At 42.1% G+C, this 63,475-nt stretch overlaps 2 protein-coding genes across 2 annotated transcripts; one reads left to right on the top strand and one right to left on the bottom strand.

The window, feature by feature from the left end:
* Positions 1-3,811: 3,811 nt before the first annotated feature.
* Positions 3,812-27,930, top strand: SYDE2 (synapse defective 1, Rho GTPase, homolog 2 (C. elegans); the record flags this gene model as incomplete). The annotated part of the gene is given in 7 exon segments (XM_010155734.1): positions 3,812-4,528; positions 13,506-14,605; positions 16,908-17,034; positions 22,278-22,459; positions 23,189-23,331; positions 23,333-23,397; positions 27,431-27,930. Coding segments are annotated over 7 exon segments (2,834 nt in total), but the record flags the coding sequence as incomplete, so codon positions are not given.
* Positions 27,931-34,367: 6,437 nt separating this feature from the next.
* WDR63 (WD repeat domain 63) lies at positions 34,368-59,076 on the bottom strand (the record flags this gene model as incomplete). Its single annotated transcript, XM_010155733.1, has 23 exons — positions 34,368-34,475; positions 35,833-35,924; positions 36,290-36,494; positions 37,742-37,872; positions 38,308-38,371; positions 39,166-39,296; positions 40,221-40,308; positions 41,059-41,206; positions 42,569-42,642; positions 44,635-44,763; positions 45,341-45,389; positions 45,461-45,594; positions 46,049-46,138; positions 46,242-46,363; positions 47,284-47,474; positions 48,184-48,300; positions 48,583-48,782; positions 50,836-50,997; positions 51,879-51,983; positions 52,535-52,716; positions 56,609-56,647; positions 57,891-58,050; positions 58,962-59,076. Coding segments are annotated over 23 exons (2,836 nt in total), but the record flags the coding sequence as incomplete, so codon positions are not given.
* Between the last annotated feature and the right edge of the window lie 4,399 nt (positions 59,077-63,475).

Genomic DNA, 63,475 nt, shown 5'->3' with positions numbered 1-63,475 from the left:
AAGACCTGACCTCCCTCTCCAAACCCGTTTACTGCGGGTGGTACCTCCCGTTGGTGTGGAGCGCCTCGGAATAGGATGGGGTGGGTGGGAGGAATAGGATGGGGGGGTGGGAGTCCTTACGCTGCCGAGCAAAAAGCGGCCGTTCGGGTGAATCCCGAGCATCGCGCCTTTGCCAACTTCAGCCTTTCCAGCAAGTCAGCAACTGCCGGGAAAAGGGCTCGCTGCTGCTGTATTACTGACGGAGCATTTTAAGCCCATCGTCCATGTTTAAAAGCTAATTTTGTTTTCGTTGGTCAGTGCCAGCTTATATAAACCATAAGTAAACAAACTCGGAGCCCTAAAGGTGATGAGGTTTTCGATGGAGCCGCAAGTATGCGGTGAAATTGAGTAAGCTGTTTACTCGTGTTTGGAAGAGTTTTTGTCTCTTTTCCAGACCTTGTGTAACCTTCAGATTTGTTGTGAACAGCGATCAGGCACTTCAGCAAATATAAAGTTGGGTCTTGAATCAAACCTCGGGGTGGCAAACATCCTCACATCCGTAATTGCTCTTCGTCTGGACGATAACAATTCCTCGTTGAGATAAGCGGTTCTTGAATTTAGACCACTGCTTTGTGCGAATCCCCTCACGTTTTCTTATCATACGACGGTCGTTCGTTGGCTTGTCTTTGCTGCTTTTGTTTTTCTAAATCTTGCGAATCAGTTTTTAGTCTTGTTGCTGTTGCATCTAAATGCAGAACTATTACATTTGTTAGTTCTACTAGGAAACTTAATGGGGAAAAAAAAAAAAAAAGTGCTGCTATTCCAACCAGAAGCAGCATGAATTGTTTTGATCCATATATGGAGAGACTGGAAAAAGCGGTTCCCCTCTTCGCTGCTATCTGAGAAGCAGTGCACAGTATCATATTGAAATATTTTATACGCCTACATAATTTCTTTTTTGACCTCAGCTGAGCTGAAGCATCGAGGCTCCAGTTTCTGAGCCTACATGTGTTGTTACCATAACATTTTAAATCTAAATAGTTGCGTGGTTTTGTTTTTTTTAAGGTACAGTGGAAGGTGAAGGGAATACTTAACTTTTTTGTTTAAATCCAGCACCCTATTGAAGCCTTTGCAGGAGGAACCATTGTCTCATTCCGTATTTGTCTGGAGACCTGATGTGTGAAAGTTTAATATATATTTTTTGAATATATTAAACATGTTGGGGTACTAATTGTGCAGAAGAATGCTGTCTGCTCTCAAACCTTTGCTCTAGAACCAAAAGTATGTGCCTGACCTGTATATCTCTGAAAGCTCTCTGTTTATTTAAAATCGGCTCATTACTGTAACAGCCAACGACTTGAAAACTTGCTCTGGGATACCGAACCATTGGTTGTGCAGATACTTGCATGTGAAACAGTTTGTTACTAAAATAAACACAGACATAAGGGCTTTCAGGATCAGGGCCAACTTCGAATAAAGGGGAAGCAGTGCTTGCAAATAGTGCTATCAACTGCAAAAACTGCAGCTGGAAGGCTTGTCTGGAAGTGTACCACTGGGGTGAGATTCAGTGAACGTTTACAGTCGGTGACCTCTGGCAGCATGTTGGCTAATTGGGAGGGAGAAGGGGCAGTTCTGAATAGGTGTGAGAGGTGGTGTGTCTCTGCAAGCAGTAGGGTTACTGGAGTAGGCTGGAGGTACTTGCTTATTAATGTTTCTGCGGTAAGCTTTTCCAGATGGCTTGTTAGGGATGGATGGATGTTGAAAACGAAGTCGAGTTTGCTGCTGCTGGGACCGAAGGGCAGCCTGAGGCTGACACCAGATGTGTCACTGGGTGTAATTTGGGCACTCTGTACTGCTTAGGAGCCTGCTGTTTGGGGAATTGCAAGCTGTCTTAACCAGCTCGGAAGGGCCTGCACTTCTGCAGTGAAGCAGGAAGTAACAGATATTTTTGTTTGTGGAAATACAGCTCTCAGATGCTCCATCTATTTATGTTGGTGGAGCAGGGACTGCTCCTTGGGCTGTCCGTGAAGAAGCGGAGGAGGGCTCTGAGGTGGTCATCAGCGGCAGGAGGATGCCTGCCTGAGAGGTCCCTGATCCGAATGTGGGCAGAGCCCTATGCCCACTGCAGATTATTTTCCTGTCCTTTTGGTTAGTTCTTACTTGAAATAGCAGTGAAATGATGCGAAGGGGAGCCTTTACAGTGGCACGCTTACGTTTCCTTGCTAGGGGTGGTGGAAGGAACATGGTTGCTGCTAATTCACTGAAACTTTGCTGGAGGTCTGCATCTGCAGCCTGGCTTTCACGTTTTCCTCAGATTCTGTTAATTGACTGATATAGGCCCCAGTGTAGCAAAGCAATTCAGTGAAGGTGTGCACAGGCCTCAATGTGAGGATGGTTGAGTTTGTTGTTTCTTTGAACCAAGTTAATTCTTCAAATCAGTGTTTGTATTGGAGTTTTGCTAAACAAGCAAACCTCATTAAAAAAAAAAAATCACCAAATGATGATTCTTTCATCAAATGAAGTGATGGTCTTTTAGACATTGTCAAGGATCTCTTCTGTCATTAATGTACAAACCGAAAAACAGGATCAAAGGGAAGGTGTTCAACTGACTTTTTTCTGTCTCCATGTCTAAAGCAAACTTAGCTGAATTTACAGAGCTTCTCCTCCAGAGAGGTGTCTGGATGTTAGTGTCCGTTGTTGGTGTGTAAATAATTTTTTGCTGAGAGTAATGATCAGGCAGTATCAAATAGCTGCTCCCGACTGGAATTTCCTATTGCAGAGGGCTTCGCATAAAAACAAGCTGTCCTTTTTTTGAGCGCTTGGTTATCCCCATTCAGTCTTAGTAACTGGCAAACCCTGTCTGGGTTGTCCTCCTCTGCAGAGGAGCGTGAGGGTGACCTGTGTTCCCTGTTTCAATTTGGGTGTATCTGCAGCCTTCTTCCCGGTCCTAGTGAAGGAGCCAATGCTTGCTCACTCCTTGCATGATCCCACTTCCCTGGATGGGGTGCAGTGCTGCTGGGGAGGTGTGACACTGCTGCTGAGCAGGCTGCTTGGAAACCTTCTGACAAGGGGCTCAAGTGGCTTGTTCAACGCATATTAAATGTTTGGTCGTTGCCTTAAAGAAATGGTGTCAAGTATTGGGAGCAGTGGATGGGATTTGATGAGATGTTGCATGAAAATTTTTTTGTGTAATGAGATATTTAAAAACTTTTCTACATTTCTTCTTCCTCCTTCCTTCCGTTCATGATGATGTGTTTTGTTTTACTCCCCACAAATCAGGGGTTGCTTCTGTCTTAATTATATGATGAAGCTGGTAGGGACAGTCCTTTGTGGAGCTTTTTAGTGCAAGACGTATCCTCACCTTTATTTTGTATCTAAATCTAGAAGTGAATTTCTGTGGGATTTTTTTGTAGCCATTTTAGCTACGCATTGTACTAAAACCAGGGGCTATTTCTTTACTGGCATAAGTAAACTGTGGAAATGCTGCATAGCAACTTTCCAAACCAATTGTACCCGAACTTACACAGAAGTGTCTGCTTTTTGTTCAGCTAAGTGAGCATGACCTTTCAGCAGGGCTATCTCACTGCTATTTATCTAAATTACATGGTGTTAAAAATACAGCCAAACAAGTCTGAGTCTTTATTAATTGTGTGCACATTCTGCTTTGACAGGCTGAAAGACAGCTTTATGATCACATCAACTTATCTTTGCCCTTTCGGGTGAGGTCTAATACCAGTGTCATACAACAGCGTACGTGTTCATCTGTCAAAAGCAAAGCGATATTCTAAACTTTTGTCTTCCCTTCTCTTTTTGCCTTTCTTCCTGGGAACAGATTTAATAGAAAATGTTTACATAGCTTCGAGAAGCAGGAAGGATCCCCAGGCCCGCGAGGTCCCCGAGCCCAGGCCGCAGGCGAACAGCATTACCGTTTCTAAGAAACGCAGCTGGCTGCAGCAGAGCACGCACCGACCTCCTCCTCCTCTGGAAGAAGAAAACGCCTGTAAGGAAACGCACGGGGCTGTTATCCCGGTACCCAAATCTCCCATCCTGCTGCCTGAACCTGCAGTACCATGGGCTCCTTCCATGTCACCAGTGGAGCGGGAGCGCCCCACACGAAGCTGCGCTCGTCTTGGTGCTCTGCGAGGCACCGCAAGCCCCGTTGTGCCGAGGAGTGCTACTCCAGACTTTGGAGAGGATAATGATGCAGATGATGAAGGAGAAATATGGTACAACCCAATCCCTGAAGATGATGAGCCTGACTTGCCGAGGGTCTGCCTTTCTGCTGCGAATAGCCCTGTGGCTGTGGGCTCCCCGGTGGTTCGGTACAAAACCCCGCCTGAGGGTGACTCGGGCACGGCTCCAGGACTTCATGAGGGCCCTCAATGCCTCACGGAGAGCACAGGGAACAGTCACACAGCTCAGCCCAGCGAAGGGAGTCAGGCTGATGCGGTGCGTCCTGGGGACCACGTGCAGCAGCAGAGGTTTGCCTGCAAGGCTCCTGGTGTGCTGGCAGTAGAGGACAATCCTGTCTTTAAGTGCCCTTCAGCAGGTAAGAGGGTTCAGGAACATAAGTGTTATATCCTCTATTTTCTTTTAGAGGAATAATAACTCTTCCTTACGTCTCTCATAGAATCACAGAATGTTTTGGGCTAAAAGGGACCTTAAAGACCATGCAGTTCCCAACCCCCCTGCCATGGGCAAGGACAACCTCTACTAGACCAGGTTGCTCAAAGCCTCATCCAGCCTTAACACTTCCAGGGATGGGGCATCCACAGCTTCTCTGGGTAACCTGTTCCAGTGCCTCACCACCCTCTCTGGGAAGAACTTCTTCCTGATATCCAATCTAAACCTCCCCACTTTCAATTTAAACCCGTTACCCCTTGTCCTGTCACTACAGGCGCTTGTAAAAAGTCCCCCTCCTGCTTTCTTATAGGCCTTCTCTTTCTTCTCCTTTTATCTTTACCAAGCAAATTTCTGGTGGAAATGCATGTCAGGTTCATAAAAAAAAAAAAAAACTCAAAGTATGAGGCTGATACCTAATAAATGTAGAGCTGCAGAGTGGTTTCTCAGTTTGTTCATGGCACATCCAGGTGTGGTTGTTCCCTGTGCTCTTTGGCCCCCGCCTTGCTGAAGACAAAGGTTTTACAAAGCAAGCTTGCTAATTGGTTTACTTTTTGTTAGCTAGTGTCTAACCCTGGACTTGGATTCCAGCCTCAAAGCTGCTTGATGTCTGCAGAGGTTTCTTTAACTTGCTGTCTGGGACTTTTTCATAAAGACTTTTTGGAAGACCATATGAACACTGTTCATCATGTTGCTTTCTGTAATTGCTGTCTTGTTGACTGTCTCGGGCTAATCTAATAGACTGGGGAGGAGTGGTTTTCACTTTGAGAAGCCAGCCTCTTTGTTCCCTGTTATCTTTGGCTGAGTGGTTGATAGTCTCATTTTCATAATTCCATTAGTGTGTGAATTCAGCATCTTATTGAAGATTTTTCCCAGTCGATTAAAAGAAACCACGAACAAAATTAAAACCACACTAAACAAAAGGAAGCAGAAAAAACCCCAACCCTTTCCAAAAAGGTAGTATTTTTAATTACTGATGTGTTTTATATTATCTTGACCTTAACTCTAGTATCCTGTTGAAGGTTAGAACCTTATCATGAAGTTCAGGACACAGGGAATTCCAGGTTCCACCCTTTGCAGAAAGTTCACACTTTCTTTGTGCTGACATCTAAGAGCCTGTATTTCTGCCTGGCTCAGCAGGGAGGACCTGAAATCCCCGTGTCAGAGATGAGTGGTGCTTTGCCCTCCATAGGAGTCTCCAGTCCTGGTTGCCCACGTCCAGTCTCGCCATCCCAGAAGGCTTCTGGCCCCACATCCCTGCATGCCGGGAGCTGCTGTGCCTGGATTCCCAGTGCAGAGATTGCTTCTGGGAACAGGGCTTGTTTTCAAAGGCACCAAAGCAACTGCTGTAAACAGCAGAAGAAAAAAACGTTTGCTCTTCTGGGAGCTCACATTTTGTTCTTTTTGTGCAAATGCTGCAGATACAAATGTATTTTTAGTTGCAAAGTGTGTTGAAGTTACCGGGTGTTTATTTAGAAATAGCTCACTTTATAGCTGCATTAAATACTTAGACAAGTTATATTTGCTTGCAAGACAGATGGAACATCATGTTCTTAGGTAGATTTTTGTTGTTGTTGGAGCTCAAGGCACTTTGGAGAGGTCAGTAAGTACTGTTATTTGGGGAAGCCCTGTGTGTCCTGCAAAAACTGACCTCATTTAGGTGGTTAATCTCTCAATATATAGGTGGCTTTTTTTTTTTTAATTCCTTCTTGTAAGAAGAAAAAAGTCAAAATTGTTTTGATACTGAGGAAACATTTCTTTCTGAAAGCAAAATTACCCATTTAAAGTATCTCATGAAACCAGGTGAAGAGTGTTATACATTTCACCGGATTGGTTTGTTATGCATTGAGTTAATTAAGGTATTGCAAAAGGAGAGCTGCATTTGAATGTATTGAATAGTGATCACATTGAATAGATTAATTGATGATGAAGTGGATCCCTGCTGCTCAATAATTGGCTTTATTATGGAGAAGGGGCTTAGTAGCTCTTAATCCAGTTGAGGTGTCTACAGTTATTTTCAGTCAAATTTAAAACGACAGCTCATCCGCACAAAATTACTGCATGAAGGGCAACATGGCCAGTTTAATTTTGTGTTACGACCTTGTTTGAATTATACAACTACTGCATAACAGATGTCTGTTCCTGGAGAGCTGGGCACATTAAGCAGTAACTGCTCCGGGGAAAGGTCTGCTTACCTGTCTTATTGAGATGATGTTATGTGTGTCAATATTGATTATCATTAGGGTCTGAGGTATTAGATTCTGAGAAGCATAGACAGAAGAAAGTGGGGTGCTATAAAAGCCAGTAAAATATATAGTTGTTCATGTTCTCATTTGCTGTTTTCTTTGGATAATGGAATCAATTTTACAGTTAAAACTTTAAACATTGTTGCCTTACTTGGATTTCCAACACTGTAGAGAGAAAATGGTTGTGATTTTTTTTTGAGATGGTATTTATTAGAAGATTAAGAAAAAAAAATAAATTATAAATTCAGTTACTGGGAGTCTTTCCAAACACAGCAGCAAAATTTCCTGTAAGTGTCATCAATAAAATGGGTCGTAGTTGTAGAGGTGCTAATTTGCCTGATCAGGCTTAACACGAGGCATGAACGGTGTAAATTAATCTGGTTACTTTCTACAGTAAATGCCATTTATGTTTTTAGGATTTGTCAGGTAATTCCTTAGTGAATAATTCTAGCTTGGGAAAATAATTCTTGTATTTTGCTTGTAAGAAGCACACAAAAGGGTAAGAACAAGAAGATAACTTGTTTCTGAGTTAATATAAAAACGTAGTGCCAGCTTCTGCTCTAAGGTCTGAGAGAAGAGTTTAAGTAGAAAGGACCCTGGAGGCTGTTCTTAATTTGGTATCTCCTTGTACAGGCAAAATGGTCCTGATTGGAAAATAGGAATGTGTTTTGTTCTAAATGCAATATGAAAAAAATTCTATACATAGGGTTTTGCGTATATAAAATGTTAATTTTCTTACAACTGCTTAGGACTGAACCCTGAACTCTATGTTTTTATAGATGTGTGCATCGCCTGCAAAATGTTGAAGAACAACACCCCTTAATAATGCCGGCTCCTGTGATAGGTTCTCATTCTGGAGCTCTGCAAAAGTGCCTTCTGAAGAATTTGTAATATATTGCTTTTGGGGAGGATTACTGTTGGAATTAGTGTCCACCTAATCAGTGGAATCATCTCACCTGTCTCTATCACAGACATCCTGGTAGGGCTTGCACGTTGTAGGTTGCCAAGATCTGGACTGTGCTTGTGATACTGAAAATGTACGTGTGTTAGCTCTCTGGATGGAAAATCCTGGTAGGAATCACCGAGCAGATTTCTTTTCAATGCTGTAGGAAGTGAAGGTTGATACCATGTTCCCTCTTAACCCCAGTATGTGTCAACTGGAGCTTGGTTTAACTCGCATTAAAGCTGCAGTGCTCTTCCTCCACTTAGACCACGACCACTATCCTGGTTTCCAAATACATCTTTTGAGGCTAGAGCAGGCGAACAGATGTTGCAAATAAGCTTTCAGCAATATACATAGAGTATACGGGGTAGCAAATCCTTTCCATCAATTTCCTTCTACATGTTGGAAGTGTTATTTGCTTAATTTTTTTTCCCCAAGTAGAAGGTGCTTTGAGTTAACTGTTTTCCAAGTGCATGAGGCATTTTTCATGAGACACAAAAGCATTCACGTGAAATACCTGCGTAATGTTTGAGCTATAAAAATGGTTTGGTGTGCGGCAGAAAGGTGCCTCTGCTCCCTCTTTCTCCCGCAGAGCTGAAGCCAGTTTGTTCGTAGGTTTGTGCACGTGCTTTTGAAGGTTGAGTGCTTATTCATTCATGTCTCTTTGATCCGTGGGGAGACAATGCCATAAAGAGCTCCTGGTGAAAGAGGCAAAAGGATAAAGCAGCTGTGGAGTGGAAGCAGTTAATTTAAAATTGCTATTGCTTTTTCCAGTTTGTGATTTGTACTGAGTGACTGTTGATATCCTCTGACTGGGGGAATAGGGTCAAAGCTGCTTTTCATGACAGGAAAGATGCAGCGAGGTTAGGAAATCCTTGTGAGAGCAGCCCAAAGGGACAGTGCTGGGTGTCAGCCGCGGTGCCATTGCTCGCGGCTTGGTGCGATGCCAGCATGTGAATCACAGAATAGAGCTGACCGTGCTTTATGTGCATCACAGAGTTGTTAGTGCCTGAAATATCTGCAACAAACTCATGCTCGTTTGTAGATACTGAGCTCTGAGTCTGGTCAGAGATCTCAAGTGCCATTATACATGTTTGTTCCGCTCCCTAACAAGGTACCGCTGTCAAGGATGCTCTGAGGATTGCCACCGTGATGAAGAGCAGGCAGTGGTCAGCCCCTTCACCTTGGCGTGCATGAGCAGGGGGTTATGCTATATTCCCTTCCCGTTTTAATTAAATGGGCTATTTAAAGCAATTTGTCTTCTGCTCCTGTAAAAGTGATCCCTGGGTTGATGGGGTTTATTACAGCTTGCTTAATGTCAGCATGTATAGTATTTGAAGAAAACAACGACCCTTATAGAGTTCTTAGTGATAAAATTTTTTAACCTTTTTAATAATTTCTCCGTTTCTTGACTCTGAAGCATTATGTGGGATAGAACTGAGAGACTGCATTGGTTAAAGAATTTTTTTATGGGGTACAAAGACTTTGTTCTTTTACAGGTTAAAAGAGGAGACTCTTCCATTTATTTAGTTAATTAAGATGTTACCTAGAAATAATTCCATTCTATCTCAGTTTTAAAATTACTTTTTTCAATGTTTTCTTTACTGGTGTGGATAGAGGTAATTATCAGATTCAAACAACATCAAATATGTAGCATGAATCCTTCTCCTAGTGCCATTTACAGTTCTACTGTGAAGTTTTTATATTGGAACAGGTTTGGAACTATCTGAGGATTAAAAAAAAAAAAAAAAGTGCCTGCCCCTGTATAAATTAACAGCCTTTGACATCGGTAGAGCTGTGCTGTTATGTCAGTTGAGGATCCAGATCAGCATTTCTCGTGGAATCCAGCACAGAAAAACAGTAGCCGTTTTTCACTCAGCCATTGTTTGCTACAAAACCAATATTGAGACATTTGGGCTTCTCTGTTCTGATGAAACAATGTAGACAGAAGGGAGACTTTGGTTTTGAAAGTTATAACTGCTCAGTGTAAGCTGTATTTTCCCCCCTCCCTCCCCCTTCCCCCTTTTCTGAATGAAATGGCTTAGATCTTCAACACTAATGCCATTATTCTTTGTTTGCAATGCTAGGTGTAGTATACTTACTAAGCATGTCTGGAGAATAGTAGGAAAAATTAGATTACCTGTCAGGTTTGGTTTGGTAGGAACTCAGGATTTGCAGGAGCGATGAGAGTGGCTGTTTGGTACTTCAGTAGCTTGCTGTAATAAGAAACCCAGTTTTCTGACTTACTCATTCACCTCAACTTGTTGTCCCAAAAATAAATTACAGGTTAAAATAACTCAGGAACCTTACCTTAAGCGATAAGGAATGTTGGATGTATACCAGGGTAATCAGATGTGTCTGTAAAGCAGCCTGTGTTGCTGGCAGTGGGTATGAGGGTGATATATGTGCCCAAGCACGTGTAAGCAGTGTTAAGTAGGGTTGGACAAGCGTTTTTACAAGGCTAAATCACTGTGCGTGTCTGGCAGGGGCTGTGTTGTAGGTGCTTAAGATGGTTTGAGTCCTCTCTTCCCTTGGGGCAGCGTTTTGTAGGGGTACGGTCTGTCAGCGCCAGCCTCCTCGGCTGAGGGGACGGCTGGCCGGATGGGGTGGGAGAGAAGGGGGTCAGGGTTCATGAAGCACTGTGGGCTGTCCGTGTCTCTTTGGCCATGAACAGGCTTATCCCTTCATGCAGCTGTATTGCTGAGCGAAGTAAAAGGTGGCTTTACTAGTCAAGCTGAACAAATAGCTGATGAAAGCAGTCACTTACGATGTCAAGTCACTTTGACCTGGATTGCGTCGTCCTTCAAAAGCTTTTTTCCCTCCCCATATTAACTGTACTGCTAAGGCGTCTGTCAAACGAAAGGTAAATGTAGTAAAGATGTTATATCGTAGAACAGCCCAGGTTGGAAAGGACCTCAGATCATAATCTGATCCACCCTTTGGTGGGGAAGGGAGCATAGATGGGATTACCTAGCACCCTGTCCAGTCCATTTTGATACCCCAGTGATGGAGACTCTATCTAATGTCCCTGGGGACAGTGTTCTATCAGTGATTGGTTATTCTCACTGCAAAAAACAAATAGATTATACGCACACATATAGAGTCAGCTGCATCACATAAACCTGACCATCCCCTCGCAGCCCTGGTAGTGATTTACGCGACAGCTGCCTCCTGTGTTTTATCTTCTCCTACCATCCTTCCTTAAGGGTAATTTAAAAGTTATTAAGCTACTAGGTTTGGATGTGTGGTGGCAGAGCAAGTGGGGACGGGGACAGCGAGGAGCCAGTTTGCAGCACAGCCTTATAACTTGGTAAAAGGAACAGACACAGCTCAGTTCCTCTGGCACGCTGGTGAGAAAGCGGTATGGGATGGGTAGGCTGGGAAGTGAGGTGTTACTAGGCTGTGCTACACCTCCTTCTGCAGCTTGTTCAGAGCTGGGTCATGCACACTCTTTGAAACTGCGTGCATACCTCAGCACATTGCTGGCTTCAGTGGGACAACATGTGGCTGAATGCTGATGGGAATAACATCCTGCATAATACTCCACTGTTAAGTTTCTTCCAGCCACGTATTAAACTGTTTGGTGCTGAATGCAGCAGAAACTGGACACATGAAAGTCAGAGTGTTAAATTGACTCTTCAGTTTTAATGAGCTGAGGGGATGTTTAATTTGCTGGCCTGCTTTCCAAGCCTGTGCCCGAGACTTTTGGCAGGAAGGGAAGATTTATGTGAGCGGGCTGAAGTATGGCCCCGACTGCTGCAGAGCGCTCCAGGCCAGCCCACCAGTGGGACTGTGCTGCGATTTGCAGTACAAGGGAAGGCTTTGTCTGCCTTTATCAAACACCACATTTCTAACCAGCAGCTTGCCAGGACAGCACAGCAGGCGTGCTAGAAATAGCCCTTCCCCTGTGAGGGAACTACTTCCATGAGATGCAGGACTAAATGAGTTTTCCTCTGTTGCTCTGGAAAACAGATTCTGTGTGCTATTCTTAATAACTGAAACTTTCTTAAGTTTCTTAAAAGATACTCTTTTAAGCAACTACCTGCAACAGTTATTAAAGCCAGACTTCTGCTGGGACTAGAACTAGTCTTTGTAGGGTTTCTTGGGGTGGAAAAACCAAAACCACAACAAATCACTTTGGTCAAAGACCAGATTGCCTGACTTAACTGCTTAAGCTAAATGAAGTGTAAGAAGTAAGTTAGAGTTAAATGGTGAAAATTAATTTGGGTGAACAGGGGACTTGTAAAAATCACTAGCTGTATGGTAATTTGGGCCTAATTAGTTTAGAATTAAATCAGTAAGCCTTTGAGAAATCTGTAAGAGAAACCTCTGTTAAGCATCATTTGCCAAGTATCTTGTGAAAACACTTCTTTTTATATGCTGTAAATAGACTCTCCCTTTCCTTGGCTAGCAAGGGGGGATGGCAGAAGGGGTGTGTGTCTCTGTGAGCTCGTCAGGATAATTGCACCACACAAGGTTCGCATGCTAACCTGGGTTAGAGGCGACTGAATGGGGTGGTTATTGCTAACAAGAACTGCTTTTGGTTTCTCAGGGAATAGAAGTCTCTTAAGTGAAAGTACTCATGTAATTTTATTACTGTCTATCATTCTGGCCTCAGTTCCCCTCTTGTGTGCTCATTAACTCATGTAAATTCATTGCCTTTCCTACAGTCCTTACTGCTTTATGCTGGTGAAAGCGAGAAAAGCTTGAGCTATAACTTGATATTTGGATTTCCTTGAGTACTGGAGCATGAGGAGAACTGCAGGTTCTTGACTGTGTGCAGTACTGGCTTATGTCAGGTTGCATTCCTTAATTAATTGTCTTTTACTGCTAAATTGGGGGAGCTTTTTTTTTCTCTTTACCTCTTTAGCATCACTGCCTAGTGTTCTGATTTTTTTTTGTGTGTGCACCTTGAAAAGTGGGTGGCTTCCCACAAGGACACCACTTGGGAACAATACCGCTTCAAACTCTGTCATGGTATGGTTGTGCCAGGAAAGATGGGAAGTTGCTGGCAAGAATGAGGCAGTGACAGATGCAGCTTTTGGAAGGAATAAATCCTTGATGTTTGTTCCTCCTCCTTTGTCCTGTGGTGGGAAGGAGGAGCTGAGAGAAATGGAGGTGAAGGTGTGAGATGCCACCTGCATCTACACGGAAGAGATGTAGGGCTCTTTGGGGCAATAGACATGCACAAGAGTATAGCCGTATTCTTCATGAGAGATGAGTGTTTTTCCTCTAGGCCTGAGAGGAGTGAGCAATGATGATGCCTTGGCTACATAACTAACTGCTCCATAGACAAGGGTACATTTGCCGTATTCCACTGGTTTTCCGTTTAAGACTGGTTTTGTTGTACCTGTGCCCCAGGAATGCAGCCACGTCTGCTTGTATGGGGGATACAGCACAAATGGATCGAGCTGAATGCAGCGGGTGAGAGAACCTCATTTGTTTACAAGTAGTTTCTGGCCTTTTCATCTGCATAAAGCAGAACAAATCTGGCTTTTGAGTAAGAACTGCCAGTTTTGGTAGAATGAGTGAGAAGAGCACACCTTTCTGAATGCTCCTGAACATCTGACTGATGATGGCTGTCTGAATGAATTGCGCTCACCGCTTTATGGCAAATCGATATGGTTTCCCCTAGTTCAAGATTTATTTTTTCATTGCTGTAAATGGCAGTTGCCGAGCAGTTTGAAAATCATTATCCCTTCTCTTTTCTTCTAAAGGGTCTGGAGTTGTACTTGCACACAAGGCTGATATACCCTCAATGGAGGTTTCTCCTCCAAGCCCCAGTCCTCTGAAAAAAAGCGGATCAATCAACTGGCCTTTCCCTGATAAAATTAAATCTCCCAGGACTGTGAGGAAGCTGTCCATGAAGATGAGAAAGCTGCCAGAGCTGAGCAGGAAACTGAGTGTCAAGGGAACTTCAAGCCATACTAGCTCAGATAACCCTCCTTCCCTGCTGAAAGGTGGCTGCCGGGGTACAAGCCATACAGTGTCTTTGCCATCTTCTGGAAACTCAACCACAGCTGCCAGCAGCAATGTGATAAGTCGCTACCATCTCGACAGCAGCGTGTCGTCGCAACACACCTGCAAAAAGAAAAGCTCGAGGAGCTCCAAATCCTTCAACAAAGGTGGTTACCTCAGTGACGGCGACTCTCCTGAACTTATAACAAAATCAGGTAAACATGGGCATGAAACCAAGTGTGGCAAAGGAAAGGAGAGCCTTCCAACTAACAGTGGTAAAACAGAAATAGATATCGATGCTTTCAGACACTATAACTTTTCTGATCAACCCAAGTGCTCTCAGTACATCTCTGGACTCATGAGCATTCACTTTTATGGTGCTGAAGACTTAAAACCACCAAGGATAGACTCAAAAGATGTCTTTTGTGCAATACAGGTTGACTCGGTAAACAAAGCAAGGACGGCCCTGCTTACATGCAGGACAACGTTTCTAGATATGGACCACACGTTCAACATAGAAATTGAAAATGCTCAGCACTTAAAGCTGGTGGTGTTCAGCTGGGAACCCACCCCACGGAAAAATCGGGTGTGTTGTCACGGAACCGTGGCTCTTCCCACTCTCTTCCGAGTGACAAAGACACATCAGCTGGCTGTTAAACTGGAACCGAGGGGGCTTATTTACGTCAAGCTGTCGCTCATGGAGCAGTGGGAGAACTCTCTTGATGGTCTCGATGCAGATCGGGAGCCCATCATGTTTGGGGTAGATGCTCGAAAAGTTGTAGAGAAGGAAAATGCGGGCTTGATGGTGCCACTTTTGATGCAGAAGTGCATCCTGGAGATTGAAAAGAGAGGCTGTCAGGTAAAGTGTGTATTTTCATCTGTTTTGTTAATATTTCGGTGTTGGTATAGCTGTTGTTACAGAGTGTGAGTGGGAAAGGGGAAATTAAAAACTCCTTTAAAGGTGATTTTGTCTTTGCTGCCCTGTTTTGGTGAACAGTAGTCACTGTAATGTGGGAACAATGACAGGACTGTGAAATCAGTGCTTGCAGCTTGGCCTTGGAGGGGAGATGTGTGCTTGCTCTCAGTAGTGCTTTAGGACGAGGGGTGGTTAAACGAACCTGCAGCCCCCAGCATGCGGTCACACTCAGAAGGCAGAGCTGAGAACTTGAAAATGCCTTTTTCCCAGATCACTCCCCAAAGACATACTGTGTCTAAATGGAAAAGTGAGTATAATGTTCCCTCCTACCTGAAACAGAGGCATTGTGTGTGGTGACAGGAAGTGGCGAGGACAGGTGTTTGACAGAACTCTACTTCCACGTGTGCAATCTTAAGCCAACGTGCCAGAGACTAGCCTCTGCTGTCACTTTGTGTATGGCATCAAGATAAGGAGGAGACCCTGAGAGGCTGAATTAGTTGTTTCCCCTTCACTGCTCCTTGCTTTTCTTCAGGTTGTTTTCAGAATTCAGACGGGGTAAGACAGCAGTGCCCAGTGTTCTGATACAGTTTATTGGTTGGTGTAACCTAATGGACAAAAATCCTCATGGGAAATGAGGTATGGGAATGAATCCCCAGTTATGGGTGCTAGACACAAAGTCTGTTAGGAAGGAAGATGCACACAACACCCTCCTTGGCAATTCATTTGAAACGGGTGGGAGGACTCTTGCATGCCCTTCAGGGCATGTCTGAGCCCTCAGTTTCTTTTAGACCTGCTCTTGCTCAGGTGGAATTGAGAAGTAATCACACCTACTGCTGTTACTGTTTTAAATTGCTGACAGGTTGGATGTAGTTCCAGGTGTTGAGAGATTAACTCTGCTATTTATAACCTAGGTCATAAACCGTAGACAGAAATGGTATTTCTGTCTAATTACTTTGCTGGAAGTCGCTACTCATAACGACTTTGTGATTCTTACTGTGAATGCTTCTCCTAACGTTATGCAAATCAGTGGAAAAGAGAAGTTTTATTCTTTCCAATGTGTGTGTCCCAGGGTTTCAGCATTTTATTTTGGGCTTATTAGCACCTAGTCATGCAAATGATATTGGGTAATCAAGGCAACACTGGTAATGAAGCAATTGGGGTCTGAATTGTCTGAATGTACCTGGTGCTTTTGAGCATGAAATCTAATTTGTGTATTTGCACAGGGAGAACCAAAAATGTAAAATGTACTGTTAACTTCTTGTTGTGACCACGTGCTTATCTGACATTTTTGGCTGCAGTCTACTGTGATGGTGTGTCATCTCCACCTGAATTTCAGATGTGGCATTAGAAAACACTAGAGTTTAAAAGAAAATGTATTGGGCAAATACTAGATCATATTCAGTCTTGGGAAAAAGGGAGTACAAACTCTATCGAGTAACTTTCCATTTATTTAAAGAGGAATTAATATATGGCCAAACAAATACTCTTCTTTGCAAACCTAGATTTGCATGGTCTCTGGGGGTTTTGGAGCCTGTGGTAGTTTTGGAGTAGCTGTGTACTGCTCAGTAGACCTGCCTATGAAGTTCATTAAAATTGATATATTTAACATTTAGTTCCTTAATATCATAGGAGTGCTTTGCATATGTGGTGTGGATGAAAATGAAGGGTAAATAATGATAAAATGCAAAATGTGAGTGCATGAAAGCACGATTGATTTAGTGATTCAGTCTAAGATTAACGTGGGTTTCATTCTATCACCTTGAGCACTGTGAAATAACCCCTGCTTTGCATAAAACTTTTAATACTGTTTGAAACACATGTGAATCAGCTGCTTGTCTTTAAACCAGCATCATATAAATGTAATAATGGAGGATTCATAATTCTTTTGAAACCATGGTATAAAATAAAATTGTTTATCTTTTATATTTCTTTGTTTCCTAAATTGGCATAAAAGAAAGCACTAAATGATTCAGATTTAAAAGTCGTGTTCTGTCAATAACACTGTTATGGAAAGCATCAGTGTTATTAGGTTATTAACAGTCATGACTCTGTTGTGTAATGATTGATAAGATACATTATCGTTTCCTGTTAACGGTTTGTGCTGTTGGAATTTTCTTAAAGTTCATTTCCAAGCAATTGTTTGAATGCATTTGTCACGTGTCTCGGATGAGACCAAGCGTAATATCAATTATTAGTCCCCTCTGAAGGAAAACAGCTGATGTGAGCCCTTGTGTTTTGCTCCTAGGTGGTAGGCCTGTATCGGTTATGTGGCTCAGCAGCGGTTAAGAAAGAGCTTCGAGAGGCGTTTGAGAGGGACAGCAAGGCTGTTAATCTCTCTGAAAGCCAGTACCCAGACGTTAATGTCATAACAGGTAATATGTTTACTTGCTTTTCTTGAATATGGAATTGTGCTGTGTTCCTGATGTACCTTTTATAAGGTGAAATTGTGCCTGAACTAGTTCTCTGTTGTCACTGAAGAAGCTGTTCAGTGCCGCGTTGTCTTGCTGAAGGGTAGGCGGGAACGAGCGCGGGAGCCTGGGGAGGTACAGATCTGAAGCAGCAATGATTTGGAGGGAGGAGGGCATGGAAAGAGCTGCTCTACATGTCCCAGAGGGAAGTGGAAGTCTGAAAGGAGCCGAGGTCCTGGGGCAGGTTAAACCTCGGCTGGTGGTTTGTATTGGAGCGGATCTTGAGAAATTGGGTTGTGGCACAACACGTGCGCAGTGTTGGTTGCTGTATACAGCGTATGATCCAAAGGCCATCTCCGATCGACCCGTTGTCCTCCCTTTAGGTTGCAGTTTGCAGGATTTTTGGAAATGAATTTCCCATTATGTGCAGGTTAGTTAGAGCTGCAGGGAAGTCCCTTCATTTGATCATCTGCTTCTTTTAAAACATAATTAAGCAGCAGCTTTCTCATGCTCACTGGAGTGCCCTTTGCTTGCTGTCAACGCAGCAAACTCCTGGCAAAGGTGAGAGGGATGGGGAGTGCAGGACCAGGAGGTCCTGGGAAACCTGTCTGCATCTGCGTCAGCTCTTTACGTGAGTGTTTACACAGGAATTGCACTGCACGACTGAAGCAAGTTGTTGAGGGTGGGTTTTTTTGTTTGCTTAAAAGTGGAACAGTTTTATAACTATTGATACTTGTTATGTAAAGCAAAGTTGATCTAATTTCAGGCATCACTGAGTAAACCAATTGCTCCAGGAAATTAGGCAGGAGAATTTATTTCCTATATATCCAGGGATCGAAAATGCAGCAACAGTAGTCAGGGTATAAATTTTCTGTGGCAAAGCCTTGTCCATAACATCCAGCTGTACGGGACCATTCTACCCTGTTTATTTAATTTCAGTGTATTGGCAATTAATTTTGTTCATTACAATTTATAACCATATCAAGTGGTATCAGAAGGTACTACTCTGTGACACGAGTGACTTAAATAAACCTTTTGTTTCAGAATGCCCAGCTGGTCGGTTTAGTTCACCTCACTTGCCCTGGCTGGTTTTGCTGTTGAGTTCAGTGTTGCTCACAGGTACCGGCCTTCCTATCAGCAGAAACTTGTCCTGATGGTTCATTCTGATGGGATACCCCCTTTAGAAAGAGGAAGTTTGCAGTAAAAATAAATAGTATGAAAGATATTTAAACTGGATATTTTTCTTTTCTTTAAAAATCAATTAGAAAATGTGGTGATAATTTCTAAGGTCAGATTGTTCCAAGAGATTATTGAAGTCCTGTTTTCTTCCTGATTTTTGTAAATCAACTCAGAAGGGAAAAAAAAAAACCCAAAAACCCACTGTTGCTTTCTGCCCAACAGCAGAAACTGTCTGATACTGACTTGTATGACAAATGGTAAAGTGCTATTTGGTTAGTGTAAACTTTTGGCTAATGGAAAACTCTAGGGTTTTTTTTTAAATTTCAGAATAATAAAAATGGCATTGCACTCCTGTGTTACAGTATTCATTACAATAAAACCGTGTTTGCAGAAACGGCTCAGGAGTATCATGGGTTGGAATCAGATGATCTTTGAGGTCCCTTCCAACCCAAACCATTCTATGATTCTACTGGCCTCTTGGTCCTTTTTTGGTCTGTACTACTGAAGGATAGTATTTTTCATCCAGAATTAGTATTGTGAGAGTAAAAAGCCTTGGTGTCTTCCTTACAGAAAGACTGCTGGGTACACCCTCGTATGTGCTATATTGCAGGAGTTGACTTACGTGCTGCTTTCCTTACAAGGAAAAAATAGTTTTAAGAAATTAGATTTTATACGAGTGTTACTTCCCCTGGTGCCCTTGCAGCTCTGCTGTGGGGTTGCTGTAGTGCCTGTGTTAGAGCTGTGTTCAGAGGACTGGGTGCAGGGGTCCTGCGTGAGTTGGGGGGAGCGGGGAGGGAAGGGGTGTTTTGTTTGCGCCCATAACCGCCGCTGCCTAAACCGCAGCCCGCTCTGACTGTGACCAGCGTGGTCTGGCTGCAGGGGGAACCTGCTGGTTTTGCTGACAGAGCTGAGCTACCACCGGGCTTAGTACTGGGTGTAGGAGAGGCCACAAAACCTCGCGTACGCGTAGGGAGCTTGGCTGGGGGGGAATCATAGAATCACAGAATGGTTTGGGTTGGAAGGGACCTTAAAGACCATCTAGTTCCAACCCCCCTGCCATGGGCAGGGACACCTTCCACTAGACCAGGTTGCTCAAAGCCTCATCCAGCCTGGGCTTGAAGACGTCCAGGGATGGGGCATCCACAGAATGTTTCCCCTGACGGGTTACTGCTGTATTTGCAGTGCTGAGGCCGATGCACATGAGTCATACTTTTGTAAGCCAAAACATGTGTTCCATAAAATATGAGTCCTCAGCATAAATCTTGGCTGATTGGAAGTGCAGCCTTCTGTCCTGTTTGAAATTTGAGTAGTGCTGCTTCTCCAAAAGATTAAAAGGATTTTTTTTTTCTGACAGCTCTCCAAAGACTAAAGAATGAACATTTAATGATTAAATCTTGATTGAGAAACGCTCTTGGGGTTGGCCCAGGCTCACACACACAGAGGTGTGCTCCTGGCTCCGACTGAAGCGTGCAGCCAGTCTGAGGGACTGACCCGCCGTCATGTTGTTGCCTCGTGTCTGTTTGCGTCCACGTGAATTCATATCTCCGCATGAAGCGTGCAGTGCTGTTAACAGCTCAGTGACTCAGAAAAATGAGGAATTAATGAAGTGGACGGCAATTTCTGCTCGCTGTCTAAATTTGTTGTGTGGGGTAGCGTCAAAGGGAATGTGCTAATGGGCTGGCAGCATAGATTCATGGAAAAAAATAACAGCAGCCTCTTACAGGGCTAATTTAGCTGAGTGAATAGCAAAATGGGAACCATGAAGGCCCCCTGACCTTTCTAAATCAAACTATCCTGTTATTCAGGGCCAAACAGGAGAAAGCCCTTTGGCAGGTGGAAGTCCTATGACTGTGGATGTTATTACAGGAATTCTTACTAAATTATTATTAATAGCCAGTTGTGTTTCAACAGTGTAAGCTGATTTGATTACAACATTCCATTTCCTACTGTAAGCTGGTTCTGATTTCGGCCTCCCCCTCAAAAAAACAAAAACAAACAAACAAACAAAAACAACAAAAAAAACCACCACACCAAACACATCTGAAGCAAAGATCCTGACACAAGTCAGCATCTCTTGCTAGTGTTTTGCATATGGAAAAAGGGAAACATCCCAAACCGTGTTGTATAGCACCAGCCGCTGCCACGTTTGTCTCATAAATATTGTAACCAGCTAATCCATGCATGGAACGTGGCCCTGTAAAATGAGGGGAAGAAACAAAATTTACTGGGGAGGGGGTTATATGAGTAAGTTATTGAACAAAAACCAGCCACTTCAGTGGAACAGTAAAGAAATTGGCAATATTCTTTGTAAAACAAACAAACAAAAAACCCCAAACCACCAGAGGGAACATGTTTTCAGGAAAATACGTGGATAGTTGCTTGCATTTTTTCCCATTCCTGGTGGGAGGTTCCCATTTTAAGCACAGGGCAGGGTGTTAGGTGCCGTATGCTGGCCGCAGGGACAGAAATTGTGCCTGGCTGCAGCTTCACGCTGCAGAGGTGGTCTGACAGCTCCGGGGGGTGATGCCCCTTCAGTTAGTGCTGCTCGTGCAACGTGGCCTGAATAGCTGCATTACTGCTAGGTGCAGTATTATTTTTAAATAGCAATATTTATACAGGTAGAAGAAGCCAACTTTTACTTGTGTTCTGCATGTGAACATGGCTGTGATGGGGAAATGTTAACTTTTATTCCCTGTATTTTTTTTGGAACGACCTCATAACCAAGCCTACTGCTATACAGTTCAGTTTACAGTTAGGTTGTAAAGACTGAGTTGTAGAAGCTGTTGCTTTGTTAAGTAACACAGTGTGATGTGCAAGTATTTGCTGTGATTTGGGATTTTACAAGACTATGAGAAGTGTATTCTAAAAAACCTTCTGCCTTTCCAACTGTGCCTTTTTGGAGGCCAGGCTGCGTTGTTAATTACGGTACCTGCTTTCAAAAGTTTTCTTTTAATCCACTGTTTCTTCTTAAGAGAGTATTTAAGTTCAGTTGGGATCTAGCTAAAATGGGTAGATCTTCGTGGCACGGAATTTTTTTTTTGAAGGAAAATAAAAGCTGTTCACCGAAACCCCACTCAAGCTGAAGCATCGGCCAGCCTTTAAAGCTGGCTTACAAGAATGCAAACACTCAGTTCCTTCTTGGTCTGCCTCTGTGGAAGGAGTAGATGTTGAATGAGGCGCTTGCCTGGTTGTTGCATCCCCTAGGAACAGCCTCTCTGTGAAGCAGCACGGCGTGTCTCCACAGCTGGGAGCGCTCGCTGCGTGGCTGCCTTGGCCAGCATCCTCTGGGGCTGCGAGCTCCGTTTGTCACGGCAGGAGCGAGCGGTGTGCTGGGGGGTACGGAGCACCCGGAGGCGGGGGGGGAGTTGGTGTTTCCCTCTTGAGGACGTCTGTTGGGTTTGTGCCTTGGTAGGTGAGAAAACACTGTGCTTCACCCAGCGGGCCACTGGCACTGGGATTTTTGCTCATAATTTTATAGCTAAAAATAAACTGAACAGAAAAATTAATTGTTGGGTTTATGTAAAGGGGGAGGTGTCATCAGGCTGAAGGCTTTGGTGTCCTTTTCTTGGCCAGGGGGTGGACTGCTGAGAGCTCTTTCCTTGCCTCTCCCTCAGCCCCCCCCAAGGAGGGGGACCTGGAGAGATGCTCACGCTGCGCCCGCCTGCCTGCTCCTGCGCATGGGGCAGCCCCTGCGCGTACCCCTCTTCCCTGGGGGCAGCGCACCTTCCCACCCTGCTTTGACTCCTTGGTTTGTGGTGAGCTGCTGGGACCGTGGGGTCCTCGTGGGGACGTCGCATAGATACCTCCTGCCTCGGGCTGACCCCGTGGGGATCCCTTGCCTACCCGTGGTTCACTGGGCCCTTTTGCTGTCGTCCTCCTGTCTCTTTGTCCAACTGCTAGGCTTGTCACCGAGGAGGAGGATTTTCTCATGGGACAGATGGAAACTGGTGTGCCTTAGTGCTCCCAAAAATCACTGGAAGTGAATCTGCAGCTTGTTAAAGGCAACTGTTGTTCTGTCTCTTGTGAAGGCGTCCTAAAGGACTATCTGCGGGAGCTGCCCTCTCCCCTGATAACCAAGCAGCTCTATGAAGCCGTGTTGGATACCATGGTGAAAAATCCCTTGAAAATGACGGCAAGCGGATGTGAGAATGACCCGAGTGACTCTGAGCACACGGCAGCCCTTCTGGAATGCCTGCCAGATGTTGAGAAGGTGAGCGGTGTTAGCAGGCTCACGTGAGCTGCGTGCTTCAGAACACAAAGGAACATTTTCACGGTGGATATAAAATGTGTCAAAATACATACACCTGTTTCCTGGCTTAATGGTCCACTTGGGTTTTTGATACTCCCTGTCACCAAAAATACTTCCACGCTGTGATTAATTGCAGGGTCTGCATTGCTGGATTTGTTATGGTTTGCATTTTACGTGTCTTTGTAATCATGAATGAAAAGCTGTGATTACTGTCCGTTTCTGTGGAGCCCTCTGATCTGTGTGTCGTAATCACGTGGGCAAATGCATTCCTCTTTCCTAAGCATGTGCAGCAAAGCCTTAGCTTCCTGTTTTGTGCCATGTAATAGTGCTGTGAGCAGTTACCTGCCAAATTCACCCAGTTAGCCCGGGGGAGGGGGTGAGCAAGTAGCCTGCACAGTACCTGGAAGTTACCTGGAAGCTTGTTCTGATGCTGAGGTCACGTTGAGGGTTGCTTTATTTTCCAGTGTACTTGGACCATCTACTGAATCTGCAGCTTCTCTTACTTTCCTGATGTCCCCTTCCCACTGTGAGAAAACTCATCCATGTAAAACTGAGATAGTGTAAGAAACAAGCTGAATTTTACCAGAAAGTCTGTCTTAACTTTCTGCTCTGTGACGGTCTAAAACAGGTTTTCTAATTCAGCACTTCATGTTGCATTGTTGTGCCCTGAGCAGTATTGTGTTCTCCTAGGCTACCCTGAAGATGCTGTTGGATCACCTGAAACTGGTGGCTTCTTACCATGAAGTAAACAAGATGACGTGCCAGAATTTAGCTGTATGCTTTGGACCTGTGTTACTGAGCCAGAGGCAGGAGACCACCAGCCATAAAAAAAGACGCTAGTGCCCTGGACTTCAAAAAACACATAGAGGTCCTTCACTATTTACTCCAGCTGTGGCCAGGTACTGTTTCATGCATCGGATCAAGGGAAAATGTCAAACCATTGCTGTGTGTTTTTATGTGTGATAGTGTAGGTTAATTCACGGGATGACTGAGCAGCATCGAAATTCTTAAAACATGGGGTACTGGGGCATCACCTGCTCATCTAAAGAAATCATGACAATCTTATCTGTTTTCTGTATTAAGTCACTTGATTTAATGGGAAGGTGGTTGTTTTAATTGCTTTCTTACTAGATGGCGGGGTTTGAGTATAATGTAAGAAGTGGTGAAGGGCTCTTTACATGAGTAAAGACACTAGGAAAAATGAACTCCATGACAGTAAGGTTTCCACATTGGAATTACTGGGAGTGGGTGTTGTGTGGGTAGGGTTGTTTTTTCCCTCCTCCTCCTGCTTTGACCATTCAGGGGTTATCTGTGTGTGGGATTCAGTAGTTGTTTGGTCTCTGAGACACCCCAAGGGTTATTTTATTTCTGTAATTTGACAGAGTTGGGAACACCCTTACAGTAAGGGCTGTGCGACTTCTAGTTGTTTATATAGAGTTGTAGGTAAGGAGAAACGTTTTTAAAACAAAACACCCAAAGCAAACAAGCATCAGAACTCAAACCGAACCCCCCAAAGTACCTTTTAGCTCCCACTCCCAAATTTAAGAGGTCATATGAAGTGGAATTACAGTTAATCTGAAAAATATGTCTGATTGGGTTTGTTTTAAAGCTTACTTTATATTTACTTGAGCAGGAGGAGGTTTGCTTTTTATGGGAGGCTTGGGGTCACCTGGGAAATGTGGAGGGTCTCAAAGGACCTGACTTGGCAATACTGAATTACAGATGCTGTGGCTGCATCTGACCCAGCCAGGTGGAATCCTCTGCTCTGTGCTCAGGATGCAAAATATCCTCCAAATAATTTAACGAGTGTTTGGGAAAAGGTGTGTTTGTTTGTTTGGGTTTTTTTAACCCCGTGAACTTACCCTGTTGTAAACATTATACAGAGAGATTGCCATTCCCAGCTAGATGGTTCTTGAAGCACTTTCCTCTGGAGAGCCCTGGAAGGGCTCCTGACTTGTAAGCGTGTGTTGGCAAAGAACTGGATCTGGCATATTCTATGTGATAGTTAAAGTGTGGATTTGTTGTCTACTCCTAGACATGAGGTATAAATGAATGTGCACTACCAGGCAAAGCGCCAGATAGGCACGTGAATGTGTAGTCTGTGTCTTGGTAGTTCATAGTCAAACTGTGTAAGACGTATGATTTTGCTGTTAATTACAGGGGGGTTTATGGTTACAAAAAAGGTATAGAAAATCTACGTTGTGTTGTTATTCAGGTCATCTTAAACAGTCTGTGCTCTTGTTAGCCAGTAATGCTTGTTCAGGTTATACCTAGAGGTTTGGTGTTGAGGTTGTTTTGGTTTGGTGGGTTTTTTGGGAGGGAGGTTTTTTTTAACTGAGAGATAAAGAATTGTTGGGGGAGATTTAATTCTTTCTTGAGTAAAACTGTGAAATATCAGGACAAGTGAAGCAAACACAAAGGAAGAGGTCTCACTGTCTGCTCACTTGATGAGCACAGCATAATTGCCGGGTTTGACTAGCTCAGCGAGGTCTTTCAAGTGCTCGAGTGTTTCTCGTGGTGTCTCAGATGCTGATCCGTATGAAGAATATTCTGGGTGAGACGGTGATTTCGGCTGTCGTGGACTGCTATTTCATTCCTCCTGCAGCAGTTTCCACCTGGGGAGTGTTGCTAGACTCCCTCCTACTGCCCAACAGCTTGTTGGCGAGAGGAGCTGTGAATGGGGTCCCCAGCAGCTGCAGTGGCCGGCCAGCCCCCGTGTCTCTCAGCAGGGGGAGAGATGAGCTTGGAAAAAAAAATCAGCATACACAATTCATGTACTGGAGGGGAAAAATCTCGGTAGGTAGGGTCTCAGTTGTGTGGTCTAATTCCCACCCCCGGTAGGTCTGGTTTAGTTGCTTGTGTTAGGAATGGGTAGCTGCTCTGCTCTGAGTCTCGGCTGTGCAGGTGAGTTGCTTTCCAGGGCTCCGCAGTCAGGGGCAGGTCCTGGAAGGGTGTCCCGGCCGGGCAGCTCGCAGAGCTGTCTGCGGTGGTGTAATTGGGGGCGCTTTTTACGTTTTTACCATGCTCTGCTGCCCTGATAGTGGCCAGGAGTGAGCTCCAGTGGCAGCTGACCCCGGCGGCTGTGACAAGTGCACGCTGACCGCGCTTTGGGTCAGCACCCCGGGAAAATGCTGGCTATTGGCTCTGCTCGCTGCACCCTCCTGGAAACCCTCTCCGCCTGAAAATAAGAGCGAGAGGAGAGTTAGGTTGACATCTGTTCCTGCTTCGTGATGGGCTTGAGGTGATCGAGGATACTTCTGCTCCCTTGTCAGCTGTGGCCGGGCAGCCCCGAAGCTGCTGACCACCCAAAATGAAAACAAGCTTTTAGTCAGGTCAGTGAGCCAGCACGGGAGAGATGGGACATGTGAGTGGAGGAAGAGGGAGGCCAAGAGGTGTTTGGGCAGCAGGTACGGTGCAGGAGCTAATCGTGAAACCCTGGGGATAGCTTGTGGGATGGCTGCGGTGGCAAACAAAAGCAGGTGGAGGTGGCTCTTCCCATAGGAGTGTGCGTGGCTGTCGGAGTAAGGTAAGTGGTTTTCCTTCAGCTGGGAGGGCAAGCTGAACGCTTTCCCTTGGCACAAGAAGGGAGGCAAAGCACAAATGCAGAGCTGAGAACAGGCAAACACTGTACAGTGCAAACAGAACAGTTGGACCCGGAGGAGGGACCACAGTCTGGTCCCTTACATTTAATCTCCTGTAGGTTGGGACAGTTTGATAATCACCACGTTGTGCAGTACTTCAGTTTCCGTATTTTTCCAACCGAAAACAAATAATCCTTGTTTGGTTAGACCAGGTACTACTGGCAAGTCGTTGTTAACCCACGGCCCTTCCTCTTAGCGGGGCGTAGCCTAAACAGAAGGGCTGCTGTGGTAGTAAAGGGGGGGCGGCAGCGGTCATTCTTGCATGTCACTGTGCAAGATGTGAAGTAAGGCTAAAATCCCCTGGGGAGACCTGTAGGGTGGGCCCGTGAAGGGGAGCGTTGGGCACACCTCAGGACTGAGCCTCTGCGCTCACGTGTGGAGCCTGACGAGGAGCCGGGGAGGGGGACGGTGAACCGCATGGCTTCGTGCGCGCTGCGTTTTCAGCGACGAGTGGGAATGGCAAGTCTCTGCTTCCAGTCAGAGGGGTAACAGTCTGCTTAAAACAGAGCTTTGCAGCTCAGAGGTTTAACAGGCACAGGTCAGTAAAAATATTTGTGCTGTTTACCGCAGGGAGCCGGTAACGGCGGAGGAGGCTGTTAGTAACTTGCGCCGTGTAACCGTGGGCACAGGTAACGTTGCCATCCAACCTGTTGGAGCGTACGTCTGACCTGGGGTTGTGGCTGCTTAGAGAAATTAATGCAAACGAGCTTCTTTTAATAGTGCAGAGCACTAGGGCAGAAGAGAAACACGGGAGTTCAACTCGGTGAGTCTTGAGCTTCACTAGGTGTTTCTCCATGGGGGTATTTTTGTTGTGGTTTAACCTCCTTTGCTCTGCCTGCTTTGTGTTGCTCTTGTAGCCTGAATGAAGCGCGTGAGCTGAGCTGTGGGCTTTTCTTTCACCCAGAGCTGGATGGTGGTTAACTCGTGCTGTGAATTTAATTGGTGCTCTGGGGTTTTCTACTTGCAGATAGGCTTCTCTCCATTGCAGTTTGAATCTGGCATGAATCCTCAAAAGCGAGCTGTTAGAGTAGTTTTTTTTCCTAATTATTTTAGATCGAAGAGCAGCAGAAATCACGGCAGTGGAATGAGCTGTTAGAGTAGGTTTTTTTCCTAATTATTTTAGATCGAAGAGCAGCAGAAATCACGGCAGTGGAATCTGTTGGCTGTAAGCTTGCATGTATTCATGCATGCTGTTAGCGTGTGATGTCGAGGGAGGAGAGTGGCATCTCTCGTGGACTCTTCTTGCTGCAGCACAGATCCAGTCCTGAGTGGTTTAACTTCTCTCTTGCAGTATATCCCTCGCCTGCCAAAGAACCAGTGCATCTGAATGCATTTCCCGAGAGCCCATCCTCCCTGAATTACCTGAGACCCAAGCGGCAGCGCCCTCAGATGCTGAACCTGAGCGGTACGGAGATGTCTGGGGTGCTCAGACCAAGGCCGGCCGGCCTAGACAGCCCGTCGAGCAACCGCTACGCGGGAGACTGGAGTAGTTGCAGGGACAGCTACTTAACCCCAAAAGACTGCCCGAGTGAAGCAGATTACGACGACGTCCCATCAGAAGATACGGAGAGCGGGGATGACAGCAGCAAAGCCGAGGAGTCGGATGCTCCGGTGGGACACCCGCAGCCCATCCCCAGAGAGCGTACATTTCAGAGCTATTTGACAATGCAAGCAATAGACTCGGCGGTGGATCACACAGCAAACCTCAAAGACCTGCAGGAAAGTATTGATACTCTCATAGGAAACCTGGAAAGGGAACTCAACAAAAACAAGCTAAATATGAGCTACTAAATCCTGTCCTGCATGGGGCCTCCTCCTAGTGCCTCTATGCCCCTCACTGGGCTTCCCACAGCCGAGTGAGGGAGTGACGGTGCCCTTAAGCACCTCGTCGTCAGGCCACAGCCCACCCTGTGTTAACAAATTCTAAGCCATTTCTGCCTTTTTTTGTTAGAAGAAGGTGTTGGCCTGTTTTAGGTGTTGGAGACAAGCTTGGAGACTGTGAGGCAATTCCACATAGTGGCATTTCTCCCTAAAAATACTATGCACTTAGGCAGTCTGGGCAATACTCTGGCAGCAGACAGAACAACATCTCTGCTGTCGGCAGCAGCAGAACTCCTCATTCCTGAAACCCCAGCTCCGGTACAGATGTTCCTCTCCGGAAGAGGATGGATGCTGCTTGGCCTGGGTTTTGCAGCATGGATTTCAGATAGACTCCTTTTACTATGTATGCAATGGCTGCTATGAAAAATGCTTTTTATATATATAATATTTATATATAAAGTTTTAATTGTACAAATATTAATGTATTCGTGTATTAACACTTTTCAGTAACTATTTAAACAAGCAAAAATAAATATTTTTCTAACCTTGTTTGTATATATCTATGTATGAATATGCATGTATCCGTGGCCACCTTTGGAAAGGAGAGAATTACGAGACGTCCACGTTTCTAGGAAGGAGCGTTCAGCGATGCCCGGGTGAAGTCACCCCTTGAGTAACGCAGCGTTGGATTTGTTCACGGAAGCACGGCCGGAGAGGAGGCAGGGTGAATGATTAATGTACGTGACCTTGTGTGTTGCAGGGGCATCAGTTGGCAGGCGTTGACTATTAACTCGCACACCCACCACCCTTTCTCTGTGTGTTTTCCCTTCTTTTTTTGTTTCTTTCGTGTTGGGGTTTGGGTTTTTTCATATATAAAGAAGGTCTGGAAGGATTTTACTCTTCAAAAAACACTTGTGGTTTGTCCTTGTAACCTGTTACTTTATTCTTGAGGTTTCAGTATTTTCTTTCTCTCCAGAGTTTCATGTATTTTTGTTGAGGTGCCTTTGGCTGCTGGCAGGTAGATGTGTCTGAGCTCTCTCCGATGGGCGGTGGCTGTGGACATATAAGGCTTCTGGTCAGATTTCTGTACGAAGGCAGTTACTTTTTTCTCAGTCCCTTTTTTTCTCTCTAAATTAATCTCCCAAAAATGGAAACCCGAGTTGTTACATGGGGTTGAATGGGTTGAGTGATGGCTGTTTGGGTGGGATTGCAGTTCACTGTGACCTTATTCGTTTCAGCTGTCACCATCTTCTCAGATCGTCTTTTATCGTTAGCCATTTATGGTGAGCAATTAAAACCTTTCATGTTAAGGGAACACATTCTGGTTTAATTAAAAACAGTTCCTAGATTGCATACAGATGTTTTGATCGTCTCTCTGACCAGAAATAGATGTAGAGTAATTCCTTGTCCTTCACAGCTCACCCCCCATGAGGAAGGGGGAATTGGGGAGGTGGGAGAGAGGGTTGTGTTTTGAGAGGTCAAACAGCAAGTTGCTGGCAGGGTAGAGCTTCATTCTCTTCATCTTTTCGGTACGGCATTGACATCCCGCCATGGCTTTCCACTCACCCTCTGGGTCAGTGCTTTTCTGCTAACCAGTACTTCCTTATATTACTTAATTGAAGATTTATTTATTTACAATAGCAAGGAATTAGGAATTGCTACAGCAAACGTCACCCCCCTTTTCTAAGGAATTATTTTAGCGTGGTTTCAAATGGTTTATTCGATCTCACTAATTTATTTTTCTAAGTGTTAAAAGATGCAAAGCAATTATTGCAATATAATGATAATAATGTAAATTTAACCGGAAGCATTTATCAATAAATCGATGTATTTTTTTAAACTTTTATACCTACAGAATGTGCATACTTTTTAAACTATAAATTTAAATTCTAAATAAAATTTGAATTAAGAACAAGATTTGAGTAAGCCTGGTTAGTGGGTTATTTAAACCCGTCTCAGCTGACTCCATTCGTTTGCACTGGCCGTGTGTGCGAGCTAATCCCATGAAGACATCTCGTTTCCAGAAGATGCTCTGTTCTGTTGTTGTTCCTAGATGCACTCAACATTCACGTAATTAAAACCACCAACCACTACTCAAATCCAACAGCAGTAATACTCTGAAGGAGTTGTCAAACCGGTGCTGTGGCAGCGTTTCTCCTGCCGGTGCATTTGAACGTAGCCCGGCTTCTGCACGGGGTGTGTTCTTAAAGCTGTTCGATAGATGATACGCCGAGTCTTCACTGTCCGTAACGTCTGGACAGTAAGTGAGCACCTTTTGGGTAGGCGTGAGCTTTCCTACAGGCGGGTTCTGTAGCAGTGCGTGGCTCTGCCCGCTTCAGTATTTTGACCTTGCAGCAGGGAAAAATGACGCCTGATAAACTGTATTAATGTTAATCTGATGAGTTCTTTAAACCACAATAAAGTATTGGTGTCATTCAAGTGAAATATTTGCTGCTGATCTCGTTATAACAACTTCGTAGAGCACGTTTTGTGTCTTTTGAAATCCTCTTTCAGTGCGACGTTTCCCCAGCGGTATTTGTTACGTGGTGTCCCTCGTTCCTGTTATTACAGATATTTCATTCAATATATAATCTGGACAAGCTGCATCCTTCTTACGATCGTTACAGATTCTTAAGGAACAGGATTTGCGTGCGGGTTACCCTGATCTAGAATTACCAGACTGGGAGACTAAACCAACCTGCTGCCACCAAAGCAGCGAGGGACTTTTTTTTTTTGTACAAAGGAGCGGCCTCGGGCTGCGTGTGGTTGCAGGGTAGAGCTCCTGTTGAATTCCCTGGGCACAGCCAGGAGCTACTCCTACAGTGCTGGGGTTGTAGCTCAGTTTGCCACCAGGAGCAGCTCCTGTTCCGCCAGGGCTCCTGCGGCTGCTGGGAGAGGTTCAGAGCAGAGCCTGCAGCTGAGTTCAGAGACCAGATGTCCCTGGAGTGTGTGCACTTCCTTCAGGTGTGACCTCCGCTTTGCAGGTGAAGCAGCGGATGCAGGTGCACTTCCACAACCGATTCCAAGACTTGCACCAAAATCACATGCAGGTTGTTACACCCAAGTAGGGGCAGTGATGGCTGCGTGCTGGGCTGGGTAGGAGGGTGGAATCAGAGTTTGTAGTCCTGGGAAAAGCACAACTGCGCCTGGAGGTCTGTCCAGCTCTTTGCTGCCAAGGGCTGAGGATGTGGGATGTACTAAGGAGCCCACCCGCTGAGGTGGGTTCAGGAATGCACTGGGCCCCTTCGCAGAGTTTCAATCTGTTGCTGTTTGTTGAAGCAGGAGTGTCCAAATGAGCGTGGAATCCGAGTTTGTAGTCCTGGGAAAAACAGAACTGCGCCTGGAGGTCTGTCCAGCTCTTTGCTGCCAAGGGCTGAGGATGTGGGATGTGCTAAGGAGCCCACCCGCTGAGGTGAGTTCAGGAATGGACTGGGCCCGTTTGCAGAGTTTCAATCTTGCTGTTTGTTGAAGCAGGATTGTCCAAATGCTTGTGCTGTGGGGCTGATCCAGCTGACGCTGAAACACTTCTCCCCCTTTTTCAGCGTCCCAAAGTGACTGATTACAGGACCGTGCAGGAGATGGGTGGGGATGGTGTGGGATGTGGAGTAGAGAGGGTGGCAGCATGACCTTGGGCTGGTTTAAGCCACTGAGGACCTGCATCCTCAGAAACTTCAGATCTTTAGATCTGTCTTTTCCAGATGCCTAACGCATGGGGATGTTTATTAATGTACCAGGCAAGAAACGTAGCTGCAGCTATTCAGATGGGTTCTAAAAATAGAGGGAAACGTCCCCAACAGAAGCAGATATTCAGGGTTTTTACAGGATAAATCTGATAAGCCAAACACACATCTGGTATTTCTGCTGCCAGATCTTAACCCCTCCTCTTCCTCCCCATCCCAAGGTACAGGGTTTTCTTAACAATAAAAATGTATTTCTATATAAGAAGTCTTTACCTCAAACTCTGGAGCTAGGGCCAGTTGAAAGATGGCTATTTGGGGTGGAGGGAGGACTGGGGTTACACTTCAGTGTAACTATGATTCATTTTTTTCAGAATGTCATCCTACACATTGGGTTAACTGTCTTCATTCTGTTTGACTTTGTAGAGCCATGCAGGACAACCTAGAATTTGTCTTAGCAACAAAATTTTCTAGGCAGAAATAGCCTGTGGAACAGCTGAAGTAATGCAAGGCTGACCCTACAGGTATTTGAACATCTAGAATTGCATTAGAGAGGATAAAAGATTGCCATGGGATGTATCGTTGCATGCCTCTGGTGTTATTTGGGAAACAGAGATGGGGAGGAACACGGCTTTCTGGAAGACTATGCCCTTTCCATTGGGGAATTCCTGCAGCTCCCCAGGCTGATCCCTCTTTGTCCTCACTGTTAGGAAAACCCAGCTGAAATCCATCTGTTCTCTGGAACGCTTCCTTAACTGAAACTCTCTGGAGTGCCTCTGTGGGGAGAACAAGGCTCACATTGGAGTTGCTGCCTCCTCCGGGTTGTAGTGACAGAGCTACGGTGGAGGGGAGATGGTTGGGCTTTCCAGGTAAGCCATGGCCATATGGCTTTAATGTACACCTATCTTGCGGCCCTGTTAATCAAAAATCTGTGGCAGGTGATCTGAGGTGGTGTTCTAACAAAGTCCGGGCCTGATAAGAGAGCCGAGCTTTTTAATTAGTTGGTTGTGGGATATTTACACTGCTACATGGAGCAGGCTTTTGGTTAAATATTGATTCAGCAGAGGAGCTGTGTTCTCTTCCTGTTTGAGCTCCGACTGCAAACAGTGTGCGGCAGGTGGCAGGGATGTGCTTGTTGAGTGGTCCTTGGAGGTAGTTTAATATGAGATGCAAGGAATATTACTGTAATATTTAAACTTCAAACTAGCAATCAGAAGACTGTTTTTCAAACCAAGTCCTGTGTAGTGGCACCAAACTTGGACCTAAGTTCAACCCGAGTGATAAAAGTATGTGATGGGGAGATCCTGGCTGCAGAAAGTTGAAGAGGCCTTGAACCGATCTGCAGTGTTTATTACGTGACTCAGGAGCCTCTAGCCTTTGCGCCAGGAATCGCTCCTTCCATCTCCTGTGTTACCGCGATGGTTGTGGTCAGCTGAGGTACCCGCGTGGCTGTGTGCTTCCCCGGCTCCCCGCCACGGCAGCTCGGGGCCGGGGGACTGCGTAGGCCCGGGTGAGTGTCCTTCGCGCTGGAGCGCTTTCTGTTGCCACATCTCCAGAGCAGGACGTGGCCGGGACATCTCAAAAGAGCTGCTGCTTGTCCCTGTGTTTTTATGAGGAGTGAATTCCTTGGGGATGAGGGAGGAGCTGATTTCTGGAGCTGAGTAGCAAAACTTGGATGGCCTGTGTGAATGTAGCTACTGAAGTGGGATGGTTCCCCCTCTGGTAGGAGCAGGTGGATGTAGGTTACAAGGGTGAATATCGCCACATTGGTTTGACCTGCTGCATTGTGTTCCGCAGTCCTGACAGACACAGAGCTGGGAAAACTATTATTTAAACAGATAGACTATTCATTATATATTAAGCAAACATAGTGGGGGAAGCGTGCCCAAAACAGTTGTTCTTTAACCACGTTGAGAATACACAAATGGACAAAGTTAACAAAACAGTAATCTCTAACTGCAAGTTGCTTTATTTCTGAAGCTAAACAAGTTTTGCTGAAATAAAGAGGTTCTGAAACAAAAAGCTCACTGCTGCTAAAGGTGATAATGGGCTCTTAGCATCCGATGACGGAAGTATTTCTTGTCCCTTTACTAGTCCTAAATCCATTAGTATATGCCTCTCCAGGTCTAGAAGTACACCATAGACTGCATTTTCTTGCTCCTCCATCTCTTGTTTTGTTTTCTGTGAGGCAGTCATACTCTGAAGGAAAAACACATACCAGGCAGTAAAGCTCTGAAACCCGTGTGCAACCCCATTGCTTCCCAGGCATAGTGTCAGTGCTCTCACAAATTAACGCCAGTAGGTATCACCTAGGGCTACATTAACTGAATTGTCGTTTCCTTGGTAGTTAGTTGGTTTAATTAAACCATTTACCAAAGACTGGATAGGCAAAGTCCTTATGTGAACAAAGAATGGAAGGCTGGAGTTTCTCCTCCCTTGAAGTAGCCAAAATTGTAACTTTGTGAAAGAGTAACTGATGTAAAAAACAAATTCAGAGTTTCACTGGCCAAGAGCTGAACTCGCAGCAGGACCACCTAGTCCACTCTTAAAAATGGTAAATATGAAATAAGGAGCTGCTGAGCTGGTCTGATGGCGTTCACCCTAATATCTGGAAATACTATGGGAAGTTCTGCCTAGCAAAACCAGGTGTGTTTTAAAGAGCCGAGGAAACTAAAGAGTTTGCTTAACTCCAAGTATAACATACTGGTTTTTTCCTCTGTGCCTCCAGCTCTATCTCAGTTCTGTTTTGGCTTGAAACTCTTGATACTCTTGAAATTCTTGTTCACAATACTTCAGATATTTGATTTCTCTTTCAAAATACTCAAGTATGTTGGTATGCTGTGAACACAATGACAAACACTGATCATTACAAGCCCAAAGACACAGAATTATTGCTGATGATCTGAACACTATTACCAGTTTATCTATATTAGAAATATAGATAGCTATATCATTTATCCAAATAATTTCCAACAAAACACTATAAAGATGTGGTTTGAAATCAATTGTATTTGGCTTAAAATGTGCATGGGGTTAAATTATTTTATTACATTGACTGAGTAGAACATCTTTCAGGAACCTGCACTAAAATAACTAAACCAGTTTTAGGTTCATAATTTCAGTAAATTATGAACCTAAATAAATAAATTAAATAAATTATTTCAAATCCTCACTGACCTAACTTAAGGCATGAAGAAACCATAAAATACCACAAATACCATACTTCAGTATTGCACATCTATTTTAAAGGGAATACTTCAGTTAGAATGAATGTAATCTAAATATTAGTGACTGCTCCTAGGTTAATACTTCTGTGCCCTAAAAAGCGTAGTTCCAAAACACATGTAACTTGGGCAGAAGCAATGCGTTCGCTGCTCACGTTACAGCACTTACAGTTGGCTCCTACCTTGCTTTGGCAAAGCTATTTTTTCCTAAAATGAAGCAGCTGACCTGGTGTTACGTTGCTATATACTGTAGCTCTGCACACTGCAAACCTTTATGGTATGTTTGCAAATTACTTAAGTACATGCATGAATTTAAGAGGGGGAGAGGACAGGAAGAACATTCTGTGATGTAAAACTAACAGACCAGATAGCAGGCAAGACTGCTGGACTTGATGAGATGAAAACATAACCTGGATCTGAAAATAGAGATGCTACAACCGTTTCTATTGTTGCCATGGCTGTTTGGTACTGATAGTCCTTATTTCAAAGGAGAATGAATGAGTGGTGATTTAGTAACAGTTGGTTAAATGTGCTCTAAGTGAGCTAGAACCAGATACTAAGATGACTAAGTTGAAGGACTAAATTTAGAGGAAAAAAACCCTATACAAATGCAGAAAGAAGGTGCAGAGAAAGAGAAACTCAGTCTATTTACGTTACTGTGCACTATATAGAATTATTTTGATATATGAAAGCAGGTGTCATTTTATACATGTGTCAAAACAATTTGAACTCCACTGCGTTTTCACAGAGACAGGTTGAAGCAGTGGAATTCTGCCAACTGTCACCCGGGTTCCTGTAGGCGCCACCTATCTGGGCTCTGTGCAGTGCCAGCTTTGCTACGGGTGACCTGCGGAGGACATGGCCATCTCAAAATAATTGCCATCCATTTGAAGGCACATTTTTCCAGTCAGGCCTGTTTCTACGTTGAGTTTTCAGGATAGTGTCACAGAGAAATAAAAATTCTTACCAACCTCATTCCTTGAAGGATGACTTAATATCTGACAGATTTCCAAAACATGCAGTACTCCAAAACCATCAGAAACAGCTAAAAAATGCTGCTTTGCTGCAAGAAATTTGACAAAAAACATGTCAACAATTCCAACAGTAACACACTCCTCCACCCAAACACAAACTACAGAGGGTTCATTTTTGTTGTGATTGGTTTGGTTTATTGTTCACTGCAGCAAAAAAGCAGCAAATTAAATTCCCTTCAAAGTTTATACTGTTTCAAACTCTTCGCTTTATACTGCACTAGTACACTTAAAATCTGATGTATGCATTTCTGTGCTTACAGTGCAGTGTTAAATTAGTGGAAATATGTACTGATCTCTCCCATAAGATCACCTATAACAAGCTTAGTGTGCCTTGGAGTCACAGGCCATTTTACAAACAGGGTGGCCCCGTAAAGTGCGATCGCTATCAACATACTTGAGGTGGTCCAGGGGCTGATGGAAGTGATCCTTGATTCGGAGATGTTCTGCAAATGAGATGGCTCATGAGTTTTCTTCAGTAAGTCCCAGACCTCCATACTCCCATCATCTCTGCCAATGAAGAAAACTCCTGGTCTCGTTAAGGACCACTGTCCCGTGGTATATCTTCCTGCAGAGCATCTTGACTGAAGGATCGGCCCATTCTTATTTTTGTTAAAAAACAAGTAAAAGATAGACTCAACATTCAAACAGCACTATCCACTCACTGCTTCAGACCTCCTATCATTTGAGAACATTCACAATTTAAATGATCCTATAACAAAGATCATATCAGTGGCAAAATTGGTATCACCTTCTGCAGATAAAGAGAACTGTGGAGAAGTAAAAACCTGTCTCGCTTCCAGTCTATGAATGAAATGTGTCTATCTGCTGTTAAAATCTGTGGTCTTGGGATTTTGCCTGGTGCAGCTAACCTGGATTCCCTACAAAAGAGGAACTGTGAAAAAAACCCACGTTTCTTTGTCTTCAGATATGGAAAGACTGCACCCTAAATATGAATTCTTCAGCTGTGTTTAGCAATCACTGCCTTTATTCTTCAGTTTCCCTAGCAGCAGAAATAATTTGTTGAGAAGCTACAGTTTTTACAAGGTTGGAATTAAAGGTCACTTCATTTCTTCATGTCCTGGTTTAATCCCAGCCAGCAACTAAGTACCACGCAGCTGTTCGGTCACCTTCTCCCCCGCTCCTCCAGCGGAGAGGGAGAATGGGGGGAAAAGACAAACTTGTGAGTTAAGAACAACTTAATAACTGAAAGTAAATGAAATAGAACAATGATACCAATAATACTAACAATATGTCATGAAAATAAAGGAAAACAAAACAAAGGGTAGGACTGCTCACCACCCACCGACTGACTGCGGGGCAGAGCCAGAGAAAGAAAGTCCACCCCTGGCCCAACCCCCAACACACACACTGAGTGTGAGGTTTCGTGGAGTGAAATACTCCCTTGGCCAGTCCGGGCCAGCTGTCCTGACCACGTCCCCTCCTAGCTCCTTGTAGCGAAGAAGCTGGTAACACAGGCACAGCACCAGACACTGGAGAAGTCCTTGACTCGGTAGGAACACTCCTTAGTGACAACTAAGTGCACCGGCACCATCAATACTCTCCTCCACGCAAACCCCAACGTAGCCTCATGCTAGCCACTGTGAAGGAAACCAACACGGTCCCAACCAAAGCCAGCACACTCCTGTAAAAGGCAGGTTTACACAGCTATTTCTAAAACAGTTTTCTGAAGCGAAGAAGATAGAAAAGCTTTTCTTATACTCAGTTTGTTTCTAAACTATGACGCTGTGTGACTTACAGACATTTCTGAAAATACAGTCTCTGAGGCTATTACAGTTCTCTCTTGTAGATCTGTCAGTTATGTTACAGCTGTGTTAACGTAACTTACTGTAACCCCTTCTTTCCAAATGGCAAAATTCCGGCCCCCAGCACTTAGAATGATGTCTTTGAAAACCGGAGATCTCTGGAGAGTGTTGACAGCTTTGGTGTGGATGGTGTATCTCTGAACGTGATTCTGTCCTAGTGGAATGGAAAAGGCAGTTGCTCGTAACTATGCTTTGGTGATCATCTTCACCATGGCCGTTACGTGGGGGCAAACAGGCGTGCAGGATCCAGCACGGCCTTCAAAGATATTAGCCTCATTTTTTTTTTTGCTCACAAGGTAGAGGAATTGGAATTGCCACAAATCTAGTTAGTGTCAAGTCTGACTTCCGTGATTTGTGCTAACAGGTAGGTAGCGAGGCACCTGTGATACCAGAGAGGGCTTTTGCTAATCTGCCCTGACAGCTAAACTGCACTCACTTCTGAGGCTGTACTGCTGATTCCCAGTGTCACCAGGGAGATAGGCTGTTACAGCAGATGAGCAAGAACCTTAAAAAGACAGAGTCTAGGTGCAAATATTGTAAAGTTAGGGGTATACTAAGGTTAAACGGGTATTGAGAACCTCGTACTTACTAACTGGTTTTGCTGAGTCACTATCAATTTCTATTTTCCAGTCGGAATAAACAATTTCTCCATCCTGTGGTGCCAGAAAAATCAGGTAAATGCATTTAATATTAAATGTGTTCTGCAAAATTAAAATGAAAGTTTGCAGCCAGTGACTGAAAAAAACACTAACATTTTGGATCACCATACAGTTTTGTTGCTGAAACAGCTTTACTCACCATGATGTATTCAGGGAGTCCTTCCAGCAGAATTAGCTGCTCGATTTTTACAGTTCATGCTTTTTTTTACTTGGGAAAAAGGTGGCTGGAAGCACAAAGGAAGCTAGAAGCCAGATTTTTGTTCCTACATAAACTCAAAACTGGGAAAGATTTTGGAAGTTTAGATACATAGGGTGGGTAGAGGACTATGAATAGGTGGGACTTCCTAAAGTGGAAATAAGTTGTGGGGGAGATTGTAGTATAAATAAATATTTATACTACAGTATAAGTGATTAAGTATTTAATCACTTCACCTGACATTAGGGGAACTCATAAAAAAATATTACTAATCTTATGGCTTCTGGAATAAGGAAAAACTCTTTGGTGCCTGATGGCAGGTAGTTAAGTTCAACATATTTTGGAAATATCTTTCTGCCCTTTGAGTAAGGGTTCATAGTCTGCCAAATATTGGGGGTTTTATTATTATCTTAAGCATGTAGCTAAGTGCATTAAAACTGGAATAAAATGGGGCACGTCCAGAAAGTTCTTTTTAGTTGTGTGAAGAAAACACGCAACTCCATACATTTGTGAAGAATCTATTATTTAATAGTTCAGTCTTTTGAATAGCTTGACTTAACATTTTCATTAGTAATGTATTATTTTCACTTACTTCATTTCCAACAAAAAAGTTGGTGGAGATATTCATTAGCACTTTCAGATTTTTGCTTGAGGGAGTACTCATCTCTCTACATGGGCTGTCTTTGACGAGTACATCTAGTGTGTTCAGAGATTGCACCTTCTCTGAGAAACAGCACAGATACATTTATTTAGTATACACTGAAATGTATCAGATCAAGAAAATCCTTTGTTATGTAAACGTAGTTCATGGATAAGGGGAATTTCAAGAGGCAAGACAAGAAAGACTGTGAAGTAAAGCAGCAGTTCTGCAGGTTAACTGTTTCATGGTGATATCTCCCCATTGCTGCAGCTGCTCTGAAGTCAGTGCTCCCGTACCCAGATGACTACTTTTTTACCCATCAGCATCTCCATAAGAACCATCCTTACGCATCCCTCGTAGCTGCTGCAACTAGGTGCCAACATTTCTGCTCCAGGGAATGGCACAACCTGCCTCCTGCAGCATGTGCTGGAGGTGTGACAGCGTGCACTGGAGCAGCTCAGCTGCTAGAAGGGCATTTCTGGCATGGTTTGCAGTCGTCCCCTCAGGTACTGGCTATCTGTGTGCCAGCTTCCCAGAGGGACCAGTATTGTGTCCGTACCACAGGGGTCTTATTAAGGAGATGCTCTACTATGGAATGCAAAGTGCTAAGGCACCTCTATCCAAAGCTCTACAGAAATACCTACGATATATGCTCTTACTACAACATGGTTTTTCTAAAATTGTTATTCTGTAAGGATACTAATGAAAAAGACATACTGTTTGAGGGATAAAGGGACTCAGTGGGGTTCAATAATGAGCTATTAAGTAAAACCTTCAGAGTTACTGTGCATACAGAACTGCGTTTTGTATGCAATACGTGCACATATCTGCACATATATACATATACATACATATGTATTGCATTTTGAATAACAGCATATTTAAGAAACCTTCTACCCCCAATGCATTTAGCTATGCAACACTTTGTTGCTCAGTTTTCATTATGTATATACTGAAAAATAAGCTTATGAAAAACATTTTCCCCAATAAGGTGTAATAAATATTACCTGAGGTTTTGTAATGATAACGCAGTTCCCTTAAACTAATTCTGACAGGACCATACTCCATGTTGGTATTGCTTTCATACAGGTTTATCTGTTCAGAAAAAACGCATTTGCTAACTCATTTTGGCAGGTCTCTGAGCTACAAGACTAAATGACTTTCTGCTGTAATGGAACAGGTCTTGTCAGTGTATTTGCAACACCCCACAAATGGCATTTGCTGCCTCATGTGCAAGAACAGAGAAAATGCAAACCTGTGATTTTTCTTGTGTTATCCTTTCCCTGTAAGGATTTTGCCAGGTTTCTAGCAAAAAACAGCAGTCATGCTTGTTCAGCGACCATACAAGCTGCAGCTACTGTGAGCAGCATGTCCAAAATGTTTCGTTTTTTTTTTTTACCTAACACATTATTTTCAGCCTCACTTTTTTTTTTTTTTCCACAAACTGCTATGACCACTTTCATCAGACTGACTGTTGGGTTGCCAGTAATTACGGTTCTGTTGGTCATGAGGCATGTTTCACTGTTTGGGACCCACTGAGATAGACAGCACAGCGGGTGAAAAGGCTGAGAGGAACTTAACACTTACTACAACTAGTTGTGCACCTACTTCAGTTTTAAGAGGAAATCATGCTGTCTCTTGTGAGTTAACTTTTCAAAAAGCGTTTTATTGAAGTTTCAGAGGAACGTTGAAGATTTAATTTCATAATCAGAAGGAAATTCAAAAGGAAGTCACAATTTGCTGGAAAATTTAAAGAGTTGGAAAGCAAAAGGATACATTCCTATGGAGTTCTGGCCATATCTACAGTTTGACATGATCTTTCTGTTCTGTATTTGTGTACAGTACCTTTATGAGAGGTTTCCAGCAGAGATCTAGATGCTTTAAAGTATCTAGAACATCAGGGGGCATATAAAGTTTTTTCTCCTCTTTCACTTTCTCAGATGAGGATTGTTCAGCAAGTTTGGTGGCTGGAATATCCCAAAATAATATTGAGCTGCAAAATTATTGTACAATATTACTCCCTGGTTTTGTTTCAAAGTTTCATCTTCCAACTTTACATAGCAATAGACTGAAAAGCAGGCAAATGCTTGGTATTTAATCGCTTCTTTTGTAAATAATGGCATATATTCCTTTGTTCACCATTTCATCGGTTGCTAACTATACCAAAGCAGCCAGATAACATTGATACAGTTTACTTATGGAAAGTTACTGGGTGAAATTACTGGCACTACCTGGGTAAAACTCCTGGAGGCTCAGAGAACTGGACAGAGCTCTGTAGCAAGTAATCTAGTAATCCAAATCGGATCTCATTCCCAACGCACGTGTGCATCAATTTATTTGCTGACATTCAGGGCAAATGGTCCCACTCAGCTGAATCTGTCATCTCACTGGAATTTTCAGTGTTCCTGTTGCCCTACTCTGGACATTGACTTGCAGATTTGGTATAGATGATAGTTTTCCTCACTGCTGACATATCTCTCCCTTTTCTAACAGGAGTTGCTCAGGGACCCGTGCTCTTCATGGATGACATTGTAGTGATTTCCCTGTGCTTATTTTCAGTGAATACTGAAATTTTGGAGGCCTGGTGTGTGAGTACTTTGAGGGGTTTTTTTTCCATGTGCATTACCTGCATTACACTGCAAACAATTTCTTAACAATCGTATTTGCAATCACTGTTCTAACTTAATTCTTGGAATTCTTCTCTGATTTTGATTAGGAAAAATAACTTTGTGTCATTATCTAATTTTTCTGGCTCTGACCCTCCTTTTGATGTAACTAGCAAACATCTGATTGATCCCAGCCATGCAGCCTTGAAGTCTTAAGCCTTTTGCCATCATGAATGCTAAATACTTATTTGGACTTTTTGCATTCTGCTGCCTTGCCAGTCTTTCACACAGGGTGGTATTTACTCACAACCATCATGACTATTTAGTCCACAAAAGAGGAGATTCATACAAAATAATCTTGCCAGCTAAGTCTCCAAGTTTAAATCTAGTTTACAGTATTTCTTTGTCTTCAAAATCATTAATAACTTTTTGTGCAAGAGTCACAGAATCAATGTAAGTGCGGTGGTGTGGCTCTTCAGGCCAATGCATGCGTGACCAACATGCGTCTTAAGGGATACACAGAATATAAACATACACATGTGAGGGTTTTCAGTTATGAACCCTTAATGCCATTACTATAAGGGGCTTAACTGGCTGAGAACTTGATGCTCTTGTCTTCTCCATACAGAATTTCAGCTATTCAGGATAGGCTGATGAGAATCCAGAAGTGTGCTAGTTAAATCATGGAGTGCACTCCATAAAGCTTTCCAAAGGAGACTGGAAGACTTAAGAGTATGTATTGTATATACCAATCAGGGGAGCAGGTTACAAGCTGCACGCAAATTTCAGCTCTGTTTTCAAAAGTAGAACCCATTCCGTTGTCCTAAAAATAACAGTAGTAAGAGTTACAGGAGGAGATGATGATGAGAGACAACAATTCTATCTTTCTAAGTACATAAAATGGGCTTCTAGAAATCAACTCACTGTTTCTGCTTGGGTAAAGCTTAAGAATCAGGATTTATTAACCCGTAGTTATAAAGTTAAGACATTTTACAAATGGACTTTAAGTGAACAGATATCAGCGTTGCCTGTTAGGCACCTGCAATTCTCAATGAAGTCAGCAGGATAAATACTTGCTGGTACGACTGCTGGTACAACCTCCTTAGGTTGCCACGTTTAACCAAAAAGCAGATCATTGAGAAATTTATCTCAAACAGTTAAGTGCTTTGGGAGTGATCGACCTTTGCCAAGGTTACACCACGGGTCATCTCTCTTGAATTATCACTCAGTTAGGCCACACTGCGGGATGGTAGCAGTACCTTCACATGTTAATCAGTAATAGTTTAGTTTGTGTATGTGGGGTTCTGCAGGTTTTATAATATTTATCATTTACCAAGAAGTCATTGTTTTATACCAGATTTATTTTAATCTATTCAGAAAAGTAAAGGAAAGGTGGTGGGTGGGGACACACACACAAGTCATTATAGGCTATGCCTGATCAAATATAATTTCCAGTTTGTGTAAAACATACACATTTTTGACTAAAACTGTACTTACCAACCATGTGGCAAAGTTTCAGCTACACCTTTTTATTTTTTTTTTTTTAGGCTAAATCCTACTCATTTTCATTCATGATTTGCCTACCTGGAGGCAAAATGGTAGTGTCACAACTGTGCCAAATTGAATTAGGTTCTGGGTACAACTTTTTAATACTTTTTCATTGATAATAAACTGCTGGTTTTGGGAACTGTGCCATAAAAACTGCAATGCTGTGCAAAGGCTGACACATATCCCGTGTTTACATAGCAAAAAGCATGTCCCAGTACATGTTGCTAAATACTGATGAAATGATTCCTTTGTCAGTGTTATTTATTAAGCACAGGCTTCCTGTATCTTTTATCCCAAATAAGCATGAAAACAGCTTTCTGAGTCTAAACCTTGGCAAAAAACCCCCACCCAAGCAACAAAACCCACAACAGCATTCTGCTGACCAATCCCTTTCTTCATCTTATACATCTGGTACCAATTAGTATCCATGGGTACTAGCGTAGCATAATTTAATAACAAACAGTTGTATCAGCTTTCTTTTTATGAAATATGTGCACCCTTTTCCTCACTTTTCCAGTAACATTGCTAAGAACTGCAGTATCTATGAAGATTTAAAAATTTGTTTTCAAAAATTAATTTGCATAAATATTTAAAAGATCTTAATTTTCTTCCTTTTGACCTGCTTTTCCACTGTAGTTATTTTGCATTTGACTACATCTGCATTTCAAATTAACTTGGCAACAATTTGCAGTACTTTGACAGTAAATGAGCATGCAACACTCCTGGAATGGGGTTGGACCTTTTAACTACATAGACCCTAAGTACTATGGAGCTTTAAAACCACCACAGAAAATGTAAGCTTTGAGTGCAACAGGCAGCACCTACAAGAATTAAGGTATCTACAGTCACACCATTCTTAGGTACCTAGATATTTAGGTAATTGAAATTATTTCTCTGAATTCTTGGTGACAGGCTGGATTGCTCATAATAGAAATTCATTGTATTTTTAATATAGAAGGCTTATTGTAATTTTGAATTATAATTTTCAGTAAAACTACAGAAATTTTTTCCAGTAGGAGCAGATTCATATCAGGTTGAGAACACAGCACAGTTGTAAAGCACAATGAACAGGACAAGTGGCACCAGATAATTTAAGATTTAGAAAATGCAGTGAGAAATAAAGAAGGCTGTTACAAATAATTGCATATTTAATATTTTATCTTGAATTTACACTGATTTCTCAGGTAGTAAATTAGGAAGGATAATAATATTATAATAAAATGCAATAAAAACAATAAAAGGAAGAAAAATGAATTTTTAAACTCACCTCAAAATATTCTGGCAGCCAATGTATATCTGTTACTGGCTTTTTATGACTATGCTGCATGGATGAGACTGCGCAGTATCTCACTAGAGGTGGCTCTGTGTTTGTCTGCTGGACTTGCACAGGTGATGGCTAGAAATGTTTTAAAAAGAGATATCAGTGTATTTGCAAAATATAATAGTAGACCTATCAAAGAAAAAAGGTTACTTTAAACACTGTTAATGCTTATGCACGTATTTCAGATCAGTTTAGAGAACTTTCTAGGGGTCTAATATCTTCCCTTTGGGAAAAAAAGGGAAAAAAAAGGAAAGCATCAAAACAGGCCTTTGGATACGAAGCTCTAAAAAGATTTCCAACATGCCTCCACAGGCACATACATATCCACTTATGTTATTAGTTCCTCCTCTGCTCTTAGGTCTCTCTTCTGCTTATCCCCTTTATGGTCTCCTTCCACTGAAATCTGCTTCTCATCTTCCAAGCTACCTTCTTTCTGTCCACAAACTTCCACAATGGTTTTCTGTATTACATTTGGCAACAAACGCTGTATGTATTGGATAGGCTTCATCAGGCAAGAATTGAGTATACGCTGGTGCCCATTACAGAACAGCCCTATCAAAGCCCAGATCTGCACAAAATGCAGTAAAGCTATTCAGCTGGACTAACCAGGTAGACATTATCTTGTGATAATGGGTTTATTTCATGAACTCACCAGGTTTCTTATCCTTTCTAGTCCCTCAATGTAAATATTATCTACACCTCTGTTTTGAGTCAGAATACCTCCACCCATTTTTCCCCACTAACTTGTATTCTAACTTTTGCCTCTCTTCACCCCAGACAGTTGTAAGGCAATATATTTAGAATGGAAGAATTCACCATATCAACAGCTGTCATTTTAATTCCATCAGAAACAGCGTTTGTATTTTGCAGGTTTTTTTCATGTTGAGAAATATCCCACAGTACAACCTACAATGAGAAATTAATATATTACAAAGTATTTCATCCTTTATATTAATAAACTTTTTTTTTTTCTCCAAATATAATTCATGGGTGTTTGGGGAAAAATAAGAAATTCACACTCTACACTAGAACTTGCAAAATCTTTAAGGCATTGCCCCTTCAGTCTGATGAAATCAGTAGAAAGACTATACTTGTCTTGATTTAAAAAAAAAAAAAAAGTCTTTACAGCTTGACCTATTTATCAGTACTGCAGAAATGCAAAGAAGCATCATACAGTAATGGCTCAGCTGTAGACTAACCAGGCATAACTTCAGTACAGGATCAGAGAATTTCTGAGGCTGTGGTATCTGTCTTGTGACACTATGTGTTATTATGGATGTTGAGGACATCTCTTCACCCATATTTTTATACTGTAAGAAAATACAGAAGCACCCAACTTTATTAATAAAATTATAAACACCTGTCCATTGATGCAGCCACCAGCGATGATATTTGGATCACTTGGACTGAACTGAAAGCAGTCAATGTCTTCAGGACACTCTAACATTAACTAGAAAGAAGAAAAACAAAATAATTGAGAAATGCAGTTGTGCTGACTGTTTCTTCTCTTGTTAATTAAATATTTGGCACATTTAAAAGTCTTGATTAAATACCTGAGGGTGGATAGGGTCAAAAAAACTCCAAAGAAGTATTACAGATTGCTGCTGCAATGACGTCTCAGAAAGGTTAACTTGCTCTTCGTAAGAAAGCTTTCTTGCTGACACTGCTACAATCCCTGATTGAGAGAGACAACGAATTTTCTCAGAAGAGACAGTTCAAGTTTCAACATGCTGTTAATTATTCTTAGTGACTTGTATTTATACCTTCTGAATGCAGTGGAAAGAAAAAAAGAAAAAAACCCCGCACCTAACCACATATTTATATTTTTCTTTTTACAGATCAACTCTGGGGAAATTATTTTTGATACTTAAGCTTAAGTTATTTAACAATGAGACACAGAACCTAAGGATCAGGATAAAACTCAACTTTTTTGCTACTATGCCTTAATGGTGTAGTACTGCACTCAAAATGATGTGACAGGCATGTAGTCCTGGCCACCCATCATGAATTCAAATCCTTTGTAGCTGAATTAATTTCCTACCCAGGCTGCAGTGTGGGCTATCAGTATGCTGTGCAGCTAGGACAATTATATAGAACTTAATTGTGCCTCTAAGCCTGGCTGTGTAACGCAATAATGCACGGCAGGGAGCAGGAGGAGACCTTTAGTGTGCTTCCTGATGCTCCCTGGCACTCGGCACAGCCATGTCCCATTGTGGCTCTAACATTCCTCACAAGTATTAGGCATGTTACCAGAACCAGCCATGGAGAGAACAACGGTATCCAGAGCCAGCAGAAGGAACTGGCACAGTTGCAGCCTCACTTAAATGAGTCTCATAAGGGAGAAATTTCCCTTTCCTATCATTCCCGCTTATACATTACTGTGAGGGACTTTGCACGGCCTGTCTGAACTCCAGAAAGAATTTGCTGTCTCCTTATTCACTTCATCTCAAATCAGCAATTCAGACATCATACATCAGATTTGATTTTATTTATTTTTTAGTGTAAAAGCTGGTAATTTTATCCAAGGTGCATATTTTATAGCTGTTGTACAATACAAGTCATTCAAGTCTCAGATCAGTATTTTAACTACGTTACCATAAATGGTTGGATGCCAGCAAACACAGCTAATAGTTCTGTCCTTGAGACCATGGAGATCTGTAAATGATTGGTGTGCTTTAAGATAAACATCTGGCTTGCCACCACAACTGCTTTCATCTTCTGCTAGGGCTTTCCAGTCATCAAAAAAAGCGTTCATAATTTCATTTTGCTGCAATGCAATTTCCATTCTGTTTTGTGAAAAACACAGTAAACACTTTCAAGAATCCAGATGTGACTACTCAGTAGTAGAATCACTAACATTTCTGTAAAGAGACAGCTTTTGTTTTGCATGAAATTATGACCACAGTAGTAAAAAAAAAAAAAAAAATAAAAAAAATTATTAATTCCTCAATGATGCATTGCTGTAAGGAAACCCTCTTCCATTTAAATGTAAATAGCTAATTGTACCAACAATTTAGCTGTAGTTCTGTGTGGATCAAGCACAGTGCAATTGTCCAGTTCTTGCACAAAAAGTGTCAGGAAGTGGGGTTTGTCCTGTGTCTAAGGGCTGTAGGGCACCGCTTTTGCTCTTCTGCATAAGCCTCTGCTTAGGTGAGCAGTGTTTGAAAGATCAGCTTTGCAGCTTGTTTGAAAAGATGTATTGCTACCAAACTTCAACAGTTCCAATATCTATTTAAACCAACATTCATGTTTATATGGCATAGACTTCATGTTCATTTTCATAGAGACAAACATTAAGTTAATATTGGTTAATATTAAAATAATAAGCAAGGGAAAAAAACCCCAAACAACAACAAAAAACACCAAAACCAGTATATAGAAGCAAAAAATATATCAGTATTTGACCAGACCAACGGTCCACTCAGACAAGAATTCTTGCTTGTATTCTGTATTATTTCAGGTAGCCTTTAATGTGTATTGCTGCAGTAATTTTACCTTAAATGTACTGATGTAAGAAATTCTTTCAGCTTCTCAGATAGCAGACTCTCTTCTTTCTCTTCATTTGACAACTGCCTAGGAATATACTGTGTGGCTGCATTTTTTGGATAGGTCCTAATCAATTGGAATAAATTTGAATGTCAGTCAGTAGAGAAACAATTTCCAAGGCAGAAACCCACATAATGTGTAAAATTAAAAGCTAAGTATACCCAGTTTTTATAGAAACTCTTTGGAAAAGAGTGAAAGAAGATAGATGCAAACAGAGCATTCAATTCTGTTCTCTTAATCAAGCTGGTAACTGAATAACTCCAGAAGAGTTACTTACACAGCTTTGGCTGAGATGACAAACAGTGCGTAGCTTAATAAATAAGCTGATAAATATTTTCTCACACTTACCATTTTGTCTGAGTACTAGCTTCTCTTACTTTTGGAACCATCTGTATGCCCACATCTTTTTCAAGCATTTTAATACTGAAAGTTTTGTCTTGATAGGATGTGCATTCAACATAACTGTCTGTTACATGTGAGGCATTCTTATCAGTAAATGTAATTGGTGCACCAAACTTCCTGCGTACTCGAGAAATCATATACTTAATCTGGAAAAGAGTTATTTCTGTAGTTAGCAGAGGAGAAACTTTTTGGAAAGTTCACTCTGTAAAATGACAGCATTCATGTAACTGTAGAATTAGTTCTATTGATGATTTCTGCGCTGATATTACTTACATTGCTGCATTTGGAAATTCTGAAGTGCTCATATAATTAACCTCCATATTTAATAGAAAGCAGGTTTGTATTTCCAAAACAAGAAGTTGCCTTTAGGTAATGTTTTGGATTACTGCTATTAGGAGAAAAGAGAATTACATTTTCTGATGCGTGCAATATCAAAACTGCACCTTCAATTAAAGGACTGATTTTCAGGAGGTCTTATGTAGTACTGCATTGCACTTCCAAGATCCAACTTTTCAGCCCTTCCCTCTTAGTGCTACTGTCAACTTTGGGTGAGGTATAGAATTGTAGAACGGTTTGGGTTGGAAGGGACCTTAAAGCCCATCTAGTTCCAACCCCCCTGGCCATGGGCAGGGACACCTTCCACTAGACCAGGTTGCTCAAAGCCTCACCCAGCCTGGCCTTGAACACTTCCAGGGAAGTGTTCACAGCTCCTCTGGGAAGCCTGTTCCAGTGTCTCACCACCCTCTCTGTGAAGAATTTTTTTCCTGATATCAAATCTAAATCTCCTAGTTTTCAATTTAAACCCATTACCCCTTGTCCTGTCACTACCAGCCCTTGGAAAAAGTCCCTCTCCAGCTTTCTTGCAGGCTCCTTCAGGTACTGGAAGGTGCTATAAGGTCTCCCCGGAGCCTTCTCTTCTCCAGGCTGAACAAGCCAACTCTCTCAGCCTGTCCCCATAGCAGAGGTGCTCCAGCCCTCTGAGCATCTCTGTGGCCTCCTCTGGACTCGCTCCAACCGGTCTATATCCTTGTTATGCTGAGGGCCCCAGAGCTGGATGCAGTATTCCAGGTGGGGTCTCAGAAGAGTGGATGGGGATAATACCCTCCCTCACCCCACTGGCCACGCTTCTCTGGATACAGCCCAGGATAAGGTTGGCTTTATAGGCTGTAGTGCCTAGTACCCAAAAATTTGAGTGAGGAGTTTCCTTATAGTGGAACTAGGAAGAAAGAAGGTATGTGGCTTGACTTCTACCCACAAAGAGAGGTAGGTGCTTGATTTCAGGCAACAGAGAGGTATTGCTTTGTTCTGGATTCATAGCCAGGTACTTTTTCCCAACACCTCCTACCGAAGTGGAAAGGAATGTAGTCTGAGAATACTTCGGAGTGAACCTTGCAAGCAAGGTAGGATGCAGAATAGTTGGACTGTGAATGTGGTTTAAATTTAGCGACTGAATTAGCTTTAGAACAATAAGACATCTTTCTAAGCAAGATTTCCAGCTTCTGAGAACTATCAAAGCTTAGCCTGTTTTCCCTGAACAGGGATTTAGGTGTTGAGTAAAAATCACTGATGGACAGTTAAAAGCCTGGAGATGCCACATACATCAGAAGTTAGGTGACAGCTGTGAGTGGATCTACTTTTTGAACATATCATTTTCTCTGTATAATCTGAAGATGTAGTTAATCAAATATGTCCTTCTGTAAAGTCAGCTTGTAATACCTATAGTCAGTAACATTTATTCTGAGGTAGAGAGCCCTTAAAACTGTTGCATGCTACTTAAATGTCATCCATATAATGAAACAGATTGCTCTGGGCTCCATGGAAACAGAACTAGGTCCTTAGAATGTAATTACAATGACTCAACTTGAAATGTGGCCAGATAGTAAACCGAGCAAAAAGTGGCAGAGGTGCTAATGACAAAAGGTGAACAGAACTATTGAAATTCCAGCTTATCGAGTAGATATGTTCAATGCAGTCTCACGTGCCTGGTTTGCAGGATGCAGAGAACAGTTATATAAACAAACCAAAAGTTTCTGCAGCACTTTGAGGTTTTGTTAAAAATTGAGCTATTTCTCTATTTCTCTTTTTTGTTTTCTTGAAAAATAGGATTGCAACTTTCAGTTTCCTGACTTCTATTTTAAGGAACTTAATTTAAAAAAAAAAAAAAAAATATTCGATTAACTAACATCTCTTGTGTCTGACCTTTGTAACAGTGTCTTTAACAGTTTCTTCTTCAATTTCCTTTTCACTGCCGAGAGAAACCCACGGTTTGCGGACAGGAGGCTTATAAGGACAGAATTCCAGAATTCCCTCTCCATTTTCTTCTTCTTTTTCTTCTTCTTTTTTTCCTGCACTTTCTGAAGGCTGTGACTTCAAACAGTGAGAAATGGTACTTTAAAAAAAAAATTGGCACTGAAATGTAAGTATGAACTAGAAACGGAGTTTTCAGTCTTTATTTGCACGTTTTTTACCTTTGTCTTTATGCAGTAAGTCTGGCTGTACTGTGCCCCTGGGAACAATTGGGTTAGGTCCCATTCATCATGCATTTGTGAATTAGAATTTTCCAATAAATGTTACTTATTTAATATTTAATTAATAAAGAAATCCTGTCTTGAAGGCAAATCACTGTTATACAAAAGGAATTTATAATGATTTTCTACATTAAGCCTTCCTGCTTGGAACTGTAATTTGCTTTTCTATTAATTGTTATTTCTTCTGATGCTGGGTGACAAACTCATGTTGAATAATTACATTATCTAGCCATAAACCTTCTCCTATGATGCAATGCACCAGGGGAAATCTTCTAAGTATCTAGAGTCATTTAGAACTCCAGAATGCTTTGAAGTATTATTTGAGGAAAAAATATATATATTGTGAAAAACAAGTATAATATTTCTTGGAAGATGCTCGATATATTATACTCTTTTATTTTTATGTCTGTCTTAGAAACCTGGGTCTTGACAGAGGAAATCAACACTTATGATAAAAATGCAGCCATGAGGGTTATACTGGCCCTCTGAACTAAAATACAAAACTTGAATTCAGTCTTACTCAATATAAAATAAATGTTTACAGTGATACATGTATTTTTTTCATCATCAGATTAACCTTTGGAGAAACATTCTGGTATGCCAAGTACGTGAGATGCTTATGAATACAATACCATTCCTACAGTATATGTTTGAGACAAGATTCTGAAATATGCCTAGATAGAACCATGCTGTGGTATACTTGCATTTTCTTACCTTCAGAAGGTTTTCCTTGGCTTCCTCAGAAGCAACAAGGTAAAAGTTCTGTCCGTACTGCAACTTTGCATCAAAGACCACCAAAAGTTCTTCCCCTGGATATTCCTATTTTAATTAAAACAATTAGTGGAAAACTGAAAGCAAATAACATACAAAATAGACATGAGCCTGTGACTGGTAAAGCTACCACTAGTGTAAATTCAGTGTCTTTGGTCAATCTCGTGGCTTTAACAGAGAATTTCATGTGCTCATTGAAAAGAACAGATGGTTTTTATGTCATAATAAAAATAAGTCTGGGACAACAGTAATCTTTTCATACAGAGAATTAAACAGAAAAGAAACCGTTTTAATGATTCTTAATAAACAGACCATGAATTAGGGGAAGTGAATATATGTGAAGCTCTGTCAGTCCATGGAATCAAAACTAGTAATATTTATGCTACTTTTAGCATGTTTTCAATCTAACGTTAGTTAAAAAAAAGTGCATGTTGAGCCATGAGAAACTTTGAGTTGACAGTGTTCCGTGACCTATAGCCTTTGGATATTACAGCATTAGCGTATTGACACAGAGTCAAGCAAGGACAGATCTTGTGGTTAAAAGAACACACACTCTGAAGGAATGAAGTCTTAAAGTGAGAACAAAATAAGCTACATACCAGGACAACTTTTTTGACAGGGTGGAAATCAGAAATTGTAGATCTTGTTTTCAAATCCTGAATGATGTCCTCTTTTTTAATAACTTTGAAACAATTTTCTTCTGTGACATCTTCATCAATTCGGCAATTAAAAATTTCTTGAGTCTTGCTAGTGAAAACTAAAGGAAAAATTTCTGGGTGGCCTATGAAAGAAAACAAAATTGCTTGATAAACAAATCCAGGGTGGTGTTTAAACATAAACATACACTTTAATAACTCTGGGTCTTTACTGTTTCCTAGCAGAATGCCTTTGAATCTCTCAGGTTTTGGTATTCTGGAAGGCATTGTAATACAAATTACATTTTGAAAATCTTGGAAATGATTCTACCTAACATTTCCTACTTAATTAATGTTATTCCTAGTATGAGGGTTTTTTCCTCTCGGTCAACACGTGATTAAGAACTTCAGTGAAGAGTCATTAATGGACTGCTTTTTAATAGGTTAAGGACACAACTGCATAGCTCTGAATTAAGAGAGCCCTTAAATAAATACAGGCTAGTCCTTCCCTGTAGAGTGGTGCCATGTTAAGCCAATGTTTAATCTAGATGAGGCTTTAATACCTTCCCAAATAAGGATGCTTTTCAATTTTGGACTTTCATCCTCCTCTCATCGAGTTTAGAGTGTAGTTGAGTCTATTTCTCACTAAGCAAGTGAAACCACAGCAAGGTCACTAAGATTAAAGCCAGATATTAATTTTCAGCTTTGCTGGAGAATATATGTCTGTTGTCATTTACACACATGCTGTCTGTTAGGTTCCTTCATATTAACTCAGATTCTTATCCTGGCTCCAGCACCGTTATCTTTGTTGGTTTTAGTGAGGCTGGGTGCAGTAAGGTGACCTGTCAACTGCACTTGCAAACAGTCAGTCTGAAGATAATATACAGTGCTTCTCGGTGAGCGTGTGTCCACTGTATGTGTGTTAACACCATCTTCCCAAATGGCGTTTTCTGCCTTCTGGCTTGCATAGCAGCTATAAGTGATTAAGATTACTATAGGCCCAGATAGTTGAATCCTGCTGCCTAAGAGACTCTTTTCTTCCTCTGCAATACTGCCACGCTAGCGGACTCATGCTCTCTCTCAGCTGCCATAGTAAGAGCATTCTTCATGAAGACCACTATACTTTTGTCTGAGAAGGTGAGTGGATGTTAACTTTGAATGTTCATCTTTTTGATAAACTGGAAAGTCTAAAAAATTTAGGGACATGTACGCATGGGATTTTTATGTACTGAAATGGGCTGGCTTTTTTGATAATAGATGATACCTTCTATCACATTTGTTTAATTCTCTTTTCTTAGTTCGAGTTATTTAATATTTTATCTTAATTCCCAGCTCCTGTAGTATTTTTCTCATTGTGTATTGCCTTAAATTGAAGTTGCTATATCTAAAATAATGATATTCACCAGTTGGCTCAGCAGGTTTTGAGAAGCCATCTCTAACCTAGCCATCAAGGACTGACAAAAAGATAAAGCCTCCTTAATCTCTAGCATTTGGGAAGCTAAATCTCTGCATAAGCCTATCACATAATACATTATGTTTGATGAATCTGACATTTATCCTTTAAAATCTTTCAGTGCTGCTCCTCCACTGCACCCGCTCTGCTAGAGACATCACTAAAATTAATGACACGTATGATGCTTCTGGTACACCCTGCACTATACCAAGTATGATTTACTTGGCATTCACTAGTTATTTTGTAGCACGCACAATCCACTTGTGGCATGCACAGTTCATTAGTTCATTTTCTTCACAAGTTGTAGTCAATATTGCATGACCTTCCTTTTTGATATCTCAGAGATTCCCAGGATTTCTGTGTGGATGCTTCCAAAAAATATAAAACCATAGGGATGTTGATTGGGAAAGGCCTCTGAAACTCATCTGGTCCAAACTTACTGTTTGGTAACACCATACCTAGCCAGAACTCATTTATCTTCCAGAGTCTCTGTGCTTGCCGTTTTGACATCTACTTACTGTAGCTAATGAGAATCTATATTACAGATTCTGTAGAATCATAGAATCAATCTTTTAGGTTGGAAAAGACCTTTAAGATCATCAAGTCCAACCATTAATCTAACACTGCTAATACCACCACTAAACCATGTCGCTAAGTACCTCGTCCACACACTCTTAAATACTTCCAGGGATGGTGACTCAACCACCTGCCTGGGCAGCCTGTTGCAATGCCCGACAGCCCTCTCAGTGAAGACATTTTTCCTAATATCCAATCCAAACATGCCCCAGAACACCTTAGGGCCACTTCCTCTGGTTCTATTGCTTGTCCGCTGGGAGAAGAGACCAACACCCACCTCTCTGCACCCTCCTTTCAGGTAGCTGTAGAGAGCGATAAGGTTTCTCCTGAGACCCTTCTTCTCCAGGCTAAACACCCCCAGCTCCCTCAGCCGCTTCTCACAAGACTTGTGCTCCAGACCCTTCCCCTGCTCCGCTGCCCTTCTCTGGACACAGTCCAGCAATGTCTTGAAGTGAAGGGCCCAACACTGAACCCAGGATTCGAGGTGCAGCCTCACCAGTGCCCAGTACAGGGGGACAATCACTGCCCTGGTCCTGCTGGACACACTGTTCCTGATGCCAGCCAGGATGCCAGTGGCCCTCATGGCCACACTGCTGGCTCACATTCAGCCAGCTATCGACCAACACCCCCAGGTCCTTTTCCAACGGGCAGCTTTCCAGCCACTTATTTCCAAGCCTGCAGCATTGCAGGGGGTTGTTGTGACCCAAATGCAGGACCCAGCACTATGTTATTATGTTACAGTATATAGTATAACATAAGCAGCTGATACTGAAATTCTTACTATTATGAACATTTTTATTAAATGCTGCTTTCCAGTAAAAAGTTTGTACTATCTAATTAGAAGTTTCACACTGTTCTTCTAATAGTAAATTGTGCTCATATAATTTGTAACAGTCTACAGCTCTTTGTGCTCTAAGAACTTCACAGACCACAGCAACAGGTTGCTGGCAGTAGTTCAGATATTATGGCTCTGACTTTATTTGCCACTAGGTGGAGGTAAAATTCTGTCTTACTGACAAAACATTTTTTTTTAAAGTAACACTTTCATCATCTGGGGGATCCCTTATTGTGCGTTTTCATTAATTGCAACTTAGCCATCAGAGTGCAGTTTTCACTTCCACCCATGTGCTCATAGTGTTATGTAGGAAGACAAGTGATTTATGATTCCTTTAAAAACTACCTAGTTTGATTATTCCTAGTTTGCCACATTGATTTAGCTTTTAGTAATAAAAGCTAATTAAGAAGATAACCCTTTGGGCTGTTCCTGTAAACTGTAGATAAATTTTACATTGACATCAATTTAAATGATACCTGATGAAGAATTGCACAAATCAGGTCAGAAGAAAAAACTCACACAGAAATACTAAGAAAAAAAAAGGTTGGTGTTTAAGAAAAAAGAATATACTTCAAATAATTCCGGATTTTAGCTCTTAACTATGGCCACACTTAAAACTGCACTTTTCTTGCACATAAGCTTAAAGAAATGCTTGATAATCTTATAACTTTAAAGGGCAGATTTTTTCCCCTACAAAGCAAAAGATGTTAGTCAAGGTCTATTGATATCTATGATTAAAAACCACAAATGATATGCTAAAATCATCTTCTCACCAGATTTAATAATGATTTGACAAAGATCAAGATTTAAAAATGAAAAAAAATTTCAAGTTTTTCTTTCAATTGCTTAATTATTACTAACTGCAAACATTTTGCACCCATAATTCTGTTGTGATGGTTTTAGTTTCCCATGATCCCAGTTCCTCTCAACCCAAGACAAAAACATATACAAACCCATGCTTGGTTTCAGAACTCCTTGCTGCATCCCCTGCTACTCAAGAGAGTGGTACTGTAATCACCACTGTAATAGCTGCATGTCTTCATAATTTCTAATTTTTCTCATTCGTTAAGAAATCTTTCCTTTTCATTTCCTGGAACTAGTATACACTGAAGCTTCAAAATGCTTAAAGTATTCCAAAGCTATTATTTTAAAGCCCAGTCATCAAAGCACTTACCTATATCAGCCATAGAAAGATCAGTTTCATCTTTCTTACCTGAAATAGAATATGATGTTATCAGTAATTTTTCTTCCAAACAAAGTAACTGTAAAGTTACTATAAAGTAAATATACAGTCTTCTCCTTGTTAGGGTAATATTTAAAATCTCTCCATATATTTAAAACTAAACCATGAAGAGGAAACAAAAAGCAAAGTAATTTCTATTCAGCTCAAAGGTAAAAAAAGAAATAAGTGAAGCCTTTTAAAATAGATCTGTAACTTAAGGAGATGTTAGCATATTTTGAAACTATGGAGATTTAAAACTCATTTTTATTTTGAGCAGGTGGTCTGCATATGAGAGAAGCCACGAGAAAACTGTCGTGTTGTGGTGCACACTGCAGTTTCCATGGCTGAAAACGACACTGACAGCTACCTGCTAGCACGTGCCTGGGGCAATTCCCAAGCCAGTCATGCCATGTGAAGAGGAGAGGAATGGGCAAGGCTCGCTATCATCGGACAGCAGCAGAACTGGGAGGTGTGCAGGTAGGCACAGACGTTGGTCTCCTCTGACCGTGGTGAAGTGGGCAGGCTTGCTGCGGGTGGCAGGGTGCTGCAGGAGTCGGGCTTGCTTCAGCTCCAGAGAGAGGGTCTACAAACCCCACAGCGAGGTAGGACAGGCAGAGATTAGCACTGATGTGCAGAATATTCTCTGCAGATCAGCTATTAATCAGCTGGGAGGGAAAAGGTGGTTGAAAGGCAAACCCCATAAAACAAAACAAAAAAGCCCCAAACAAGAGTACATTCCCACCTTTTCTGAGAATGCACATAAATCATTGCAAAAAAAGTATCTGTATATAGCAAAGGCTCGTTAGCCGTACACTTAATTAACTATACACTTTTGTACACTCTTATTGAACCTTTACAGTGTGACCCTGAGCACTTGAACTCCTGCCTCTGGGGGCACCTCTCTGTCTGATGCTCTCTCTCTGGGCAGTTAGCTTTTGTGTATCTCCCCACTTCATATATATTAAACCTCCCAATTTCCCATTCAGTATTGTTATGGCACCACAAATGATTAAGTCTAAACTACCAAGACAAAGTGCAAATATTGCAACGTAGTTTTGTTCCGTATGTTGGTTACAAAATCATAATCAGTAATTGCAGATCTCTGTCACTTACATAAAATAGCATATTCTAATTTATATCATATTTATTTAAATGCATGGACTGAAAATGATTGAGGTAATTGTCATGTGAGGCCAGATTGCTGCTTGTTTCGTTGCTGCTGTACCTTACATACCAAGCTGTGTTCGTTGTCCCTTCGAGGATCCCTTAGCTCTGTTTTCACCTTTCTGTTTCTTTGCTGAGGTTTTTGGCCCTTTCACAGGGGTCTTGCTGGGTATGAGATTTTCCGACATTTTTTCAGATTTTTCTAGAGAAAGATACATATCATTGATGCACTTTAAACAGATAACAGAACGCACCATGCATGAGTTAAAATTTGGCCCATGACTTTATGTTGCTTATCATTATAGTAGTGTTCTCACCTGCAACTAAAATTATGTTCCAGAATTTTAAATTGTATTTTGGTAAGATACGGAATAGACAGAAATACTTTTTCTATCCAGAGTGATCCAAAACAGTGAAAGGCTAAATGAGGACGGAGGTTTCCCTTACAGAAAGCTCAGGACCTGAGCTATGGTGTGAAGAGTGCGGGTGAAAATTCTCCAGTTGTAAAGATTTGTCCCAATGTTCTTAAGTGTAAAACATTACTCACTTGGACAAAACATTTCTGTGCTTTTCCATTTCCATTTTATTTTTCAGCGCAGCTCTGTGGAGGACAAACTTGGAAAGAAGTTGTATGCGTAATTACATGCAACAACCACCCAGCTGGAGACGACACTGTATAGACTGCTACTCTTGTTTCATTCACTCTGTTTCTTCCCAATATCCAGAATGAGGATGAGAACGGCAGCATAGGAAAGGCTCAGTTCCATTGCCAAGAAGGAAATGCAATACAGCCTGCCCTCTGCGCAGACCAGGCAGCACCCCACCACGAAGCACACTGCCAGCACCATCAGGTGGAAGGTACGCACATGGCAGCCAAGAGAACCACTCAGTCGGGACGGTCCCAGTTCGGTTATGGAAAGTACTAAAAATTGTTTGAGGTTATTGCTGAGCAGCTAGAGGCATTCAGCCGGGATAAGGGCAACAATAAGGTTTGTGTCTCTCTCGTCCATGTTTCCTCTTGTTTGTCTAAGACTGCAAGATGACTGGGAGAGGAACCATTTTTAAATCTCAGTACAGCACCTACAGTATTTGGATGCCATTATGATTTTAACGCTAATAAGAGGAAAGCAGAAGCACTTACAGGACAGAAGGAGACGGCACCTTCAAGGACTGTGTCGTGACACAACAGTTTCTGATGAGCAGGAGCTACAGCCAGTCTGCCCGCACGGGTGAACAGCCCGTTTACTGGCAAGATGCTGAAGGTGAAAAGGTGAGTTTACAGAATAAATGTTCTACCTTGAGATTTTCCCCGTGAAAGGCCTAAAATAGCATGAGTGTTAACACAAACACGCTGTGGCCTGTGCATTGGCAATTTCAGTGGCCATCCTGGCTCTGGGATGTTCTTTCATTCCCACATGGAGAAGTGGTGGGTTTTTTTTCTGTTCTGTAACACAGTTCTCAAATATTCCAGCAGAAAGCAATGTAATTTTAGCTTCCAATCTAAATTTTAGTTTGGAGATGGCCACTGATGGCAAGATATGGGTCATGGATTATAGCCTGGGCTTGGGATCTATGTTAACTTCCCATGAATTCCAGGTAAATTTTGCTGTTGACTCTAATGGGAGCAGAGGCTGTCACTCTTATTAGAGTTATGCATTTTTCTTTTCACTCCAGTCAAAATAGAAAAGTATACTCTATAAATCCTCAGGCTCTTTTCTCTATCATACTGGATCTTGCAGATGACAGGGGACAGGCTGCATCCATGGGATGTTTGTGCATTTCTCTGTTGTTGGATCAGCATAGCAAACACAGTCCCCTTGACTGACCCATCTGAATAACTGTAGCAATGTAACCTTCTGCTTTTTCCAAAAAGCAATAATAATACAAATCCAAAATGGATTAATGTTTCAGAATTCTGAAACTTTTGCTTTGCAAGGGGCAATGTTTTTGGAAGATTAGAAAAAAAAAAATCACAAGTCACATATAATGAACATAAGGAGAAAGTTGGGGTTTTTCTGCCCTCATTCTCAGAGTCTTTTTGTCAAATACAGGACTAAAAACACTGATGATATATTTATGGCTAACATTCAATATATTTTCCCAGTTATAATCTTTCAAAGGAGCCTCTACACTGAACAATATACTTACTTTATAGTTCTGAAACATTTAGGGCTACCTAACTTAGAACACATGCCAATTCAGAGGGTTAAAAGAGGCTAGTTTTGGTTTGGGATTTTTGGGGGTTTTTTTTAAGGGAAAAAAAAGCACAAAGCTATTTCTTATCTATCCACCTCCTTCTATATGTAAGAAAAAAAAAAATTGCAGCCCATTTTACAAATGGATTCTGTGGCTACTCTAATTTGAAACCAACCATGATGCCTCTGGATAAAAGAGACAGCCCTCCAGGATAGGGTGAGAAGCCAGCTGTTTTAGAAATTATTTGGAAGAAAATATGAACCATCTCATATATATTAAAGTCACATTGCCTTACTTCACCATTTCCTAATTATACACTGAAACAAAGCCAGTTTGGAAATGTTGAGTTCTTTCTTTTGAATAACCTAAACCCTAAGTCACATGAATAGAGGAAACGCTGAGAGGGCTGAGATAAGTCACATGCCTGTGTTTAGTACAATAACTTGCAAGTAAAAACATACATTTGCTTTCGGCTGACTTCAAGTATGCCTATAAAAACAGCTAAAATTTTTCAAAGTTGTCTCCCAGTAACACAGTTCCTCCTGCTTTACTGTAAAAATCAGGCGCGGAGGTACACACAGCACTAGGCAGATAAGGGCAGTGCTGGTGAGGGCAGCGTGGGTGACGGAGCGTATGCATATGCGGGTGTTAATATGAAAAGTGTCCCCGTTCGAGGGTTGCAAATGAATACAGCAACCCATAGGCCTGTTCATGGTTCCTCCTGTGATGCACAGAACCTCACCAACTGGAAAACAGATAGAAAAGTACAGCGAAATTATCTCCTTTTACAATACCCCTAATACCATATCACGTCTGCCCATTTGTCATCCTGTGGGCATAGGGTTGTTGGTGGTTAGGGGACACGTTAATGCCTCCAGAGACAGCAGAGGCAGAACTTCCCTGGAAGCATAACCAAGCTCATAGCCATTTACAAAGCACATATGCAAAGGATTATGCTGCTAACCCCCAGGTGCTCCCTGCAGGAAACCACCACCCACGGAGAATTTTAAAATAGATACTTAAGAGCAAACTTTTGCACCCCTCCTCTTCCAAGAAGGAAATAAAGGAACAAAAAGCCTAATGGTTCTTAATGTGTAAGATAAAAGCTATTATTTTCAGAAGTTAATTCTTACTTCAGCTGATTGGTTTTGTCCACTCCCTAAGTTTTTACACAAAGTGCCGAATCCTATCAAGAAAACCATGGAAAAAAAATGGTGTTTGTATTAGAGGACTGTCTAAAAAGAGGACAAAAAAGGTAATTGCTTTAATCTGTGGTTAGTTCCTAACATCTTAGGGATATTTCTATATTGCTTATTAGAAAGGACTGTAATACATGTATTTGTCCAGAAACATGCAAATGTATTATGCCTTTCCATTAATGCTTCTATAAATTCACGATTCTATGATTGAGAAGAGAGGTTGGAAACAACATTTCAATAAACATAACTTGAAAAAATTAAGACTGCAAAACCTACAAAACAGAATAGTTCTTGAAAATCAATTCTCATAAACATTGCCGTATATTTTATTTTTTTAAAGTAGGTAATATTAACATTTCATTAAACATGTTCACTCTATTTTTTCAGCAGTTTTTCAGTGGAAGACAGTATTAAATTATTTAATTGGTAAAGCCAAAGTAAATATTTGACAAGTTTGACATTTTGGAGCCTGGTTTATTTATAGATGTCTATAATATTTTGAACATTAGGCTTGAGGAAAAAATAAGATCAGAATGTTCTAATCATTTAATGTACTGAAACATTTACAATTCTAAAACAAATCTGCAAAGTTGCTAGGAACAGCAAAAGGGGAAAGTTAATTAGCTATCAGCACGACAGAAGATGCTGTCTGAACTGAGGACATGGAATGATTCATTAGTTGTCTAAATGAATGATTTAAAGTCAAGCCTGTGTGCATTACTAATTTAGCACTGTGATTTACTACAGTTTGGAACGACAGAAGGATTGAGTGCACATCCATTTAACAGAAGCACTACAAGGAAATTGTCAAAAACATGTGCTACTTCCTTTTTTTGTTTTTGTGTCACTATCAAGTTAAAAATCGCATTTCTGTCTGTAAATATTTAGGAACGTGTTAAAAATACCATCTTGAGAATGACCTGATCTCTCCACAAATTCATGTACAATGTTGCCTGTTATTAAATTTATTCTACTTTGCTCTACAGAAAAAGCAAATAATACAAACACCTAAAGCTTGTATTATTGATAATGCTTGTGCATACTTAGATAAAACTTCACTGTGTAAGCTGTAGGGAGTAAAGCTGTAGTTTTGGCAACTGCCAAATCATTTTACCGCATGAATAGTTCTATTAGAATGTACCTGATTTCACACATACAATTTTTCCTTAAATTAGGCCTACTTGAACCAGGCGTATGTACTTTTTGTTACTTGATAGAAATCAGTAGAGGTGTAGTTACAGGCTCTGGGATGATACGTACAATACATGTAAAATTAGGTTAAGAGTTAGTAAGAAGGACATAGAGGACAAAACTGAAAACTTCATGAAAACACTGGATAATACTGTGTTCTGTTTCTGTCTTTTCTTCCATTCAAACCAAAATAGAATAGAATTGCAAAAGGTACAACGTGGATGACAAGATATGGAACATGTTTTCTACTAAGAATAAACTACGATTCTTTTTAGCCTGGACTGAAGAGGATACGCTAGAAGTCAATAAAATCATGAGAGGCATGGAGAAAGTGACCAAGGGATGATTATTCAGTCTTTTGTAATACAAGATGTAGCTGGTATCACATGAGCTTAGCAAGGGACAGGCTGGAAACAAACAAAAGGAGTGCAGAAGCATTCCATTGCACAATAGGTAGTTGAATTATGGGGCATACTGCCAAAAGTGCACAATTTCAAAAAGTAACAGGGCAAAGTGACAAATGAAAAAATTAGGGATACTAAAAATAATGATGATCCCTCTGGCTATAGAAATGAAGCCATAATTGCAAGAAAAAAGGGTATGAAGAGTGGAGGTATGGCTTTATAATAATCTTGCCCAGGCTCTTAACTGGCCCAGACAGAACTTCTGGTGTGAGCCAGTACAGCTGGTCTATGTTATTTGGTTGGCACTTCGATAGTTCATGATACCTGTCATGACATGATGGTGTGAGGAAGCGAACAGCAGCATAAGTTGCCTCGTTATGACTTTCGAACCAGAAAGGTTGTATCGTAAAGATTTACACCGATCAAGACTTTTTTCTTTTCTTTTCTTTTTTAGCAAAGGTAAGAAAAATAATCATCTCCTGTTTGAGCCGTGAAAGCTCGGTTGCTGAACAGTCACGTACCGAGACTGGGACGGGGGCAGGGGCTGGCGGGTCATTCGCAGAAGCACAGGGGGTCCGGCCGCTGGGGCTGGGGCTCCGCTCCACGTTGGAGGGAGCCCGGGTCCGCCCGGTTCCCCCCAGCTTCGGTACTGCCGCCCCGAGGGC

This window comes from Eurypyga helias, unplaced genomic scaffold (assembly GCF_000690775.1).
Source record: "Eurypyga helias isolate BGI_N326 unplaced genomic scaffold, ASM69077v1 scaffold16067, whole genome shotgun sequence".
Classification (NCBI taxonomy): Eukaryota; Metazoa; Chordata; class Aves; order Eurypygiformes; family Eurypygidae; genus Eurypyga; species Eurypyga helias.
This window is presented reverse-complemented; position numbering and strand designations above follow the sequence as displayed.